Raw genomic sequence first — 70,389 nt, 5'->3', positions numbered from 1 at the left:
ATAGAATATACTAGGTGAGGTCTTTTTAGTCCATCAATGATAATGACACCCCTCACAAATATCTGAATTATGAGATTAACATCAAGGTTCTTCTTAAGCTAGGGTTTAGTCAGAATCTTGAATTATTAATTAGACCACCCCCTTCATTAGAATAATTTAGAGGTATGTGTTTGATACCTTTTCTACATCAATCAACTTGTAAGTTTTAACAAAAGGTTAATTAGTGAGTGAGAAAATGGAATTAAAGCATTGGATGTGATAAACTAGTGCTTATCTAAAGATTACTTACATTTTTTGCTCTTAAAGAAAAGGATATAAAAAAAATACTTAGGGGAAAAATCAAATTTATATTGTACAATTGGTGAAAAGAGGAACGCAACGTGGGTGAGTAGCAACCGCTAATTAGGGTTTCAGTCGCTAACAAAACTAATAATAGTCTGCCAAGTTTAAGATCGATGGTGTTGACAAAAACCATTAGGTCCAACGTTATATCTAAAATCCAAATTGTATAACAATTTTCTTTTTTGAAGGATAAATTGTATAAAAATATTATTACAAGGAGAATTTGACAATTTGTCATGTATTAGTATCCATATTCAATGTATTGATTTTTGTGTCCCTTTCGTACACAAAATGTTAGATATATTGGCATAGTATTAATAGAAAATACTTTACTAATACGTTTTCCTATAAAGACAACATTGTTGTATTTTCGTACAAATTTTTTGAAGTGACTTTCGTGGTTGCAAACGTTATAGCACGATTTAATGTAAGATTAACTAGAATGATATTTAACAAAAAGTACAAAGAGAAAAATAAAATAAAAATGATATCTAAAATTACAAACTATAAAAATGGACCAATTTACTAACTCGTTTTGTGTATTTATTCGGGTAAACCACAAAATATTTTCCCATGGGATATTAGAGAAAGATCTAAAATTATAATGTACACATAACCACCATATATGATAATTTAATAGTAGAAAAATGTATAATCTAATCAAATAATTTTTTTTTTTTTTTTTTTTTTTTTTGAATCCAAGGGAAACATTTCCATTAATAAGTGATAAAATCACATTGTTTACATGGATGATACATCATTTATTTCTCTCCTCTGAAAACTTCATGAGAGTTACATACCTTTAAATGCAAAGTGCCTCATGAAGAGAAAGAAATGGGACTAGACACAGACACTATTGGGATCCTAAAGATCCGAGAAAAGAGACCCTAAAGATCTGACAAAAGGATCCTAAAGATCCGACAAAAAAATAACGAAAAAAAACTAAAAACCATCGCCTTGCCGCCGGAAACCGTCGCCGATACCGGATAACCGCCGCGTCGCCGGAAAACCGCCATAACCGTCGGGAGCCGTCGCCGGGAAAACGTCGTCATCGTCGGAAAACCGATCTGACATGATCTCTCTATGCTTCTCCATCCCTTATCTTTAAATATGACCGGAGTCTGAACTTTAAGATCGGATTTCTTAACAGAATCAACCATAATCTGACATTGATCTTGGACCGGAATGGTTGTTCCGAAAAGTTTAATCGCCGGATCTGTAGATTCTTCATCAGTCAATTGCTTCTACTCCTCTTTGATTTCAACTTCTTGTTCCGAAGAGATCAAAAAGCATATCTTTCAAGATAAAACACGATATAGAGAGAGAGAGAAAGAAAGAAACTTATTAAAACCCCCATAAAAGACCTTTCTGAGATAGAGAGGGATTGATCTCTTTAATACATTAAAAGAGAATAGACAAGTTTTCTCTCATCATCATCTGAAACACCCCCATATGAGCATCTCCTTGGGTGATGGTGTTGATGATGATGGTTATTAAAATAACCAACACTCTCAAAAACTGCATCTCTAATTGATTTCCTCGGGGAAGCCACTGATGTAACCATGGAGATTTAACCTTGTTCGTTTTGGCCTTCAACTTAGATATGGTGATATGAGACCCACTTGTTAGAAATCGAAGGTTATCTCTTAGAAGTTTGCCGCCGGGGAATCTAATCAAATAATTAACAAACATAATTGGTATTAACTATTAAATATGAACTAATACAACTCTTATTATCTAACAGATTTTCAAGATCTCACCCAAAATAATTGATTTTGAACAGAAAAAGGAAAGAATCAAAAGCCACTATTTTATTCCTTCCTCTTTTGATTACTCTTCCATGGATTTTTTTCTCTGACAAATAGAATCTCTTATGCTCAATCAAGTACTCTTTAAGAGAAAAGCTCCCATTGTTTGATAAATATCTTAGTCTTGCCCCATCCGATATCGACAAGTGGCAATAAATGACTAAAATATTTTCTTGATCCATAATTGAATCTTTTAACTAGTTGAGATTCATCACCACAAATATCCATTCTTTCTTACTACTTAAAGGTTCCAATTCATGCCGGAAATTGGATACGGTGGTTGCCGGAAGAAGCCATCGGTGTTGGCGGGAGACCCAATAAGTTGGTGGTGCTCCATAGGATTAGATGGAGGTGGTTGCTGATTCAACAAAGTTCCCATTGGACTAAAACTCCCATCATAAACGTTATCGCTATCGTTCATGTGATCGTTGTCATGATTTCCGTGGAACTTTTTAGCCGAATAAGGCGATATCATATCGGTTTCAGTCCAAGTATGGGATGGTAGTGTTCTTTTAAGTGTATGGGTTCCTTCACTAATGGAAGCTGGAAGCATAGATGAAAACATAGGCTTCAAGCTAGAAGAACTTGACAAAGAAGAAGAAGATGAAGCAAACTGAGGCGTGTAGTTCGAAATATTGATACCATTATTCGAATTATTTAATAGCCCATCAAAGAAATTTTCGTCGTTTTGAAGCATACCACCACCACCATAATTTGTAGATTTTTGAGTAAGTTTTGGTTCTAAATCTCTTTGAAAGTAAAATTTTGATGAACTTGGATTAAGTGATTCAAGCATTTCATCCACGGAGTCTTCCTTCTCCATCAATCGTTGAGAGTTATTATTCTTTTTATATATTCGACATAAAACCCAATCATCCAACTGCATAAAAATTACATATTAAACCCTAAATACTGATCTAAACTCCTAAAATATGAAGAAAAAAATTAACCAGAAAAATAATATAATCCAATATTTACGTACCCTTAACGATGTATTTTTTGCTCCTGGATTAAGATATGGAGGTTTCATAGCATGATCATTATCAGTAAGTCGATATTCATGCATAATCCAATTTGTTTTGATTCCTTTAGGGGGTTTTCCTCCATAAAAAACCAGTGCTTTCTTTACTCCAACCTTTTGAGTTCCGCCCGAAGTTAAGATTGGTTTATCAGTTCCAGTTGCTTTCCAATACCCTGATGTTGCTGCTCGATTAGGTCGAGCCCCGTTTGGATATTTTCGGTCTCTTGGACTAAAGAAATACCATTCTTGGTCGCCGAAACTCGCCTTACCTAAAAATTATTCATGAACACAATTAAAAAAATGCAGGTTTACATGCTTATATATGTATATATATTGTGTATACATGTCTGTTTGTGTCTGTGTTTGTGTGTGTATAGATACCTGGGAGCTCCCATGGATCGAACTTGTAAAGATCAACTTCGGCGATAATTGTAACGGGCAGTGGAGAAGAAGAAGCTTTCTTTTTGAGGTAGTGAACCACGAGTTCTTCGTCTGTTGGGTGGAACCGAAAACCTGGTGGAAGATGAGGTTGTTGTGAGCTAGACGATGAATCGGTATTACTCTCCATGATTTTGTTCTTCAAGTACTCTGATTTTTTTTAGGAAAAAGCACTCTTGATTCAAAACCCTTTTATTTGATCTTTCTAGTAAACTTTTTTGATTGTTTGCTAGGGTTTTAATAATAGCCTTTGAGTGACCTTGAGAAAATGAAATGAGATTTCAAGAGAAGTGACTACTGGGTCATATATATATATACATGTTCTTAAAAACATTTAGTTAAAAGGAGAGAAAGTTTAGGGTTAGGATTCGACGAAATCCTGACGTAGCTTAACGCGTAAATAAAGTCGACGGAGCGAAACTGAACCACTCATGCACCAACACGTGTCGACAAACCACCATCATGAGATCACCACGTGTTCGGCGCGAAGAATGGGCCCACAGACCATACCATGAAACAAAAATCAAATAGGAAAATTTTTAGGTTTAAAACAACTTGCACACTTTATATGTCATGCTTTTCTTATGTCACTAGCTAACCCTTGGTCATTCCATTCATAACCAAGAGCTCCAAAAATATTTTATATTGTCTAGAAATGGAAACCAAAAATAGAAACTCCTTCCAACAATATGTTGGAGTGTGTTTGCTTGTTGTTATTTGCTCATGATATTTTCTTCTTCTACTATTATCACAAAGCTTCAAACTTTTTCAAAAAGTTAAAATGATTTTATTCGAAAATATGTACTATATTTTTTTTATCTTATGGCAGTTAAGTGTTGTTTAATATATTTTTTCGATTCTCGGCGGACCCTTGAGCTACAAGGACAAGGATGAACCTACACTTAATTCATCTAATCACTTTTGGATTGATTTTTGAAAGTTCAAATCAAAAAATAAACCAAGTAAATATAGTATCAAAGAGCTTTAGCTGAGATGATCTTGACCAACTCAACTACTCTATATCTTAATCTCATCAAAAAAAAAACTACTCTATCTTACTAGTAAATCAAGCCCCACATGATGATTGATGGTTGGACTTCATTTTTTAGTTAAATATTACTGCACATAGAGTTTAGGCATTGACTAGTCAAAGGAGTGATGGATCCAAACCACCTAAGATATTGGAATATGCATTTCCCTTTTAAACTAGAAGACAACCAAGATAAGATTGAGGTCTCCCTTATTGCAATATATGCCATTTTATTGGTTGACAAATGGGGCCATGTACTTAACACAAGACTACATTTTGTCCATCCCCTGTTGAAGGCGGCACAATAGTCCATTTTTTTTTGTGAAAATACAGATAGTGGATGCAAAAACTTACTTTAAGACCGACTCTATTAAAAAGATAAAAAGAATGTAAAACAATTAAAATTACACGTAATTTATATTCAAATTTTATAATCTGATTCTTCAAGAAACAACCAACACATAAGTATATGATTACATATTAAACACATCTTTTATATATTTTGTAGGGTGAATAAAATTTATATTACTTAATGTGTGTGGGCTTCAAAGACCTACTAGCATCTAGAAAGGTGATTCTCAACAAAAAAAAAAAACTAGAAGGGTGATTGTTCTTAGCTTCTTTTCTATTGGGTTCATGTACTACTATTCTCATATTTGATCAACAACTATCATTCCTAGAGTCTAGCGGAACATTCGAACTACTGCATAATGAATTACTCTCTTGCTATGACTCACATTTTGTGGCCTCTGGGCATATTATCATTTATTTATTGAAATAATTGAGAAAAATGTAGATAGAATTCGGAGCCACATAAAGGTCTTTACTTTCACATATGGAAACCCTAATCCTAGAATACTAAAAAAAGCTTTTGACTTGGACACCATATCTTACTCATTTTGGTTCATATATCCTTAAACCATCACAATCAAATGAGTATAAATTGAAACCCTAGATTACATTGAAACTTACGGTTCTAAGGAGATAACACAGGTACAGACCACCTGGATTTTCTTCACCAAAAATTTCCTTTCAAATTCTCTTTGTATCCACATCCCACTTTGTGGGTTTGACGATGACTTCACTTCATCTCCCATTGACATTTGTCGAAGAATGATGACGTGGCATACGTGTTGCACGATCATCATCGTAGACCCATCCACGCGTGATGTTTCTATTGGCCCACACAATGACAAATGTGATTTGTCCCTATCAAAATAATTGTTAGGTGTAACCAACTTAAGCTTGATTATGATTTTAATTGGTTTGAAAACTAAGTTTCAAGTTTTTGGTTAATTCCAAAAATAACAAAATTTCATCTTTCCACACTAACAAGATCATAATGACAATTAGATTAAGTTTTTCTTCGTGTTTTCATAGAACCAGAACCAATGAATCTTTTTGTTTTACGCTAACCATTCATTCTTAGACAAAGTATCCTAATTGATTTCAAAATCAACATCCATTTAACTTAGTGAGCGTCTATTTAAATATTTTAATTTTGTCCAAACACGTGTGGTTTGAAATAAAATAGCGTTTTAGCCAGTTCTGCATTTATTAGACATCATCTCATTGTCATTGTCATTGTCATCACCATGGTTGTTAGATTTTTGTAGCCCATCTTATCTATTTGATTTTATGTAAAAAGATGTGCACAAACACTGAGTTCAGTTTCGAATCTCCCAAAGTATTATCGAAGAAAGGAAAAAGAGACCATAAAAGGATATAAGCATATTTCATATTTACATATAACACCTTATACCAAACTTTTATGTTAAATATGTTTTTAAATTATATTTAGACTCTTTTATTTACCTCCAATTACCCTTGAAATATTCACCAAGATAGTTCATATTGCTTCATAAATTGAGATAAGGTTAGGAGGATTTTTTTTTCATCAAGAAGGGAAAAGAATAAAGAAAAATAAAGTTCTACCATTGCAGAAATTTTTTTTGGGGGGGTTGAAAATGGGAGAAATCATTAGTAAGAAGAAAATATAAAAGTTCAAGTTAGATTAATGATGAAAAATAAACAAATCAAATTTTGACAAGCCTATAAATGTGTAAGCTAAGTATTGGTTTTGAACCCAATGAGATACTAGACCTTTATCAAGTAAAAGTTATATGAACGAATGAAGGAAGACATTGATTGAATTCACCATCCCATCAAAGATAAGATTAACTTTAGTATTCAAATTATTAATATTCCTTGTTCCCTTGTTTTTTTAGGTTTTGGACCTTCAAAATTTCTATGCAGACCACTTTATTTGGAAAGTGACATATACATTTTTCTATTGCATAGACCAAATTTTGAATCTGACTGTTACACACAAAAAATCAGAGTTTCCAAATAACTTAGTATTCAATTAGGAAGAAGATTGGCTTATTTTTTTCACATAATTTTATTATTAACACCTATATTCAATGTTATGATGAGTTTCTTTTCACTGGATGTAAGTATATATAGCAGACCACCATTTTGGAGAAACAAGAAAAATTTTCAGATCTGTATAAAATTTAGTGGATAAAATCTTTTGTTTCCTCCAAATTCCCACCACCATTTTCTTGACCTCAGTAAATTAACATTATTTTTCAAATTTTTCTCTCTTATCTCCTCCTCATTCGACCACTACCTCCCTCTCTCTCTCTCTGACTCTCTCTCTATCTCTCTATCTATTTATCAATCCGTCTCTCTGTCTATCTATCAAATGAAACCATGTAGGTTTAGTCGGAAGAAATCTTGGGTTTTGGTCGAGATAGAGGGAGAAAAATTCTATAGAGAAAAAGGGAGAGATCAGAGAGAGAGATCAGAGGGAGATATCGGAGAGAGAAAGATCTAAGAGAGTGCATTGAGAGAAAGAAAGGGAGAGAGAGAAAGAAAGGGAGAGAGAGAAAGAGAGGAAAAACTAATGGTGGTGGTGGCCAGAAGTAGTGGTTGGAGGTGGTGGTCGGCTAATTCCGGTAGAGTGTAAATTCATGCAGAAGAACGATATGGTCATATCAGAACCCTCATGTTATTGCTTATCTTTTTCAACCCTCAAAAGTTTGTGTGATAACAACTACTGAATTACATCAATGAATCCACAAATACCTATATCGAGAGAGAGAGAGAGGGAGATCTACAGAGAGACGGAGAAAGAGAAGAAGAGAGAGAGAGAGAGAGAGAGAGAGAGAGAGAGAGAGAGAGAGAGAGAGAGAGAGAGAGAGAGAGAGAGAGAGAATGTGCGTGACATGTGTGTGGGTGAGATAGTGAGCAAGCGAGAGAGAGAAATAGATAGTGAGAGAGAGCAACAAGAAAGAGAAAGAGAGCAGCATGATAGAGATAAAGTGAGAGAAAACAACAGGATAAAGAGACAGTAGGAGAGAGCAGGAGATAGAGAGAGAGAGAGAGAGAGAGAGAGAGAGAAGAAAAAGAAGAAGAAGAAGAAGAGAGCAGGAGAGAGACATGAGAAGATGAAGATTAGGTGACTACAAATAATCATGTCAATTTTTGAACTTAAAAAAAATATGCTCCCTAAAATTGCCGGCCCACACTTATTAAGTGAAAATCACTTAATAAGTGCGAAAATCAAACACCCTCTAAGTCTTTATTCTCCAGAATGTTTTGAGGATGCCTCAAGAAATCTATCAGAATTTTGTTTTCTTAGAAAGTTTGACAAAATTGACAATTTCTCTTCAAATTTTGTACTCTAAAATTTTTTTTTGTTTTAAAAAACACTAGCTATATAATATAGCTCTTTTTCAGTTTTTCTTTCACTTGTCTCTAAAATGGAATATTGCAAAATCCACTCACCTTTTTTTTTTCTTATATGCACGTGTCCTTTCATTTGAACAAACTAAGCTTCAGATTTCTCATCAAAAAAAAAAACTAAGCTTCAGATGGGTATATATAACAAAAATAATGAGTGGATTTTGTTGTGAAAAATAAAAGAGGTAGGGAAGAAGAAAGATGATGAAAATATAAGCAAAGAGATAAGGGACAAGAACTAGAGTTGTATTATTATGTTTGTAGAGAGAATTCTCTACATTGGTAAATTGATACTTAGATACATTAGTTTGGTCCATCTTCTTCATTAGCAAGTAACCTCTTTATATAGGCATTTAGCTAGATGAGTTACACATCCAATTAAGCACACAATAATGGAGTTTGAATACAAAGTAATGGTGGAAAACCTATGGTGGTGGGAGTTACAATTGGTGGTGGTCATCCACCATAAATCTAATATTTATAACACTCCCCCTGGATGTCCACCACATCAGAAATTGTCTCATTAAAACCTTACTAGGAAAACCCAATGGGACAAAACCATAGTGAAGGAAAAAGAGTACAAATTCTTTGTTCATGTACACATAATCTGCCTCATTAAAACCTTGTTAAGAAAAATCCCGTGGGAAAAAAAAATCTTAACGTAGGAAAAAGAGTACAGTGTGAAAATATAGTATGCAGTGTTTTCATAAACTTGCTCCCTCTCATGAAGGTTGAGGGCATTGTTCAACTTTTTATCGTCAGCTTCCTTTTGGTATATATACACAAAATACAATTTGTAGCATTTGACATTTCAAGTTGCATTAGTATAATGTCTTAAAGTTCATGCATACTTTAATTTGAAGCTTGTTAATCCTTTAGGGATTCCAGTTGAACTCACTTTCTAGTGATCCATATTTGTCATATACATCGATAAGATAATTATAATATTTTGTGAAATCAACGTACTAATCACATTTCAATGTGCGTTATAAATTTCATGCACAATCCACCTCACACCCATAATAGGTGTTAAACTCATCATTCGATGACTAGTTGTCTCGCCAAAACCTTGTCAGGAAAATCCAACGGGACAGAACCTGAACGAAGGAAAAAAGACTACAACTTTTAAACAAGTTATAATAATTTTCAATACGCATAGTTGTCTCATTAAAACCTTGACAAGGAAAACCCAATGGGACAAAACCTTGACGAAGGAAAAAGAGTACAACGCTATTGACATTTTATATACAAATGATGGTTGTTTTCTAAAACCACATTACAACACACGTAATGTATTGTCTGTACTATATTAGGTACTTCAGGACCTGAATTTCCATGACATATGAGAAGTTCAGAGAATATGAGTTGTTTTGAAGCTTATGGCTTTTTAGTATTTCTGAATATGTTCATTTTCAAGATTTTCTTACTCGAATAATCTTTTTCAATACTCTACTGTCAAACTTTGATAAACTCTTCTGAGTCACAATAGGATTCATAAATACTTCATTATATAATTCGGAGATTTGTAATTCATATTGAAATTTTATAAGTGGACGTCAAATCCTTTATAGACTAAAGGACATTTCTTACACATGTCTACTTTATTACCTTCGGGGTAATTCTTAATTGGTGCTTCGACTTCATGTCTGAAGACTTAATTATTTTGTAAGAAAACCCACAAGTAATGAAGTATCTCGTCAAAAGTTGACCAATATTACTTAGAGTAATTCCGGATCAATATGCTCCCAGTAGCTACTATATTCAGAAATACATCGTCTGAAATTATTTATTTGATTTTTCAAATTTTCACAGCATATATAGTTCAGTGATCTCATATATGTGCCTTTGTAAAAGGTCGGTGTCTCTTTTTACACATATCCTCTTCAGGAGATTTTATTAGGAATATGAATCACATTCATTTCTAATTTGATAGCCTCTTCAGGAGGAAAAATTATTCCTTCAGTGTCAAAGAGTATATGTCACTTTGATCAATTCTGATCATTTTCCATTACCTTTATATGAATATAAGCATATTAAGCTCTGAAAAATATTAATATCTCGAGGTAGCAAGTTTTCCGTATATTGATTCCAAATGAGAGAAACTCGATCATTTTCAAGTATTTTACGACATTGAATATAGGACTTCCTCCCCCTAATGTCGATAGATTTCCGTCTTATTTATGAGCACATACTTCAAGGATGTGACAAAGACGAAGGAAAAATCAATTGCTTTAGGCAAATTTGATTTTTATTTTCATATCATATTTTCCGTTAGACAAAAATTACTATCTGATCACAGCTTCAGGTGTGAGAAATTTGTTATAATATCACAACTTCGGGTGTGATTAATTACATGTGAGATATATCATCTTCATGTGATTTTATTTTATTTTATTTATTAAATCCATCATCAATTTCTCTTTGGTTATTACAACTTCAGGTGTAATATGAAAGCGGATATTCAACAAATTCTATTTTTTTCAAGAATTTACAATTCATCACCTGAAAGAAGATATTATTACCACTTGAATAGATATTCTGAATTTCCGTAGTATTTTCTTACCACAAATTCAGTTGTAATCTCTTAAGAATCAATGGATATTTTCAATACTAGAACATCAATATTTCTCATTCTTCAGGAATGAGCAAATAATTTTTTTTTTGCAAGGGTTAATCTTTTTTTTTTGTGATAATTAACCAACTTATAGTGGTATATAATTTCACCCTTTAGAGATTTGATTTATTATCATCTCGTAGAAATTTTATACTTCAAACTCTTGTAGAAATTTTGAGATTTGAAGACTTGTTTCAGACACACCAAACTTCAGGTTTGATTATCTCATATACAATATATCCTTCAATTTGATCTTAATCAAATTCTGGTGGTTAAGTTTCCTCTTTGGAGAAATCTTCTTTAACAAATCAAAATATGCACTTATGATGTATTCATACAAAAATAAACATTAGTTATGAGTAAGGGTGGGAATTTTGCCCGAAAGCCCGAAACCCGATCCGAAACACCCGAGTCCGATGAAGAAACGTGCCGCCCGAAGCCCGACATGGGTAGTGAACGCCCGGCCCGCCTCTAGGTAATGGGCGGGCTTGGGCTCTGTCCAAAAAAGACCTACCCGCTCAATAAACCCGCACAAAAGAACCAGATTCAAAGCCCGGTTAGTAAGCCCGACTACTTTGAGTATCTTATAGGCCCGCACACGAAACCCGTGTGAGACGCCCGTGCACAAGACCCGCTTGGTAATCATGTGTGTGATTATTACTTTAGTCCTAACGGTAAGATGCCCAAGATCTCACGGTCATAATTGAACTCTTATTTCATTCTGACCGTTAGATCTAGGGTGATATCTTGTATAAATAGGAAGTTTCTTATCCCATTACCTTTTAGGCTATTACCCACCGCCCATCAAAGAGAACACACTGTTCATCTCCTCCAGACCTCCACCCTCTACCATCTTCATTTCCTCTCCATAACCATAGAATAACCATAGGTCCTAACCCTTCTAGCCCATCCTTCATCTTATACCTCCATTATCTTATCTAGAGAATCAAAGCTATGTCTTCGACACAAAGTAAGTCATATCTTATATTGTCTTCAAATCTTCAACATACTTTCAAAACGATTTTAGGCTCTCTGATTTTTGAGCTTCTCTTTTGGTTTTTTTTTATGCCAACCTATGTTGGTGAATGATGAGCTTCAATACGATATTATATCTTTTTTTGTGTTGAACTAATATGATATTATATCTTGATATTTCTTTTGAAATAGATGATAGATGATGGTCTAAATATATGGAGTCTTATTGTCTTCAATATTATATTTGTTCAAAACGATTCTATGTCTCTGATGTTTTAGTTTTTTTTTTTTTAATACTAGCCTATGTTAGTGAATGGTGAGCTTCATCTTGATATTTCTTTTGAAGTAGATGAGAGATGTAGATGATGGTCTAAATATGGACTTTTATTATCTTCAATATTTTTCAAAACTATTTTAGGTCTCTGATTTTTTAGTTGTCTTTTTTTTAATACTAATAATACTAACCTATGTTAGTGAATGGTGAGCTTCATCTTGATATTTCTTTTGAAGTAAATGATAGATGTAGATAATGGTCTAAACCCTTAGTATCTTGATATTCCATCTTGATATTTCTTTGGTTTGTTTTTTTTATGACTAACCTATGTTGGTGAATGATGAGCTACAAATTAGATATTTCTGTTTGTATCACTTAGTATCTCTCTGATTGTTTTTTTTTTCAAAACTATTTTATTATCTTCAATATTTTTCAAAACTATTTTAGGTCTCTGATTTTTTAGTTGTCTTTTTTTTAATACTAATAATACTAACCTATATTAGTGAATGGTGAGCTTCATCTTGATATTTCTTTTGAAGTAAATGATAGATGTAGATAATGGTCTAAACCCTTAGTATCTTGATATTCCATCTTGATATTTCTTTGGTTTGTTTTTTTTTATGACTAACCTATGTTGGTGACTACAAATTAGATATTTCTGTTTGTATCACTTAGTAACTCTCTGATTGTTTTTTTTTTCAACTCTAAACCCTCTTTGTTTCTCTCTAATAAACTCTCTGTTTCTATTTCTTTAACTTTCTCTGTTTATATTACTTATCTTTCTTTATTTTTTTAAGTTAAAGCTGAATATTGTTTGAGTTTGAAATTTTAAGGTTTCTTTTGTTTAATGTGTAACAATCTGACTCTAACAAGTACTTTGGAAGTTTGGGTGTTGGTTTTTAATGAATTTATTTTGCTTCAAAATTGTATTTTTTATTATATTTATTATGATCAGCCCGAGGCCCGATTTACCCGGCGCCCGAAGTACCTGGGGCCCGAAGTACCCGCCATGGGCTTGTGCACATGGCGGGCTTTGTGCAAGAGAGTAAAGATTTTACCCGGCCCGAGTCCGCCCGATTAGCTAATTTGTCATTCGCTAGAGTAGCCCGAAACGCCCGAGCCCGGAGCATTGGTGCCCATGGGCGCCCGAGCCCGGCCCGTTTCCCACCCCTAGTTATGAGACTAATACCATTTTTTTTTGACAAGAAGAACTAGAATTGCATTCACGTGTTGTGAAAAATAAAAGAGGGAAGAAGAAAGAGAATGAAATATAGACCAAGTAACACATACCAATGGAGCTAGTGATGAAGAAAGAGATCCAAGATTTCGATCTAGGGGTTACAAAATTTCGATCTAGGGGTTACAAAATTGTATGCCCAATTTTTTTTTTACAAACATTGAAATTAACAAAATATTTATACATTCATTATATTAATACATTAAGGATTACGAATGCAATTAACCTTTACGAGAGTTCATGTTTTGAACTAACTTCATAGCTGAAAAAATTATTTCAACAGAGGCCGTTGGACCGACAAACTTTTACATGCAACATAGTTATTTGATAAATTTATTGAAATTCACATAACATATATTATATGAATATATGGCTTTCGCTACGACCAAAGTCGTAAACAAAATACTTATTTTCCCGTTACGAACTTCCCCACAGTCAAAAACTTGTAATTAAAGTCATTTGCGATGTCACTATTGCTTATGGACTTGTTTGGCACAGCTAAAAACCATTTGCTACAAATTTTATTTATTTGCTACGAATGTGAGCAGTAGCAAAAATCTTTCAATTTGTGCTAACTTTTTTTTGGGAGGATCCAGGACGGCATCCTCTCTCTGGCTCTCACTAGCCTTGGATCCCTCCTTCACCCTAACAAATAAACAAAACACAAAAAATAAGTAATGGCAATGTTTTTAGGGTTATTTCTCAAATGGCCCCCAACTTTGTGACCAGCTTCCTGCCTGGCCCTCTAGATTAGAGAAAATACTTATATGGCCCCCTTTTCCGTTATCTTTAACGTTCCGTTACTCTCTCTCCTCCATCTCATTTTCTCTCTCTGCCACATCATTTGACCACGTCACATCATCATCTTCTCTGGCAGGGGTCGTCGGTCGAAAATATTTTTTTTATTCTCTCTCTCTCTAAAAACTTTTTTTTTTTTTTTGAAAAACTCTCTCTCTTTCTACAGATCAAGAGAGAGAGAGCAGATCCATTGAAGGTCTGCGAACAGACCCTTTGAAGGTCTGTTCGTAGGCCTCTGATGAGTCTGCGAACAGATCCATTGAAGGTCTGTTCCCAGACCTTCAATGGATCTGCTCTCTCTATATCTGTATAGAGAGAGAGTTTAAAAAAAAAAAGAATTTGAAGGTCGCCGGCCGGCGACCCCTGTCAAGAAGATGATGATGTGACGTGGTCAAATGATGTGGCAGAGAGAGAAAATGAGATGGAGGAGAGAGACTAACGGAACGTTAAAGATAACGGAAAAAGGGGACCATATAAGTATTTTCTCTAATCTAGGGGGCCAGACAGGAAGCTGGTCACAAAGTTGGGGGCCATTTGGGAAATAACTCATGTTATTAAGATTAGAACGATCTTAATCAGCCAGGTCATCATAGTATGACGTCGTTGCATGCGTAATGTCATACTTTTGGTCGTCAGCCGCAATGAATCTATTCGACCTATCTGATTCTACAGTTGCCACGTTAACCCCTGGCCATTTGTAGCCTAACTTTCAAAGTCAAAAGTAATAAAAAAGTCAAATGGTCAATGCTAATCCCTTGTGGTTATGGAACTTCCAAAATCCTATTTTAGCATGCTCTAGGTCTAGGAGGGGGAAAATGTAAAAAAAAAAATGAAAAGTAAAGAAGAAAATGAGATTTTATTAGGATAAGTATGAGGTTAACTTAAGTAGGTTTATGTGGGTTTAATTAAGAATTAAGAAATAGGATAGTGATTATGTGGTTTTAAACTTATCCTTTCAATTTTATTGGTCATTATCATGCAAATTCCTGTTTTTTTTAAGAAGATAGGAGAAGCACTATAATATCATGTATAGGCAATGAAACTACATTTTTATTTTCGTCAAACCAATAGATTAGGTAGAATATCAAACTTGCGGACATGACTTTGAAATGGGGCGAATTTAGTACATTTTTTTTTTATCAAACCAATAGATTAGGTAGAAAATCGAACTTGCGGATATGACTTTGAAATGGAGCAATTTTTTTTTGATGAAATAAATGGGGCGAATTTAGTGGTCTGCAATTTCCTCTTCTACATGATACACGAGCTAAATAGAGCAGCACATTACGCATATGTAATTTATTCTATTTGTTGTACGTCAGCTATATACTGGTTATACGGAATAAATAAATAAAAAGAAATGTGCATCTATGGTATAGATTCCTTTTTTACATTGAAAAACTATGAAAATAATATTGATCGATCATACACCATTTATATCTGTTCTGATCATACACCAATTATATCTGTTCGAACAATATGTAATTTTGTTTCTTCCAGTCAAACCTCAGTTCCAGTACTTTTTGACAATTTTATGGCCTAGAATTGCGTGTAGCAAGAAGTAACTATCTACACCATTTTTTGTACAAGGGACATGCCTCCACGGGTCCGAGCTGCAACAATATGTTGCTTGGGCAAGAGGGTATATGAATCTTGTATTCTCTAGGCCATGTCCCATAGCTTCCTGCCTTCCTCTTGTTTGGATTAACCAACATTGATGTATTAACATATATCCAATCCAAACCGATACTAAAACATCATCCAATCCAAACCGACCAAACTTCTATCACTGCCATTTGTACTCGAAATTTCCTGAAATTGGTGGATTCATCCAATTATTAGACCTAACACCAACCGATTCAAACGAGATATTATTGTATGGCTGCAGGAACGAGTTCGAGTTATTAAAGTAAGGACTCACTGAGTTATTATCAACTCGTTTTTGTGATCCAAATCCACTTTCTACTTCTTCTTCAATTGAATTATGATGGTACGATTGATTCTTGTTGTTAATTGTCGGCCGTTGGATTTGATTCAACTCTGATAATGAAGCTATGGCAGCTAAACTACTCCAATCAAATTTCCCAGTATCAAGATTCATCAATTTATCATCTTGTAAATTTTTTAGTGAATTCATTCGAGGTAAATCGAATAATATTTGATCGTTGATTTCTGGAAGTGAATCAAGAACATCGTCGAAATGTGACGAAGACGAAGATGATGAAGTACCATTGAAACTATGTTCATTATTTGTCGATGATGAAATACTTCGATTTGTATTTTCAGAACTTGTTTTTTTCTTGTAAATTCGACATAAAACCCAATCATCCAACTACACAAATAATTTAAAATCTTCGTCAGTCACAAAATAATATAAACAATATAAGAAAAACGTCTAAGTGATGAAATAAAATTTTAGAACTCATTTGAAAAAATGTACTTACTCGAGAACTTTTATTTTTCTTGGACTGTTCAAGAAGGCGATATTCGTGCATTATCCAGTTAGTTTTAGTTCCTTTAGGAGCTTTTCCAATATAAAAAACAAGAGCTTTTTTAATTCCAACTTTCCGACCTTCTGTCATTATAACCTTATCAGTTCCAGTAGCTTTCCAATAACCAGAACCAGCAACTCTATTCGGTCTAGAACCATTTGGATATTTTCTATCTCTTGGACTAAAAAAATACCACTCTTTTTCCCCAAATATCGCTTTACCTACAAATTAACAATCCAAAATCAATTTAAATCCGAAAATCCAAAAAAAAAATATCATGTTTAATTATAAAAACAAACAAAAATACTTACTTGGAAGAACCCATGGATCAAATTTGTAAAGATCAATTTCTCCAATAATTTGTAAAGAAAATTGATATCCGACAACTTTTTTACATAAATATTGAACTAATAATTCCTCATCGGTTGGGAAGAACCGAAACCCTGGGGGCAAGGCCAATTGTGAAACTGGATCTGGATTTGCAATTCCCATGTTTGAATTCTTGAGTTCTTTGGGTTTGAGATGATTATTGATTTGAGATGAGCTAGAAATAATTGTCCTATTTCTTTTTCTTTCTCCTTTTTTGATTAGTAAGATTTGAATGGGTATATATATAGGTGAAAGAAAGTAACTATTGATTCAATTGACAAAGTGATGTCATGTGGTCCAAGAAAAGGTAACTCTTAAATGATTGACACGTTACCATGGTCGAAGTTTTAGTTCATGAATCAGTACAAAATAATAAAAAAGATAAAGTGACGAGTCAGCAAATTATAAGTCACATATATGACACGAAAAAGCTTACCAAATTATATATGCACGTGGTTAAATTGAATAGACTATATTGTGGTACATTAGCTAATATGTTAACACGTGTATGATCGTTGAAATGGACAAAAATAAAGTCGGCATTGTAGCCAAACTTTCGTGGCCTTAGAAAAAAAACAATAGAAAGGAAAAAAATTGACCTTTAATTTGCTAACCTAACCTCTAGTTGTTAGGTATATTTTGATTTTTTAATGTTCTTTTATTATTGAAATTTGTGAAGTTAAGCATATAGATTTAGGAAAGAACTATGCTAAAAGTTATAAAGAAATCAGAGCTCCAATCTTTCCATTTCTGAACAAATAAAGAGTTAAATATTACATAATAAGTCCAATGTAAAAAAAAATGATCTCAAAAAAAAAAGAGTCAATGCAAAAATAAAAATGTAGTAAAGAAAATTTTTATCAGTTTGAAGTAAGAAAAGTTTTCTTTCTTTGAAATTAATAATGTGTTTCTATGTTGAACTTGCGAAAAGTATGAATTATTTTGTGATCGGACTAGTCTAAAGTTGAATACTTGCAAACAAGCGAAATAAATAAAAAATAAAGAAAAAGCATGCGTATCTTTGTTTAGGTCTTCTAAAAAGATGAAAATTAGGAAACTCGAATTTGTTCTATTAGAACGCTTATATACCATGTTTAATACAAGAATACTATTGAGGGAGATGTGCAGAAAATAATAAAAGTATGTGAATCAGAATGAGTAAGTATACAGATAAGAGCATAATGGCAGAAATTCATGAAGAAGCGAGATCCTTTGAGAACATCAATTTTAAACTCATTTCTCGTGAAAGCAACTTTGTTGCTCATTAACTAGTCAAATTTGATTATTCAAATAATGATTCAAATTTGGGAAGTGAATCATCCCCACAAAGAGATAGGATATCTATTGTTAATCCAATGAGCAACGAATAAACTAAAAAGTTGAGTCTTGTTTTTACCAAAAAAATAATTGCCCCGCCCTTCCGAGAAACAAGAAAGAATTTCGGCACACAATTTGAAAAGAAATTATGAATTTCGTGAAAGTTTCTGAGTACAAAATTTAAAAGAAACAAAATATTTTCTTCTTCCTCATCTCTAACCTCCACCAGTACTATTTTTCTCCTTTTTCTTTCCTTCCTCTTCTCCTTCTAATACTAGATGAACATCAACTACCACCCTAGATGAAGGACAATGGTTGTTGTGACTTCTGAGGTTGCTTCACAACATATGAAAATTAATGTCCGAGATTCAAAGACTATAGGGACAATGGTTGTTTTGACTTTTGACGTTACTTCAGGATATATGAATAACATTCAAAGCTTCATTGTTTGAGGAGTTTGAAGTTCAAAAATTTACATTAATGGAATAATTTTAAAATTCATGAACTATCAAGGATCATCGGACTCATAGTAATAATATTTTGAGTGAAGACATGTCTTTATAGGTAAGATAAAAATAATTATGGTTATTCTCTCAAGAAAACTCAGACCTAAGGAAGAATCAAAATATTCAGTTTTGTCAGCGACCTAAAATTTTTGGTCAATCGATAGTTTGAACGCTGAAATTTCTCGACCACATTTTTATATAATAGTTTGGGTCAATAATGTCATTTTTTAACAGAAAAATTCGGTGAAAGCCACTATTTTTTTTTTGCATTTTATATAATTAGATTCTAAATTTTAGAGAAAATATGAAACATTTACAACTCATTCGCCTCCCTAGACAAATTAAGTAGGGCAAAAGAAAGATGAATAACAAAAGAATAAAGATTTCATAATGTATTAATATCAAATTTGGATAAAAAGAAATTAAAATTATCTGGTAAATTAGTAAATATAAAAAAGAAAACTGTGGCAACAAAAAAAAACGTTTGATTTTCGGTGGCGCATGTTTGAAAAATCTCATTTCTATACTGCGGGTCTTCCGAAAAATACTTTCTTCCTCAAACTGTTTTTTCATTGTTGTGCTGATTTTAAACTTTACAGATTAAAAAAAGAAGCTAAAACAACAAAATCTTACTATGGAGAACCAAGTTCTATTTGTGTTAAATAACTATAATTCTTAGAGAGGGAAAATCAAACCTCATGTTGTAATCAAACCGACAACAATACACACACGAAAAGTTCTGAAAATACGAAAAACTAGCTCTGTGAATGGCTCTGAAAATATCAACGACCCAATTTTTTGAAAATGGTCAACTTTGTACTTTTGATGTTGGCACAGACTAATGGCACTTGGCAAACTTTATATTCGGGCCTACGGTCTATTTGCGCCCAATACGGTCCGGAAAAGACGCCCGAGCGCCCCTTCCTCGTTTGTGCTCAAATGTCTGCTTCGTGGTGGAGAAAGAAAGAGAGGAAGGGGAGGTTTTTCTGCCCTAATTTTTGCTTCTTGTTCTGAATTTATAGCTCATTAAATGTCCAATCCAAATCTATTCTTGTTAACCATTAACAAATCACACAGGAAAGAGAGCGATCCGAGAGCCAGCTTGGCCATTCTTACAGGCATGGCCTTTACCGACGGTTGGACACTTGTACGTCAATTGTCAGGAAATGCAGATTCTAAATTTCGTAGGTAAATCATTGTTAGAATACCGTCGCTAAAGAGCTTTTCATATTTAATTATTAACCCGTGTTTAAATCTTTGTTTTGTCTACGCATACTCTAATATAGAGACCAGAAATCAGAATAGTAATTGGTTAACTCGAACAAAACATTTTTATTTAGGAAGTCGTGTTTTGGGCTCATAAGATTCATTCAATTTATAAACTACAGCAGAAGAAACCTAATCACAAGCCATATCTACACCTATAGACAATGAGGAAAAGTATTTGTAACAGTTTCATTTGATAAACTAACGCTCATAAAACTTAATAGCGACACAATTTCATTTGAGAATAGTTAAGAACAACACATTTTAGTTTGGTAAAAGGAACTCGTCAAAACCGTTGCTAACAAAAATAAACATACTGGTAGCGGGCTATAGCTTGTTTTTATGCCCATGGGTGTTGAATGAGTCGATTGTGAGGATAATAGGATCTCCCTATAAAATCTCTGTCTAGCTTAGTACTATTTAAGATAAGGGTTGTTGAAATTTCATTTTTTATGAGCACGACTATGTATTTATTTCGTCTTTATAATGTATCTATGTCATATGATGTAATTAGTATGAAGCATTCATATATTGATCCTTAAATATAGCAATGAATCATATGTTTGTTCTCTAACGTTTTACTGCTCCAACCCTCATGAGTGCAACATAAGCGACGAGTCTATAGCCAACAACCATTATGGCCAAAGCAACGATAGAAATCGCCTTGTTTCTACCAAGATCCATGCTTTGAATAGCAGGGTAGCTCCCAACTCGACAATGAAGGTCTGGTTTACCACATGGGTACAATTCGTCGTGCTTGTATTGAGACTCCAAGAGTAGCTTGTAAATATAATATGTGTGTGAGAAATACTTGAGCCACGATATGACTACCGGCACATTATGCACGTAATAGCCGCCTACTAGAAAAAGTGTTTGAGACATGGTTGTCGCTAGCGTCATTGCAGGTTTTATACTCATTAAGAGAGCACCAATGGCAAATCCAATGCCTTGAGAAGCAAGGACACCGTAAAACACAACGAATAATGTTTTGAAGAAGTGCCCAGCGGTCGGTTTTAGACCACCCATCCAATATGTGATAGTGACAAAAAATGTTGAGAGGGCAAATTCCATTGGGATTTCACTTGCCATCTTGGCAAAGAAGTATGCTGAGAGCCTATACATGCTCGACGAACGCTCCTTAATAAGCAATGCTTGCTCTTGGGGGAAGATAGGGACACAGTTGAAACAAGGAAGCAAGGTCCATAACAAGGACAAAAAGAATATGAGTCCAATCTGCAGAATGAGAAAATCATCCTTATAATTACTTGAACGAGACGTAATATTATATACGTGTTAACTTATAATAATTAGGTTTTATATGTACCTGGTCTTGTAATCGGGCCATACTAGATTTCCACCATAGTAGTCCACAGACAACTGCCATGACCGCAATTTTCGCGATTTTTAGGGGTGAAAGCCATTCAGTCTTGTTCTCCTTAAGATCCCTTCTTAGCAACACTAGAAACTGTTGTCCCCAGGTCGTGCTCCATTGACCAAACGACTTATTCGTAGTGTCATCTTGATCGAACTGTTGATTGCATGTATCCTGTAACTCATCCTCCAATATACTAGCTTTTTTCTTCGTATACGATGAAACAAGATCTTGGTTTACCAAGTTTTTGTTTTCCATGTCAAAATCATCCAAATAAACACCTACAAACACAAAAATAAACATTTATTACCGATGTTTTAAACCGTTGCTAATTTCATCCTATTCTAGAGTTGGAAATATATGCTCACCATTGGCAAGATCTAACAGAAAATCTGCAGGATTCATGGCGACATCCGGAACATAACCAATGCTAGAGAAATAATCCATGGTTTCATTTCTCTTACCAAAAAACAGAGGATGCCCGGCAGCAGATAACAATAAGATCTTATGAAACATGTAAAATAATCTGCTAGAAGGTTGGTGAATGGACATCAAAACTGTCCGTCCCCCGTTCGCTAGCTCCAACAGCAGAGAAACTAATTGCTGAGCCGATGTCGAATCAAGACCAGATGTAGGTTCATCAAGAAACAATAAGCTAGGGTTTATCAATATTTCTTGCCCTATACTAACTCTCTTCCTCTCACCCCCTGAAACACCTCTAAGTAATGGTCCTCCCATTATATTGTCCTTGCAGTTCACCAGTCCAAGTTGATTTATCACTGCTTTAACATGTAATATCTTTTCTTCTCTAGTAAGTGTTTTGGGTAATCGAAGAAGCCCCGTATAGACTAACGTTTCGGTTACAGTAAGGTGAGGATGAAATATATCATCTTGAGTAACAAAACCCGTTTTTCGGTTCATGGAATTGGAGAAAGATTTAGTATTATATGTAATACTTCCACTTAGACCATTTTCAGCACCGATTCGACCACTTAACGCTGTTAAAAGCGTCGTTTTTCCGCTCCCTGATGGACCTAAAATGCCTAGCATCTCACAAGGTACTACTACACCTGTAATTCTATTTAAGATCACTTTCTCTTCATTGTTCTTGGATTTGATCTTGTAGATAACATTTTGAAACTGCACTCATACATATTTGAAACATAATTAGGAGGGACATACTTTATATAGAATTCAAGAATTAAAAACACTAATGGTGGTGTTCGTGTTTTCTCATTGTCTGAATCTGATGAACCGTCTAAGTCCGATATTAGCTCAAATCAATTATTCAGTCTCTGAGTCAGACAAAAATAAACATTCTGATATCTGACTAAAGCTAATTCAGGCGTTGATTCATATTCATATCAGACTCGAAAAAAAGTCTACCTAAATGAGATTATTTTTTGTAAGCTTACTTACCTTCAATGTGACAGGGAGATTTGACTTCTTCTCTATCCAATTGGCCATCTCTAGTCTTCTATACAATTAAGAATGAGATCCTTACTACTATACACACACACAAACACATATATATATATATACACACACACCAACATATATGCATATATATATAAGTATATAATATAATGTATTTATAGTGACATTCCTTTCCCTTAAAGAATGTATACATAGTGGCCTCTGAAGTGTAAACCACTTATATTATACACAAAAAGAAAAAGAAATTTATTCCACTGGTTGAATATGAAAATCTGTTCTTTCAAGAATAAAGTCGGATTTAAAGAGCCCATGCACGTAATATAAATATTTTAACATTACTATTTTTTTCGTCGTGGTTGCTTTGACAATTTGTAATGATAATGTGTACAATATTATTATAGATTATGATATCATTTTTCTTTCTGCTATGCAAATTGTGGAAGTTTTAATTGTTAAATTTACAGACGTATGATTCTTTGTAGAATAATTTTCTTTCTCATTTTAGATTCTACCATGTGTTTGAAGTTTTGTTCTCAGAGGTTTTTTCGTTCGAGTTTGATCAGGTGTCTATAGTTAGCAATTATTTTTACGAAGATATAATCTCTTTTGTTTATAAAAATAGTTATAAGACTTTGACACCTATATTCGGGCCAGAGCACAATTAAGTGCCTTAAATCGCTCGGCATAACTCTCAGTTATTGTATGGCTAGAGTTATATAGATCCAATTGATAAGAGACTTACCTAATCGGTTTAAATTGTTGTCTCATTATGTAAAGAGAATACTTAGATATAAACAGATGATAAGATGAACGAAACTACATCAAAATTGAGACATTAAAAAGGTAAGGGGCGAAATATACTAAACAAATAGTGGTTCTCTTAGGCCAACGATCACCTTACACAAGCTTAAAGGTACTCTTTGCTCTATTTAGGGTGTTTTCTCTTAGCCTTCAAAGTGCAGTTGCCGAAATTTCATATTGTTCATGACAATTATGTACTTATTTCATCTTCGTATATCCATGCCATATGATGTAACGACGCATTGATATATGATCCTTAAAAGAAAAGATTGAATATCATATGTTTGTCCTTAATGTTTCACTGCCCCAATCCTCATGAGGGCAACATAAGCAATGATCCTGTAACCAACAAGCATTAAGGCCAAAGCGACAACAGAAATGGCTTCATTTTTGCCAAGACCCATGATTTTAATAGTAGCGTAGCTCCCGATTTGGCAATGAACGTTCGGAACACCACATTGATACATATCATCGTGCCTGTACTGCGACGCTAACAGTAGCTTGTAAATGTAATGAGTATGAGAGAAATACTTGAACCACGATATAAATATTGGCACATTTTGCACATAATAACCACTTGCTAGGAAAGACGTTTGGACAACGATTGTTGCTAGTGTTACTGCAGGTTTGACATTCATAATGACAGCGCCCACGACAAACCCTAGGCCTTGAGAAACAAGTACACCATATAAAACGATGGATAACGTTTTGAAGAAATTAACAGCGGTTGGTTTTAGACCACCCATCCAATAAGTTATAGTGACAAAAAATGTTGAGAGGGCAAACTCCATTGGGATTTCACTTGCCATTTTGGCTATGAAGTAGGCTGAAAGCCTGTACATGCTCGACGAACGCTCCTTAACAAGTATAGGTTGCTCTTGGGGGAAGATAAGAAGACAATTGAAACATGGAAGTAAGCTCCAAAACAAGGACAAATAGAATAAGAGCCCTATCTGCACGACGAGAAAATCATTCTAAATTATTCCAACAGGAGCACACATGAAATTGTGCACGTAGTTATAGTATACAATAAGGTTTATGTGTACCTGGTCTTGTAAGCGAACGGTACTAGATTTCCACCAAAGCAGTCCACAAGCAAATGCCATGATCACAATCTGACCGATTTTGAGGGGTGAAAACGACTCAGTCTTATGCTCCTGAAGATCCCTTTTAAGCAACACTAGAAACTGTTGTCGCCAAGTTGTGCTCCACTGACGATACCGCTTATCAGTTGTGATATCTTGATTGAATTGTTGTCTGCTAATTTCTTCGAGCTCCTTCTCCAATGTACTAGATATTTTCTTCTTATAAGATGAAAATAGATCTTGTTTTACCGAATTTTTGTTTTCCATGTCGAAATCATCCAAATGAACACCTACAAACACAAAGAGAAAATGCAATTTACCACGTCTTAAAATGGTTGCTATAGTGTCATTATATTTTACATGAATGGTCAAGGGTTCTAGGCACGCTGACCATTCAAAAAAAACTACCATGTTGAGTTTGTTGCTTACCATTAGCAAGATCTAACAGAAAATCTGCAGGATTCATGGCGACATCCGGAACATAACCGATGCTAGAGAAGTAGTCCATGGTTTCTTTTCTCTTACCAAAATACAAAGGATTCCCCTCAGACAACAATAAGATCTTATGAAACATGTAAAACAATCTGCCAGATGGTTGGTGAATCGACATTAGAACTGTTCGCCCACCGTTTGCTAGCTCCAACAACAAAGAAACAATTTGCTGAGCCGAAGTTGAATCAAGACCAGATGTAGGTTCATCAAGAAACAATAAGCTAGGGTTTATCAATATTTCTTGCCCTATACTAACTCTCTTCCTCTCACCCCCTGAAACACCTCTAAGTAATGGCCCACCCATTATATTGTCCTTGCAGTTTACCAGTCCAAGTTGATTTATCACTGCTTTAACATGTAATATCTTTTCTTCTCTAGTAAGTGTTTTGGGTAATCGAAGAAGCCCCGTATAGACTAAAGTTTCGGTTACAGTAAGGTGAGGATGAAATATATCATCTTGAGTAACAAAACCCATTTTTCGGTTCATGGAATTGGAGAAAGATTTAGCATTATATGTAATGTTTCCACTTAGACCATTTTCAGCACCTATTCGGCCTCCTAACGCTGTTAAAAGCGTCGTTTTTCCGCTCCCGGAAGGGCCTAAGATGGCTAGCATCTCACCAGGTACCACCACACCTGCGACTCCATTTAAGATTACTTTCTCTTCATTGTTCTTGGATTTGATCTTGTAGATAACATTTTGAAACTGCATCCATAAATATTGGAATACAATTAGCAAGTACAAAATTTAGGAAGGATTCAAGAACTATAAGAACTTTAAAGGAGATTTCAATCTTACTTACCTTTAATGTTACAGGGAGATTTGACTTTCTATCCATCAAATCAGCCATTTGAGAAGTCTTTTATTCAATGAAGGATAAGATCTCAAATCATATACTAAAAGTATATAGCACTATTTTTGTTTGAACATAGTTAATATTGTATATATGAGTTAGTTGGCTTGTCAGACTCTGTTCAATGGATTCAGTCTATTATGTAAATATTCAATTTTGGAAATTATTACAACAACAAAAAAACAACTTACGTATCACGAAGGCAAATAAAACATTATTTTACGCACGACTAGTATAGATCCGTTAGAATCTGGTTCGTGATATTTCTTAACTCAATTCTTAATTAAACACATACAAAAATCAACCTCGGCAAACAGTTTGTAAGTGCATCTACTCCGTAATGTGGAGGTCCTAGGTTCGATCCCATGAAAGTACAAATAATATTGAACTTTGATAAAACAAAGTAGTTTTTGTAAGTTTTAGGCCATTAATTTCGCCAGGTTTTTAGGTCAGTAGTAATTCGGCAGTTATCATGTTTACCACATCGTATCGATGTCACAATGCCTTTGTAACGATCATCGTGGTCAATACTAAAAAAAAATCAACCTGGAACACTAGTTGTTTCTCAAAAGCAAAGTAGTTTTTGTAAGTTTTAGGCCATTAATTTCGCCGGGTTTTTAGGTCAGTAATAATTCGGCAGTTATCATGTTTACCACATCGTATCGATGTCACAATGCCTTTGTAACGATCATCGTGGTCAATACTAAAAAAAATCAACCTGGAACACTAGTTGTTTCTCAAAAGCATTGACAGCTGTGGGATTTGAACCCACGCCCTTTCGGACCAGAGCCTAAATCTGGCGCCTTAGACCACTCGGCCAAACTGTCACATATTGTTTTATGTATGAATTTTATTTCTTAACACAACAACTTAATTCATTAAGAATGTAGCATGCAATATTGTTTTTAGATAGACCAATAACCACCTTATGGTATCTCAAATATTTATCCTCCTATCCTGATGACATAATTCAAAACAGATCGTCGATGTGACAGTTCTAGAAAATACAAATTACTACTTAAAATAGAACCATAATGTAATGTTTCCTTTATTTCCTTATGTTTCCAACACCATTAGCATTAATGTTGCCAAAGCTTGTACTCGAATTAACATGTTGTAAACTAAGTTCTTGGCCACAAATCTCTCATTGTTCTTCTTTTTTAGCTTGGAGTTAGGACATACATCTTACAAGCGTGAGGAGCAACATCTGCAGTCAATCGAAGACGTAAATTCTTTGATACGTAATAATGCTGCAAGAAAGGCCAATAGTTTAGCAATTCAGACAATCGGACTCATCCCTAAAGTCTATAGGAAAGTCACTTCAGGTCTGAACTCTGAAATTTGAAGAAAAACAAACATAATGAAATTCGATAATTTGACTTTTTTCATACTCAATTTTTTTTTATAAACATTTACTTCCTCAGATTACTCGAGTGTATATGTGAATAGAAAAAATTATATCGTACCATCCATAAGTCCCTAACGGTAACCTGGCTTGAAGGAGCAAACCCAATTTCTCTCCATCCTACTGATATCGGTTCTTTGTACCCACTTCGGTTCCATAACACAACGGCCACCCTTCGTCTTGACAATTTTCCAGCCCAAACCTGCATGAACAGAGTAAAACTTAAAGATATGAAGCAATACAATCGTTTACATATATATGTATATATAGAAGTGTTCGAGATGTACTTCAAGGCCAGCTTGTGATCTTATTTTTCTCCCTTGTAGACCAAGTGGATCTTGATTAACATCAATAACCTCCTTGTTTGTAAGGATTCTCAATGTTTCCCTACTTGCAGATCGGATATCGCATCCAATTAGTAGAGGAGCCTGTCAAAATTCGATTCTTGTATCACTATAACAACAAAAGAAAATGCGGGAATGACTTTAATGTTAGAGAAAGGACTCCTTGTTCAGTCTATTCAAGAGTTGTTTCCCTATGCGGAAATACTCGGATCATGGGACAAGATGGTGAATAAATATAAAAGAATCACGAAAGCAAATAAAGAATAATGACACGTAAGATACATAGAGGTTTGAAGCAAGTTTAACGTTCTTTGTGAATATGAAGCTACAAATAGCCCAATTTAGTGATTTACCACACGTATATATGCCGAGCTACTTTAATCTCGTTAAGGCGTGGGCTTTTCGGACTTTCAAAGGACTTAAGAGTGGCAACTTTTTCGACTTCGAAGCCATTTGATTTATAATAAGATTTACCTTCATGAGCGCCCAGATACTGAAATGAGAACGATATTCCTCCAAATTCATGCCTCCGTTACCCACTTCCAACATGTCAGGATCTATCATGATCAGGAAAAAAAACAAAATGTTCAAAAATCGCAGAACTCCAAATAGACTAAACAAACTTGATGGTCATAGCTTTGTTTACCATTCCATCTTCCTGGTCCTGCAAATCTTCCCCATTTGTTGTTTAAGTCAGCAATAGATGTGATACTGAAACGATAGACAAGGAAAGTCAACAAACTTGACGGTCATAGCTTTGGTGTACTTGTACAGATGAAATTGTTTGAAAAGTGAACGATGCATCAAGAAGGCGATTGAAACCTGTCCCATTTATCTTCAATGTCGCCTGTAGTTCTCCATGAATGACCAAACTTACCAGCCCAATTTGCTGGATTATCTTCTCCCCTGAATATGAAATCCCTCATATTAACAATGGGGCTTTTCACAAATCTAACATAGAATTGAGTTGTTGTAGTGGGGTTCTTTCTCTTACAAATACAAGCTAAGAGGACAACTCTAACACGGCTATATCAGGAGTTACTCCACATTTCGCTAGACCAGAAACAGAATGTGGTTTTGTTTTATGTCTTATATTGAATCTTTTTGAAGGCTAAGTATAACTTGATAAACCGATGATTTCTTTTAGACCCACGAAATCAGATAAATAAAAACAAATCGTCAAAAACGATGAATATGGGACTGTATTTTTCTTTACCATTCACAGATAGAGTAGAGGATTGGTCGCCCTGTCTTCCGTAATGCATAACTCATCCTTGAAAACCTATAAGAGATAATTAACTTTCATTAGTAACAAATCTTTACTTTAGTTCTCTGTGGAGGAATTTTGATCAACAAAGAACCCAATCTTGTATACTATAAACTTATAAATATGAAGTAGGAGTAGTATTCTAGCATTCAAGCAAGAGAGTTAACTCAATAGTATTTCATTGACTGACCTGTCTTGAAGATTTTCATTATTATGGTAACAGTTATCATATTTCAAGTAATCTACTCCCTGCAATGAAATAATCATAACGATGAAAACTTAAACAGATGTTCACACTATAACTTAGTTTTTGAATTATTCCATATCAGTTGTATAAGGGGTGGTTAGTTAGTTTGTGAGTGTGAGGGAAAGTCGGACCTCTTGTCTCTTGATCTAGCTTATGGGGTGGGATAGACCCAAGATTACCCAACTAACGGTATCAGAGCCAAGTTTACCAAAGACGATTCGGTTTAGGTGATAAAAGAGGAAGAAGAAAAAGCTTTAATACCCATGAAGCAAAAGTTCTTGCATCTTGATCTTCATGACCAAGAGAACCAGGCATTGTTTTGCTGCAAGTGAGGTAACTGAAAAAGAAGCATAGAAGTAAGCATGTTTCAAGTATGTCTCAGACTCACCCTTCTAATTAAGATGACTTAAATTGATGAGAGGGAGAGGGAGAGAGAGAGAGGTTTGAGTTCACCCTGCATCGGCGTAGATGCCTAGTTTGAGGCCTTTAGAGTGAACATAGTCAGCAAGAGCTTTGATACCCGAAGGGAAAGTCGAATGTCTAGCTACTAAATTACCATTTGAGTCTCTCACCTGTTCTGCCCAACAATCATCTGCAACTCAACTCAAAAAACTTAAATGGCATAAAATTTCTGTTTGCTTAGTTCCCTCTTCGAAAAAATAGAATGAAAATACTTCAAGAAGGAAGAAGAGTACCTATATTGACGTATTTATAACCGACATCAGCCAAACCGGTCGAAACCAAAGCATCAGCTGTTCACAACAAGAAAAACAAATGTTCGCATGGTTTTTGTGAAATTTCGTCAAGGTGTGTAAAAAACAAAGACTGGGGTGTCCAAAATTATATAGAACAAACTTTTCTTACGAAAGAAAAAACACGAACTGAAACAACGGAATGAGAAGTAATACCAGTGCTTTTGATAGTAGATTCATCTATCCCGCACTGGAAACGATTCCAACTGTTCCACCTGAAACTCAAAAACAAACCTCAACAAGTTAAAAGTAGAGGATCAAGAAGGAAAGAAATGAAGGCAGATCAATTGATAAACGCACCCCATGGGAGGAGTACGAGCAACCCCATTGCTGAAAAGAAATCGCCTGTATTCTTCTTGTGTTTGGTGGGTGTATCCAGTAATATTTTGAACATTGGATGAAGCTTGGATAATGTCAAGCAGAAAGGCAAGAGCAAATATTGGCAAGGGATGATCACCCACCACCATCTTCTTCCCTACCATTATCTTTTTTTGTTTGAGACTTGAGGAATGTCACCACCCCACAACTGAAAGTTGAGAGATGAAATGATGATGTTGGTGGTGGTGGTGGTGGAGGTGGTGGTGGGGTAGATTTATGAAGAAAATAAAGCCATAAAAATATGAAGTGGGTTAGCAAATTGCAAATATGACAGAATCCTAGACTACCAAATACAACAAAGGTAGGACTCTGTTTCTATGGTGTAGGCTTACTCACATTATGTGAGAGTGAAATAGACATATTTATTCTTGACAGTTGATATGTTAGTTGGAATCATTAATTCCATTAGATAAGTTTATGAGCAAGAAAGAAATGTGTGAAGGAAAGAAGATCAATTTAATGGTCTAGTACTATATCACCTCCTTTAGAAACACAATGACACACGCACATGCTATTCAACAATCTCTTATCAATGCATCTTACATGAAGCATGCCCTAGTTTTGGAGTTCAATGCTAGGTTAGAGTTCTAATTGTACAGTATAGACTTCTCATACGAGAGAAATATTTTATAGGTCGTGTCAGAGTCCGCCCATGGACAACCTGTTTAATCAGACTTTTGAGAAATCTGTATGCACAAACAAGTTGCTCGTCTGAAAAAACAGAGCCTTCGATGCTTTGTTCCTTCTCTTCATCATCGAGGTGAGTGAGTTGTATGTGATGGTAAAGAGGCATTTTGGATTTAGATTATACATTAGGAATTGTCGATATGGGACATCGGGGTGGTGGGTTGAGTTTTGACTCTTCCATAACGCACTTGCAATCGCCCAATCCCCAAGTCAATTTCGTATATAATTATAGCTTGAAAGGTGACTGATCCTAAGACAAAACCGAGCTGATCCCCATATGGGACATTGGGATCTCGATGTTGTACTTAACTGCTTATTAGCTCTTCCATGAAAAGCAAAACAAGAATTCTTTTGCAATATCCACAACCAACCAATTTGGATAAGAATATATTCAACTTGTTCTAGAAACACCCCTGTTTGGGGACTTACTGGTAAGAAAATAAAATAAAAAATTTCTATCTCTCAACTCCTCCTAATAGATAAGAGTAAGACTGTAAGGTGAAAAAGAATGGTAGCTGTAGTTGATTGTTTACAAAATTTAGTCCTCACTCTGTAAATGGTTATAATCAATACCCAATCTGAGATCAAAGGTTAGAGAGAGAGTTTAGAGAAAGAAAGGGAAAGAACTCAAAGAATGAGTCTAGGAGCAGAGATAGTTATGGCAATAGCTGGACTTTGGGCACTTTTCTTGCGTCCAATGCTTTTAGAATATGCAGGAGAAATGGCTGGAGTTATGAGTTCTGCTATTCACAGGATAACAAGAAGAAGAAGAAACCTTTCTAGGGTTTTTACTACCTATCATCCTTATTCTGCTTCTTTATTACAGAATTCATAATTTCAATCTCAACCCATTCAACCCAAACAAGAAAATTTCATAAAATAGAAGATAGAATCAAAATAAACACAACCCATGATTCCAAATTTCAAATAAAGATCAAATCTTGAATCTTTCTGAAAATTCCCCAAAATTTCATTCAATTAAGCATTCAAGTTCATACAAAAGATCAACTTTTTTCAGGTGTACATTTCAGATTCAAATCTAAAATCTCTAGCAGAATCAAATTCTAAAACAATATCACTCAACTCAAGATTAGGTAAAACATCTTCAAAGATTACAGATTTAAGAAGTGAGACAACTGAAGTACCAATTTGTGGCCATGAAACTAGTAAAGTTCCTGGAATTTTCTTAATTTGACAACGAGCAAGAATTGCTGCCCCAAATCCATCAATTACACTCCCAGATGGAAAGTAATCAAAACCCTTAATCATCGAACCAATTGACTTCTGCTTCAATGTTTCTAGCTTAAACCCTAATGTTTCATCGGGAGGAAGCTTACCTCTGAAATTTCGACTCTCAATTGAATCAAAGATCAAAACTTTTTCAGGTAAGATTTGGGTTTCATCAATCAATAACTTCGCAACAGAGTGAGATCTTTCTGCAGAGATTGGGAACTGAACAAGAACAAGAAGTACTGATTTACCCACTTCATCATTGATTGAGTAGATGTTGCAAGATTTGTCCTTTGGAGAAGGTTCGATTGAGTTACCCGATAACGAGATTTCTGGGAGGATTAAAGATGCAACTAGGGTTTTTGAAGAGATTTGGTTGAGGAGATGAAGAGAAGGAGGTGAGATAGCTATGATGAGAAGATTAGGGCGTAATGGTGATTCAGTGGGACTAGGGTTAGGATTAGAAAAGATGAGGAAAGGGGAAGGAAGAAGAGGGGATGGGTTGATGAAGTTGTCTAGATCTTCATTGAAAAACCTAGATGGAGGTGGAGCTTCAGTTAGGGCATCTTCCATCTCTAACTTTCTCTCTCTCTCTCTCTCTCTCTCAAAATTAGGTTACAGATTTGGGGTCTTTCTGAATCACAGTAATTTTATGAGTTAAATAGTAAATATTTTAAGGGTATTTAGTAATAGGGTGCTTCTAAAGGCACCTGACCAAACAGCTGTTAGCATCCAAAAATATTGTTGACTCAAGTCAATGATTTTTGACTCGAGGTCTCTATAAGCACCAGTTTTTAATGTGGGTGACGTTCACCTTCGTTTACTTCTTCCATCTTCTTCTTCCAACAAAAAAGGAATCCTAATCAATTCTTCTTCCAAAACAAAACCCTAGAAAAGAGTGCAACATTCTCCGGCAACGGCGACGGCAACGTCTCCGACACCTACCGGCGACTATAAGACATGGTTTTTACCCAACATCTCTATAAGACATGGTTTTTACCCAACATCTCTTGCTTGGTTTAATAGCTGAAGATCGTTCTCCAAATGGGTTTCTTGGTTCAGGTATCTCCATTGATTCAGCTCGAGATGCTGTTCGTACTATCTGGAACGATCAACCCAATTCAAGTAACGATGGTAACTCAAAGTCTGAGTCTTCTTCTTCATCACCATCATCATCTTCTGTATCAGCTTCTGATGTTCCTTTCTCGATTAGCACAAAAAGGGTTTTTGAAGCAGCAGTTGAGTATTCAAGGAGTATGGGTTATAATTTCATTTCTCCTGAGCATATCTCCATTGGGTTGTTCACTGCTGATGATGGTAGTGCTGCTCGAGTCCTCAAGAGGTTTGTCTCTCTAAAACCCTCTCTCTCTCTTTCTCTATTTGTTATGTAATTTTGCATACCCAAATTACTGATATTGATGAAATCAGGTTGGGAGCAAACATTAATCAGTTAGCAGCAGTAGCAATCTCCAAGCTTCAAGGAGAACTTGCAAAAGATGGTAGAGAACCATCATCTTCATCTGCTTCATCAAAATCACTACATCAAAAGTTGTCGTCTCAAAAGAACTCTATTGTAAGACCTTATGAAAAAAAGAAAGATTGGATTTTGTGAGAGATGGATGGAGGGGTTAGGGTCAACAGATAATAGACGGTGCCTACATACTTGAGTGGTGCCAACAGAGAATAGAGCGGTTGGGCGTGGTGCCAACAGAGATGGATGCTAACAGCTGTTTGGTCAGGTGCCTTTAGAAGCACCCTTAGTAATATAGCCCAAAGGGTTATCTAAGTTCAAGATAGATCCTCAAAGTTATCCAACTTCTTGTTTAGTCTCTATTTCGAATTTCACACTTCTCTCTATTTCCTTAGATTTATAAATTTGTATTTTTTTTTTTAATTAGATAAGCGGTATAAGGCCCCACCCGATACAAGAAAATAGAAGATGCAAAAGAAAACGTAAAGGCAAAATTACAAGGGAGCATTAGTTTAGCCCAATCTCTTTCTTGTTCTAACTGTACTCATGAATCGAGGCAAATAATGTGTTGGAGCTCGATCGGTGGAGAGGTATTCTCCAAGAAAGTCTCACCCACTTGAATTTTCATTTTAGAGAAGAAGTCAGCCGCTTGATTTGCCTCACGCACGATAGATGTGCTTGATTGTGCAACTACGAAACTTTTCACGGAATTTTCGAACTCCCATCCATGTCCTCCTTGCCTGCCAAGGAACTTTCTGATTTGGTTTAGATAGCAAATCCTTGATGTTCACAGAATCTACTTCAATATCAATATGTTGGATGCCCTGTTCCAAAGCCATTCGAAATCCCATCTCTACCCCTTTCAAGTTCATGGATGAAAATTGTTTGTTTTTCTACTGTGGTCGTACCCGCCAATAGTACGACCCCCTCCGAATATCGTAATATCGCTCCATAACCCGCATTATGGATGAAAATTGTTTGTTTTTCTACTGTGACATCTAAGAACCACCTAAAATGACACTTGAGCACATAGGTGACTCTTAAGGTGGATAACCAAAAGAAGATATCCAAATTTGCAGGTACCATGACCCCTATAATGGGCCTACTCATTATCATAAAAGAGGAGGTTAAAATCAAGTTTGTTCGGTGAAAATAGGATCAAAGATAATGATAGATTCACTTCATTCAACAAAATGCCATAAGAGTCATGCCCAAAACATATGGTATAGGTAGTCATTGTTTAATACGTGCAACACGAATTTAGTGCACCAGATATGGAAGGAAAAAACAATGCTTTCCATAGGCAGAAATTGATCCAACTCAGATGACGTTTCAAGCTGTTAGGAAGTTTACGTATGTGCATATGATCTGAACAAGTATTCCAAACAGTAGTTAATGGCAATTCAACTTCATTTCCCTTACAAAAACAAAGAGAAAGGAACACATTTGATGACAAGTTCGTGAATGTTGATGCTACAAAGTTAACTGATTGTGGGGTTCGAACCTGTGCCACTATCTTCCCCCTTGCCTCAGACTGAGCTGATTAAAAGCTGGCGATTTCGTGCCAACAAGAATAACATCTCAGACACCATTAACAATGACCATGTCGTGCATTGGACTGCTCCCATTAGTGAAGTTCGTTCTATCCTCTTCGCTATGCTATAACAGGAAAAGCTAAAAGCCTTTACAATGATACCGATATCAATTGTTAGTATAACCAAACCAGTTTCAGTTAAACCCCGTATGTTGATGTAGCTAAGTAGGCGATCGCAATCTTCGTTAAGTTAGTAGAAACTGCCTAATCCCAGTGATAAATTGTGTTCCAGCAGACTAATGTCGATATCAGAGTTTGTTCTGTATAGCTAAAGTGGGAACTGAGCCGAGGGATTTTCGAGTTGAAAGTCTGAGGGATGTCTATCTCTACTGGTACAAGAGGTTATATGCTGGCAGATCTTGAATTTTATGTATATCTTCCAAGGATAGTTCTCTCTCTAATTGCATTCTTGTTACCTGTAACACCTCCTAAAGGATATCCAAGGATAAACAAACAATATCAGAACTCAATATGTCAATGCAGAGAAGGAGAGAGAGCGAGAGAAGCCTAGCCCACATTGTCCCTGCTTTTCGCGAACTGGAAATAAAACCCTGTGCCAGTTCGGGCTTGGGCCTTGGTGGCAAAAGCACGGCCAATATCGGTAAATACTAGGGCTAGGATCGTCACAGAGAGAGGGGGAGGAGAAAGAAAGTACGTTAAATTCCATGTAAGAAGCGCGCATTGCAAGCCATTGAGCATCCATCATTTCAAATGCTATACAATATAAAACATCAAAAGCTTCTTCATCTTCTGCAATAAGGTGAATATCTCATGAGAATAAATATTTTGTTACATAATTATAAAGTCGAATTATGATGATATGAACGCTATTTCGAGTTTTACTTACCTGATAAGAGTTTTATAAAGTTTATACCTGGAAGACATTTTGGTTTTGCTGCAAGAAGTAGAGAAATGAAAAACCAGTAAGAGTATAGCATACAACTAACAAGCAAGGGTTTTCAGATACTCATATGAACTGACCTGAATATAAATCCAGCATCTGAATCAACATAAATGAAACATTGATGCCGGCAACAGCAAACGGGTACTCCCAAATTGCCCTCTTACCGTATCGCTTAAATAATAACCTATTAAAAGAAGCCTTCATTTGAATATAAGTACAATTAGTATAAATGATATCATTCGTTTAACCATGATTAATAACTTAAAAAATATGAAAACATAAATTTGACATACCGGATAAGTCCTGGCGAAAAATAGCAAATTCTCAAGTGAAATAAACCCACAGCCCCTACAAAAGTAATAAGAATAACTTTTTTCATAAATTAATCACTACATAGATTTGAGCATAACCAAAGTCGAAGTAGCTTCGAGGCTAAGAGAATCGGACCTAAAATCAGTTGACGGATTTGGACCTTGCCATCCCATATCTTTCCACTGCTCAGATATCATGCCTTTAAGTTCAACGTCTGGAAAAGAAGATCGCCATAATGCTCTTAAAGCTTCCTGCCAATAAGACAGGTTTCGATAAGTTTATTTATTAAGGAGAGGTATTAGCATTATCCCACATCTTCTGGGCATTAGAATTTGTAAAGTAGATAAGTCTTGGGAAATCTTTTCCGCGCTAGCAGGTTTTCAGGGAGAGTTAGGCCCAGTGGGTTGTCACACATCCATCATGTTCTCCTTTGAATATATGGTCATATAACTTCATACAAGAACCTAAATTTAAGCTTAATTTCATGTTTGTACTCTTTATTATCTATCTTTTACTAGATGAACGAAAATACATAAAACTGTGTTTTGGCATGATTTTCACTACAGAAAATTAAACATAACTCAAATATGAGGATTATACCTGATGATCTGGGCGAGTCTCGTCAAAAGGTTCTTTTAAACGTTCTTGAAGTCTTTGTAGTCTTTGTTCCTGTATGTGGTGGGTAAAAGACTGTATCAGCAATTATGTAAGATGGAGAACAATATGTAATATAAAGTAAATTAAAAATGAAATATTCGTGAAACAAAGAATGACACATAAATATATTTTCAAGTAGCTTGAATGTGATCTTTTAGATGCTTATAGATCTACTAAACACAAATTGAGTGAGACATAATATGATGCTATCGAAAAGTAGAAACTGTTCTGGGATCCATATTTAGCTTAGTTTGCGGTCAATAGAAGATACTAATACTGACAAAGTCTACGAGAAAGCAAGAAATTCAATAGGTTAAAAGAAACCGGATATTACGCTGGTGTAATGGTGTTTGTTATTACTTTTTTCTTCTTCAATTCGGATCAGAGATCTGATTCGAGATCTGAATTGACTCAAGAGTGTATTAGAGTGACTGAGGCTGATTTTGTGCCCATTTGAGTCAGGCAAAAAATGAGTCTAATTTCAGATGGCTTAAACTCAGACTCAAGATAGTAAGATTCAGAGAGTCATAAAGAGAAACACACAAACTTAGATGTTAGATTTACCTGAAGAGGGCTCATACAAAAGTTAAGAATCTTGTCATTTTGGCGTTTATTGCTATTACGAAAAAGTGATGCTATCCATGATCTTGATCCAACCATAGCAGTACCTGTAATCTCACATAAAGGAATTTGATGTTCAAAGAGATTGAAAATTGCATGAAATGAATCATAAATACATTAAATGTTAAAAGCGGAATAGGAATAACTCACTACAACATTGGGTTTAACGCGATATTACATGAGCAAGATTATGCGCTCATGCCGAATCTTCATCAATGTTGTTTTTCTTCTAGCAAGTTTCATCAGCAGGAACCTGTATGGTAATTACAAACGAATAACAACAAAATGTCAGTCTTAATGATCATACTTTGAGAACTTGAGATAATAGCATTAGTGGGGTGAATGAAGAACTTAAGATTTTCTTTTTGGCCAAAGGACTAATATGAGAATGAGAGTAAATTATTATGCAATAATCTCATGCTCCACTTTATAGGTGATGGTACTGATACCTTGTTTTGGGTAGAACCCTGGCATCCCTCTGGTATTCTGTTGGATCAGTTCTTAGAGAGTTACAGATACAGATCCTTCCTATGCCTGAACACTAAGTGCCTCATTCAGGATGGTAATTGGCACATACCTGATTTTCTGATTCATGAGCTTCCTGATGTGTTTGCTAGACTCCCAGAAGTTCCAACCTAAAGTACACTTATGAAGCTATCCGGCCAAGGGGAGCTCAGGTTTATTGGCAGAAGATTGTCTGGTTCCCTAATTGCATCCCTAAACACTGCTTCTTCACTTGGTTAGTGCTGAATAATGGGCTCAAGACTAGAGAGAAACTCAGAGGATGGGGTCTGGATGTTCCAATCAGTTGTGGCATATGTTCCCTTGGTGTGGAATCTGATTACCATCTATTTTTTGATTGTAGCTTCTCTAGGGAGGTCTGGATAAGGTTGTTGGAGCTTCTGGGTTACCATAGAGCTTGTCTCCCCACTATTGAGGATGAGTTCAGGTGGTGCAGTGAGCATTTCCAAGGGACTTCTGTGAGAGCCAAGATTGGCTGCCTAGTGTTGAACTCTTTCATCTACCACATATGGCAAGAGAGAAATGCTAGGGTCTTTCAACAGGTTGCTCGTACCACTGCTGGCCTTTTAAAGATCATTACTGAGGAAGTGAAGCTTAAGGCAGCAACTTGGAAAGGCAGGCTTGAGCACTCTATTCAGAACCTAGAGTATGTTGATGGATGGAACTTGACAGTCACTCTCTCTAGGCCTGCTGTTAAGGGATTTAAGTGGGAGCCTCCCCCCATTGGCTACTTCCTCATCCACTCTGATGGATCTATGGATAGCAATTCAGCAGGGTATGGTGCTATTATTAGGGATGCTAATGGTGATGTGCTTGTGTCGGGTGCAGGCTCAGCTGAGAAGCAGTCCATACTTCTTCATGAGCTTCAGGGAGTAGAGCTTGGTCTCCAGCTTGCTAGGAAATATGATTGTCCTAAGGTTATTATTGCCACAGACTCCATGTTGGTCCTTTCTATCTTGGCTGACCCTAGCAAGCTGCCTCCATGGAGTGTTTGGCATACTTGGCTCAAGATTAGGACCTTGTGGACTGAGTTCCAGCATTGCAGCATCAAGCATGTAGTCAGGGAGCTCAATCAGGCAGCAGACTTTCTTGCTAAGTGGAAGCCTAATGGTGTTATTGAGTTGGATGTCTCTAGTATTCCTAGGGAATTGCTTGATATTGTTAGAGATGATAGGAATGGCAAGATTAGACTAAGGAAATGTTGGCACTGAGTGCTTGTAATCTTTTTGTTTTGTTGATTTTCAGCTTGTCTTTCCTTTGGGTCTGGGCCCTTTAATCCCAGCTTTCCAATGCAAAAAAAAAAAAAAAAAATTTATTCATAGTCTAAAAGTTTCGCCGAAAATATTAGACTAAGATATCAAAGGATGAGATTATGTGAATGGGGATTCAAGATCGTATTATGGATAGACAGACTTGTAATAAGATTGAAATATTTGTTATTAATTAGGAGATTTGGGGAAGAACAATGTGGGAAGAATGAACAACCCTAATAGTTGGAAAGTTCAATTATTTTAGTAATAAACAAAAATTGGACCTTGCCCATAAACAGACTTAGGTGTTTGAGAAAATTACCCAAAGGATAAAATTCAAAATTTCATATTTTAAAAGGTTTCATCAGAATTTGGAGGTTTGGGGAAGAAGAACAATGTGGGTAAATTGAAACAATCCCATAATCTTCATATCATTCAAGAAATAAAAGCTAAAGGAATTCAATCTTTTTAAATTCCAGAAACAGAATAGCTTGAAAGCTGCAAGTAATAAGACAATTTAATGGTGCTAATAATTAAACTTCTGATAATGTCAAAATGTTAGAGAGAGAGAGAGAGAGAGGTACCTAGGTAGGTAGATCTCTGATCCTTCTCCAGAACCTAAAATTCTCAATACAGAAAAAACCCAATTAGTTAGTTTTGTATGTTTAAAAGCAGAGTTGACATTATAAATTAAACCAAGAAATGTCACCAGACAAGAGATTACCTTGTGGAAAGAAGATGGACGCAAGGTCTTGTTTACGACGAATTGATTTAGGAAGGAGGTGGTGGCGGCGGTGGAAACTGTGGTGGCGGAAGAGGAGGTGGTGGAGCATCTGAGCTCTCTCCCCTTGGTAATAGAGAGAGAGAGAGAGGTATGCTCAAGGGGCTATTGCGGGTTAGAAGTTGGCCCGGATTAATTTTGATTCCAATTGAGGGTGTAGGTAGGGGTGGGAATCGGGCGGGTTCGGGCTCATGATTTTCGGGCACGGGCGGGTTCGGGCGGGAGAGTAAGCTACCCGATCGGGATATCGGGCGGATTCGGGCAGGTAAACTTGAGCCTCTTGGAGCCCGCAGCCCGATTATGCCCGAGTGCCCGATCAGGCTCTAACGGTCTCGGGCGGATCGGGCCGCGGGTTTTTTGAAGTACAAAAAGCAATTTCTAAAATACGAATTAACATTTTTTTAGAAGTAAATCAACATTTAAGAACCTGAAAGTAGTCCTTAATCCTTATGAAATACAATACCTACCACTCAAACAAATCAAAAGTAAAGAGATCGAAGTGTTCAACACCACAAGAACCAAACCCAATTACTGTTGGAGTTTCATATGCTTGATGATGACATAATTTTATATTAAGTAATTCTTTACATGATAAAGCATATACTCTTCTCTTACAAAGATGAAGACATAAAGAGTGAACAGAGAGAGTAAACAGATCTGGGTATAATGAGATTAATACATGAGAAAATCACCCCTGTAAATCAAACACGTGAACTTTTATAGAAAACAAAAAAAGATAGAGACAGAGAGAACAACAAGAGACATCAGATCCGTCAGTTTTCTTACCATTTATTGGTTAATCATATCTATTCACAGATCCATCATATATTAATGAGACTTTTATTGAATAACATAGAGAGAAATCAAAAGCATACATCAAGATACGACTACAAGAAAATCAGATTTGGAGAAACCACACTCTCTTCGTTTCCCTCTCTCTTCTTCCTGCTAACCTTTCAACTTCATAGGTTAATGGCGAAAATGGATGAGATTGAGAGGAATTTGAGAGATTGATTCTTGCTAACACTTCAACTTCATTGGTTCTTGACAACACTTTGATAGGAACAGGAGATGTGTGAGAGATTGAGAGGAAGTAATGAAGAAAAGTTGAATACTAATGGGAAAGGGAAATATACTCTCTCTCTCTCTTAAACTCTGAAAAAAAACCCTAACAGTAATGAAGATGTGTATCAAATTAGTTTGTATACAACACTCTCTTTCAACAACAAAGTAACCGTCTCTCTCTCTCTGTTTCTCTTCTTCTCAGATCTGTTTTGCTTTTCCGGCGAAGGGTCATCCCTTCGCCGGATCCCCTTTTCGTTTTCATTGTGTGTTAGGCTTCCCTCCATTAATAGCTTCTCTTAATGTGAGAGATACTTATGAATCAAAACCAATCCTTCACATAGTTTTCTCTCTCTCTCTAGATTCTAAAGAAATGGCATCATCCTCATCAACAAGATCATCAATTATCTATTCTTCTTGGATTCTTCCTCTTGTTATTCTCTCCCTAACATGGATAATAGATGCATCTTATAATGTTACAACAATTAAATTCAACCAACGATAATACTCTTTTTGGTAATTTCAATACCCTCCGTTCATCTGATGGCAATTCCGTTCATCTTCTCCTTAACCGTTACTAAGGATCAGGGCTAATTTTGTTAAGTTTATACAATCATGGAATGTTTAGTGCAAAGATCAAATTGTCGGCTGTCTTCACTGCCGGAGTGGTTGTTGTTTTCTACATATCAAATGCAGATGTATTCGAGAAGACACTTGTTGAATTGGTATTGCATTTTTGGGGAATATTGAAGGAAAAGAATGGAGATTTCAGACTAATGTTTATGGAAATGGAAGTACAAGCATCCTGTGGACTGAAAAGATTATCATATAACTCGCATAAGATGAACAATAGGAAATGAGTATGATTACGGTGATGGCGTGGTGATGGGGGTTCTGGGATTTAGTGTCGACAGTTCTTCTATGATGGTGGTGGTTTTCCGGTGTGGGCGGCGGTTTCCCGGTGACGGTTTTCTGGTGATGGCGACGGTTTTCCGGTGACGGTTTTCCGGTGACGGTTTCCAGTGACGGCGTCGGTTTTCGGTGTCAGCGGCGGTGGTTCTTCCTGTTATTTTGTCGCATTTTGAGTTTATTTGTATTAATAGTATAATAATTTCGTTATTGTGGCGGTTCTCCGGTGACGGTTTTCCGGCGATAGCGGCGGTGGTTATTTTAGTTTTTTTCCAGTTTTTTTGTCAGACCTTTAGGGTCCCATTTCACGATCTATATGATCTTCTTGTCGACCTTTAGGGTCTTTTTATTCTCGATCTTTAGGATCATTGTGTCTGTGTCTTGTCCAATTTCTTTCCCTTCATGAGGCACTTTGCATTTAAAGGTATGTAACTCTCATGAAGTCTTCAGAGGAGAGAAATAAGAATTATCATCCATGTATCATTGTGACTTTGTCACTTATTAATGGAATATGTTTTCCCTTGGCTCAAAAAAAAAAATTTAGTTTGTATACTATATATCATAACCCTAACCCCTATGGGAGAAAGGGTATACTATATATCATAACCCTAACCCCTATGGGAGAAAGGGAAGCTGAACCGTTGGATGCTAATGACCCTAAATCGAGCGGTCTGAATTGCGGGCTTCTCGGGCGGGCGGGTCTCGGGTATGTTTCTGGCGGGCGAATGGGGCGGTACTCGGGTAAGACCCCCTGCCCGAGCCCGCCCACGCCCGCCCGAAATTTCAGGCCGGGTATACCCGAGCCGGGTCTACTTCGACCTTCGGGTACTAACGGTCCGGGCGGATTGGGCTGGATCTCGGGTTCCCGGACCATTTTCCTACCCCTAGGTGTAGGAAGCTGAGTTGGACTGGTTTCTAGAGAGAGAAAGGGGTGCTCTTCCATGGTGGTCGGATATGTTTCACAAATTCTATAGACCCTTAGTTGGTGTATAGGGCCGTCAACTCTATAGAGAAATCATACTTTTGGGTAAGTAGACGTCATTTTGCAGTTAAGTCCACAATATTTTATATATTATTTGTACAAACTTATTTTTAAAAATTATCAACGTATGACCACGATGGAACTGAACCTTGAAATTCCTCTCTTGTCCCTATTCGATGCCAACGGTGTCAACGAAATTGGTTTCAAACTGGTTTCTCACAACTAAAAAACTGGTACCTAGCAAAAATTATGGTTTTGGTTTTAAAGGTGCATGTGGTATCATATAAAGATTCAGAACTGTTACATATAAAAATAAAGGTGACCGTCGCGTACTGAGTGACTTTATTTTAGAGTTGTTATTTAGTCATTTTTACCACTTATTAAGGAGCTTACACTTCATTCAAAAACCTAACAATTTTATTAGAACATTGTTATTAAAAGATAGACAATTTTGTTATCCTTTTATTATCGATTAAGAGCGTTATACTAAACGAGAAGCTCAAATGATGTAATTAGAACATAAGTAACGCAAAATAAATAACTAAGACTTTAAAATTTGAAAAAAGTGCAACTAGTAGTTACCTTAAAGTCAATCCTCGCGTCCCATCCTCTATACCTAAGGAGGATTGGAATCATAACGGTCTAACATATGATGTCTATCGAAATCTAAATTCTTATTTGGATGAAATGGAGACCCATAACAAAAAAAAAAAAAGGTCTAACATATGATGTCTATCGAAATCTAAATTCTTATTTGGATGAAATGGAGACCCATAACAAAAAAAATGGTTCCACTTCATGGTAATCGTGTACCCATCGACACCGTTGGTCGATAATAGAGGAAATTCTCATTCATTAGCAAACCTCTTTGGCATACATAGAGATATATGAAGACGAAGGAGTTGTTAATCGAGTGCCCCTTTACAGCCAAAGGGGGTCCCTGTACATGCAACCTTAATAACGGCCAAACTGCCTCATGATACAACCACGAATTTGCCGTTGTAAACGGGACCAAAAGGCAAAAGCTCATCTGATTTCGGAATTTGCCGGTAATATTCACGGGTTATAATCAGGCTGATCCGGGTCGGGTTTCTCTGTCCTACTAAATTGTAGTTTAACGGCTAATGGGTATTGCTTGCCTATTGGGTATTTCATATTTGATAATACTAAAAGAAAAATACTGTCAAAATAAAGGGAACTTTTTCTTTTTGTTGCAAATACCTTAAAATTAATAAACAATAGTGTAACTACAATACTTGTGGATCTGAAAAAAAAAAAAAAACTACAATACTTGTGCGAGATAAAAAGTGAAACTATGGTCCAATTGGTATTACACTTATGAATTCTAGTCTATTTAACTAAATTGTCACCTAGATCGTTGTCTTCATGGAGAATTTGACACCATTAAAATGTGGGAGCAGATTCCTAGTTGCTTTGACATGAACCATAAATTGTCGATAGATCTATTTGCTTGAGTTTGTACAACAAAATTATAACTTGGTTAGCAGTTCGTATAATATGGGTGGACAATATTGATTTGGATCTCCTTGATTCAATTGACATGACATCGGTGTGACAATAGGTGTCTCAACCATTACTGATTTACTTTTTGTATTCACACATATCCATGCTCCAACGAGCATTGGTTTCTTTTTGTATTCATACATGACATCGGTGTGACAATACGCGTTGTGGAACTGTCATACTAGTCCAATACGTGTTGTAATCGCTGATACAAAAGTAAATGGTTGAATTTGAGTTTTATCTGTTCGTAACTAACTAGTATACTATAATGATGGCGGCCATCCACCTAGTCGGCCTCTCGGCCAGACTAATAGTGGGCCTAACGGCCAAGATCCTATATTAGCATAGTTTCCAGTTTAGTATTTCAGGTTCCCATGTTTAGAGTCCTAGCAATCAAGGAAAGTATCCTTAGTAGTTATCTTCTTTCTTTATTTGAGTCTATCTAGGAAAGTCTAATCTCTATAAAAGAAAAGTCCGGCCTATCTTGTTAAGTATTGAATTGAATTACAAAAACCCTTGATTGCAACTTCTTTTATATTTATTTCAGTTTATCGTTATTTGATTATCGTTTTCTTGTTAGTTTATTTAATGGATTCTAATAGTTTTACGCTTCCGCCGAAATCTACATCAGCTGGTATTCAGAGCTTGAAAAATCTGGGAACGAAAGATGAATTTTTTTCATGGATACATCTCTCCTTGAGTGCTGGAAAATTTTTTCACGTTTAGGTTGGGATCCCGTTCGAGATTCCAAACAATTCTATGTTGATCGAAAATATCAAAAAAAAAAATTAATCGCGTTTCAAAAATTCCGCTATTCGACGGTCAATTTCATATAAATTTCTGGATTCAACACATGAAAGATTGGTTCAGAAATCAAGATGTGCACAATGAAGATAAGGTTTTCATGTTTGAACAACACTTATCCGAACAAGTCTATGAAAAATTCAACAAGTTGCAATGGAAACTCATTAATCAAGAAAAATTGTTCATAGATGATTGGAGTAAAGTGAAAAGTATTTTTCAATATGCTTTTCTCCCTTTAGATGAATACTTAACTTATATAGAATCTCAAATCCAATCGGACAAACTATAATCCAAAATTCCTTCGACAACCATGATCGATATTGTTGAAGGAGAGGATCCTGATAAAGAGAATACTAGTTTTTCAACGACGGAGAAAGAAAAGTTCGTTAAGACGAATAAAGAAGAATTGAAAAACACGAGACCGGACAATTTATTTCATCCATATATACTCCCAGGAGACGAATTAGTTGTGTCGAATCGTAAAATACTTTCGCCTCCATTGATGTCTTCATGGCTTCCACCTTCAAAGAATCGTACAAAACCTAATTATTCAAGTATAGTTCATCTTCCTTTAACACTACTAGAGAAGAATACAAGTATTACTTATCACGGTTTTGTTTGTCCGGTGGAAACACTAACTAAATTAATTACAGTGGTGGAGGAAAGTGATTCGACTGTCCAACCCATAAATGAGATTGATTCTTTGTATAAAGGTGTTGATTTTTATACCACCATTACCTGTGTTGGATTCGAGAAATTGAATATAGAGCTCTTTAGGAAGTGTATGGAGCCGGTTGAGATGTTTTTGAGAGATGCTAAGATGTATAAGTACAGTATCCATGATGTTGTTTTTGAGGGTGGATCTACTAGAATCCCTAAAGTTCGGCAATTGTTGCAAGATATCTTCAATGGGAAAGAACTCTGTAAGAGTATTAATCCTGACGAAGTTGTCGCAGTTCAAGCTCCTATCTTGAGTAGTGAGGGTAACGAGAAAGCTCAAGATCTCTTGCTCATTGATGTCACCTCTCTCTCTCTCTCTAGAAATGGACGGTGGTGTTGTAGCTGCTGATTCCTCCTTAGCTAAACAATTAGCTTCCTGCGACAAATCTACCAGAGATAAAGCCATCAAACTCCTTAAAACATGGCTTCCTTCACAAGTAACGGTTCCAGATGAAGAACTTAAGAAAATCTGGAAAGGGCTTTTCTATTGTATGTGGCATGCTGATAAACAACCAGTTCAGATCCAACTTATTGATCGTCTTTCTTCATTATTGGTAACACTTAACCTTTCTCTCTCAATTCAGTATTTCGAAGTTTTCTTGATTACTATCCGCCGTGAATGGAGTGGAATTGATTACTTGAGATTAGATAAGTTTTATCTCTTGCTTCGTAAGTTTGTTCTTCAATTTTATAATCTGTTAAAGAAGAATTCATGGGATCTGATGATAAGTTTCCTGCTCAAGGTGTTAACTATCATATCTCTGAGATTTTCTTGGATGAGTTGAAACCCTATCTCCCTATTAGGTTAGAAGCTGTAGAAGTTCTTCTTAGACCCTTCTTATCTGTTATGCAGAAGTCACCTGATAAAGTTTTATCGAACAAGATTAAATCTAATATATTTGATGTTTTGCTTAAAAATGGAAAAGAACTTTTAGAGAAGGGAAAGGAAGAGTCCGGGAAGATGGTTCAAGAGGCAGCGAAGTACATGTTAGAAGATGAAGAGCACAAGAACAAGGTTGAATCGAAGAATGCCTTAGAAATTTATGCATATAACATGCAGAATATAATCAAAGATTAGAAGATAGGAGGCAAGTTTCTTCCAACAGCCAAGCAGCAGATTGATGAGGCTATTAAGGGGGCTATTCAATGGTTGAATGAGAATATACGTGAACCAATTCCAAGCTCATGGTTTTCTTCATGGAACCAGATAGAAAATGGGCATCACCGACTCGATAAATTGTTTCGGCGAGGTTTTTCTCCAACTCTAGAAGAGGTCAATGAAACGATGAGTTTTGCTACGTTATCTTTTGAAAACCAGATTAGTGCATCCACCACTATCAGTTATTTTGATATATTGGCTTGGGAAGTAACTAGGTTACCAGTAATGGGTAGATCTTTGGTTTATAAACTCCACGAAGATGAACGTGGGAAGATATTTATAGCTATTTTTGAAAAAGTGACGAATTGGATGCAGAAATTCAAGGTTGATTTTTCCATAGAGAATTATGCGGTATTTGTGGTCTTCTTCGTCAAATTAAAAGATGATGGAAGATGTCGCAATTTATTGGATTTTTATGCACTACTACTGCTTTTGCGAGTATCTTGGCAGCATATGATTCCGATTATATTTGGTCCTATGGTCAATATCTGTCTTCTTCAACTTTTGGGCAAATCACGAGCAAAGTGGGAACTAAGGATTGCCTTCAATGTCGCCGACATATACCCGTTTTGTCTAGCATTATGGCATAGCCAATTTACGAAGACACCAACTTGGGGACAAGTTGTTCCACAGCGGGGGAGTATGATGGCGGCCATCCACCTAGTCGGCCTCTCGGCCAGACTAATAGTGGGCCTAACGGCCAGGATCCTATATTAGCATAGTTTCCAGTTTAGTATTTCAGGTTCCCATGTTTAGAGTCCTAGCAATCAAGGAAAGTATCCTTAATAGTTATCTTCTTTCTTTATTTGAGTCTATCTAGGAAAGTCTAATCTCTATAAAAGAGAAGTCCGACCTGTCTTGTTAAGTATTGAATTGAATTACAAAAACCCTTGATTGCAACTTCTTTTATATTTATTTCAGTTTATCGTTATTTGATTATCGTTTTCTTGTTAGTTTATTTAATGGATTCTAATAATTTTACGCTTCCGCCGAAATCTACATCATATAAGTTCTTGTATGCGCAACAACTCAATAAGTATTCACATGTTCAAGAAGATGTAATTTATTGTATCTTAAAAATCTACAATTAAAATAAATAAGGTCAAAGGTATGTTCAGAGTTTTCTATTGATTGCCTTTAATGCTCAAGTAAAGTTATATACTTTCAACAAAGAAAAAATAGTAAAGTTATATCCTAATTAAAGATATCTTTGGGTTTTTTATTTTATCTTTAGGGGGTTTTTGATTTTACTCCCTCGTCATTATTTGGTAATTGAGTTTACCCCCTCAATGATTGATAATTGAATTTATATCTTTAGATTTATAATTTTGACAAAAATAAGAAGGTTGTGTTTGAAGTACGTGAAATAATTGTGACTATCAAGAAAAAATATTTTTCAATATAATTCTTAGTAGTTATTTCACTTCACTTTATTGTTTGATTTGGTGGAGAATACGATTAGTAAACATTGATTTTGTATGTACATTATTTAATGTATGATCTGATTATCTCATGTCAAACACGTCTTTCGTAGTTTTGCCAAAAAATCCAATTTAAAGGGGATAAGTTCAATTACAAAATAGTGAATGAGGTAAATTCAATTACTAATTAGTGTAGAGGTGGTAAGCTCAAAAGACCCTTGCTTTAATGTACGACATTGAACATAATTCTTCTAATAGTGCAATAAATATCATATTCATATGTTTAAGAAAATGTAAATAATTGTAAAATAGATTGGAACAGCTTAATAGTTTACTAAACATCCATTAAGCAGAAATATGAGCCAAAATCTGACCAACTTTTCAAGGTGGACTATTCGATTTAGCCTCTTGTTTCCCCCTCTATGATGGTTAGACAAAATCAAACTGTCTATTTGAAAGTCAAACATATTTGGAGACAAAGTATCATTTTTTGTTTATACATACAGAATGTGTCTACACATTTGATTTGATCTAGACTACCTTTATTTTAATGAAAGTGCATAGTATGTTTTTTCTATCTCTAAAAATCAATCCGAATATCTTTAAAATATATTCATAAGATCTAAAGTAACCTTTTCAAAAAAAAATTCCAATAATAAAATCAAAGACGTGCTACTTGAAAAGTATATCAAACACCTGTTATGAGTGGATATTTCGAATCAAAAAAATTAAAAAAACAAACAACACTTAAATGTATATCTTCAAAAAATCTTCATCAAAATGATCTCATTAAGAAGGTTGTTGTATGATGTGATTCAACTATTTGCTCTAATATGTTAATGACCACAAAAATAAGAAGGGGTTAAACATTTTAGAATATGATCATTAATGTTAAACAGATATCTCAACATAAAAAAATGTTAAACGGATCTACGTACACGTCTTGCAAAAGAGGTAGTGGAATGCTACTCTTTTTATAAAATTGTTTCCCCATTGAAGTAATGATGCTATAAAGGTAGTAGTACCATTCATTCACAAATCATAAATTAGAGGCTGATTAATTTGAAGTAATTGAGATTATGGCAAAAACTTCTCTTATTTGCTTTCTCTTTGTTTTGACCGTCATCTTCGTTTCAAGTAAGTAGCAATTTTCTCTATTGTATTAGAAGTTTATATTTTCTTCTACTTAACCTCGTAGATGTAACATCTGTCTTGAATTGTCTGTCAACTTCAAATAATTTTTCTTTGGTGAAACTGGCCTCAACCTTTCTTTATTAGCATTCCATTTCTTGAGAGAAGTTGGCTTTATCAATGGCCAACTGCCTTACAATACAATTAGGAGGTTTTAGTATCTCCTGATTCTCCTCACTGATGGCTTTATCAGTAGTTTCTAAGTTCAAATTAAACACATAATGCGCTAACAAATGCGCTGTTTGATTTGCCTCACGAACACAATGAGAAAAACAACAATTTTGAATATTAGCACACTCCCTCTTAATATCCATCACTATCGCTCTAATCCTCCATGGAGCTCTATCTTCCTTCGTAAGACATGCATTTATCACCCGTCAAGGCATCACCTTCTAGCGCACTCCCATAATGATGAAGATCTCTAGCAATTTGAACAGCTAATTGTGTGGCTTTAGCTTCCGCCTCCACTGCCGAAGAGGCAACTGTCATTTGAGTTAATGCCAACACGAATTCACCACTGGCATTTCTGCAAACAGCAGCTAACGCCGCCTTCCCATCCTTATATGCAACATCACGTACAATTAGTCTTTATGTTCTCTTGGGAGGGAGGTAACCATATCGATGAGAGTGGGTACTGTCCCTCTTCAGCTTTCGTCTCCGAATATAATATGTAGGTGCTAAATAAGGGATATGCATATATAATTTTATAACAAACAGTTTATGGTTGTCTTGGCTGACATTAATGCATGCATAATTCTTACTTATATCATATCCGTAAAATGTAATGATAATAATGAATTTTCACAGTGAAACTAATACGAGTATGTCTTTTTAATTGTGACTAATCAAACTAATAGAATAAATCTAATTGTTGTAGCGATGGGAATAGTTGTGGACGAAAGAGATCTTATGCATTGTGCTTCCACATTGGCTCATTTACAGCAGGCCACTGAGAGTTCGACAGAGGACACCAAGAGGAATACGACAGAATGCTTATATACCGCTGGGAGGTCCTTCATGAGTGATATGAAAGAATGCGCAGGTGCCGTTGTCGAGGAGGCCTTGAAGATTTCTATCAAGGATTGCATAAACACAGACTACTTCTTGGATTGTAAGGACTCTCCATGAATTGAGCTACAGGGGTCAAGCACTTGATGTTGTTAGTATTGATTCTCCAATTGTAATGGTTGTTTATTTGGTGTTTTTTTAATAACAAATCTTAATCTTTTTATTTAAATAAAAACAGAGTTCAAATCACTTTAGGTTCCTATCTATCTGATAAATCAGAGAAAGACTTATCTTTTCTTAACTAATTGGGAACAGTAATTTTAAAGTCAAAATTAACGAATTAAAATCAAATGTAATTTATATCCGAGTCAAGCGGATACCTCTGTCCTTAAGAAAATTTATGTGATCTCGTATATTAGTACCAACATCAATGGTGTATGTCTCCTATGATAAAATGGATTACCTATAAAGTTAAATATGGTACTTCTTGGTTTGATAGTTTGAACAATGATCGTTAAACTCTAATGCTTGAAAGTGAATACTTAGAAAATACTAACAAATGATACACGTGTTTACTGAATTGTCATGGTATTTAATTATTTATAGGGGTATTCACAACACTTCGTATGAGCACCTATAGACGAATAAATGTTTCCAACAGTCACACTTGACTGTTGGATTTCAGGTGTAATTTTGTGATGTAGTCGCAGCGGAATTAAAGAAGAACAAGAAAATAAACGAAGAACGGTAAAGAAAACAATAAATAAACTAAAACTTTATTAACTTCAATGGTTTTTCTCTTCCATATGAATCTCAAAATAGACTAAACCTCCTTTTATAGGATAATAAACTTTCCTAGATAGACTCAAACTAGGATTCCTAAATATTAAAGATACTTAAAACATAGAAACTCCTAAATAATAGAAATACTAACATAAGGTAATTTCCTAATCCTAAACTAACTAGGACCACTAACGTAGCCGACTAGGGCAAGGGCGCGTGGGTTTGCGGCCTTGACCCGTATGCGCCTGCATCAGCTTCCCTTTCCCCAGAAGGTTCGTCCCGAACCGATTTCAATGAAGAAAACAAGTTGATATACCCGCATACGATGAAATTTGTCATGGCGATCCGTAATTCCCACTTTGAACGTATTTTGCATTGAATCTGAAGGATACCAATTTGCCAGAAATCGCCAACTTCAATTCCAATCTCATATGTCACTGATTTTCTCAATTTTAACTTTAGGGAATTAAAAACAATCATCTCGCCATCTTCCCACGATAAACTTAACCACTTAGTAATTTTCAAGAAAATAAGTAATACGAGCAAATTTGAAGTAAGAGTAATTGTAGCCGATTTCCAAGATTCCTCGTCAAAAGCCAAAGTAGAAGCATCGCCGACTCCCAAAAATTTATCGATATTGAAACACGTAGCGTCGATATGACACTCAAAAACGATCTTCCCACGTTCATCTTCGTGAAGTTTATATGCCCTAACGTGATCAATACTTGGAAATTGAATTACTTTCCAAACCAATATATCATCACAATTAATTGTTGTGGCCGAAGTTGTGACGCCCCGTGTCCCAAAATAAGACACGACCACGCCCCGGCAATTCACAGACGAGACAAAAAATCTGTCAGAGTCTCCTCTGTAAATCGAACCGGTCGCACCTGTAAACCTGTCATGCAAACCATACATTTGCATACACCAAAAATAAACTATGGAGCGGAAGCTAAACAAACTCAACTCAGTTTCGGGTCGAAACCCGAACCACAAAAAGAACTATAAAAGCCTCTTACACATCGATACAACTTATAAACAACTCTAAGTGTTATATATATATATATATATATATATATATATATATATATATATATACATTTTAGAGTTTGGTTTCTGCAATAAATACATAACTTGGAAATAACGAAAAAACCATATAAGCAAAAATAAAAGAAAACGACGCAACGCCACTAGCCTCGTCAGACACGATCACCGGCTGGAATACAACTCTGCCTCGAGGCTACGACAAAGCATTTGCACACTAACAACTAGTAGGGGGTCAGAATACTCACCGACACGAGTTATTCTGGTAGAAGACCAATCCAAAACCCATCACGTTTTCAAAAGTTCATTTACTAAGTTGTAAACATCATGACAAAACGAGTTATCAAACCAGTTACCATATATACTATATACAAAACCACTTTCCTTAATCTAGCAAGCAATAGCAGTGATTAGCTAGCTGCCCACCCATGGTGCGCTCCCAATAAGAGGAAAGTTCCTCAGGAGAACCTAGAGTGCGTTAGATAGTACCGGCCCATTTATGGCACTAGCTAATGCACTACGTCTCCTCGAGAAAGAAACTTACCCCTAGCCGGTAAGCCTCTCTCCCACTAAGGGACTCCGCAATCATTGACGAGTTTACCTCATGATACATATATACCTTAAGTATCTAAATACGTTTTTCTGATCACCAAGTTCGAATAAGAGAGTCGTCCCCCAATTACCATGGAAGGACCTGAACCTCATTCTCTTCGGTACCCTGTCATGCATCTAATGCGATCTTTTAAAATCAGTTTCATTCATTTATCAAAACCAATATTCATATTTGATTCATTATCTTATCAAACACGGAAGTGGAACAACCAAGAGTCATATCGCCACAAAGCAGAGGGATCCCAATCAATGTCACCTCCCAGGCGAGCGGTCAGGGTGTACGGCCCTGAGCCTCGAGCTGGAGGCACGAGCACCAATGGCCAGCAAGCGAAGCACTCTACTCCCACAGGTCTCATGACTAGTGTCGCCCACCTCACCGGTCTCACACGGGTCACACCCGTGTCCACATGTCACCTACTCTCAATGGCTACGTGCCCGTAGGTTGACATAATCCGCAGTCGGGTACATACAAGAAAATCCCCAATATTTCACAATCATCGTAAAATCAGTTCGAAAACATTTCACATATCGCATCAAAACATTTCAAGCATATTTCAGTCCATCACATAAATCGAGTTTCATGCTACCTAAACTCTAGTTATAATGACGCATATATAACTATAAAATCTAGCATATTCATTATCTATAAAACCATGCTGGATAAAGGATTCAGAACCCCTACCTTAGTCCTTGCATCACCAAAGACTTCCCGCCTACCAGACGATCTATTCTTCCTCATTCGCATGCTCTGGGATAAGGAAGAATAAAAAAAACGAATAGAAACGTTAGGTTCTTATACTAAAACCTTCGTATAATAAAGACAATAACGTAAAGAAAACTTAAAACTAGGATTCCTAAATAGACTCAAACGATAAATAAACGAAGAAAATTCCAAAATTTTGATGGCTCTGAATACCACTTGATGTAGTCGCAGCGGAATTAAAGAAGAACAACAAAATAAACGAAGAACGGTAAAGAAAACGATAAATAAACTAAAAATTTATTAACTTCAATGGTTTTTCTCTTCAATATGAATCTCAAAATAGACTAAACCTCCTTTTATAGGATAATAGACTTTCCTAGATAGACTCAAACTAGGATTCCTAAATATTAAAGATACTTAAAACATAGAAACTCCTAAATAATAGAAATACTAACATAAGGTAATTTCCTAATCCTAAACTAACTAGGACCACTAATGTAGCCGAATAGGCCAAGGGCGCGTGGGTTTGTGGCCTTGACCCGTATGTGCCTGCATCATTTTGACTATCGGATCTCAACGGGTCTATCTAGATCCAGCGCCTCAAATGCCTACCGTTAGATCCCTAACATATATATATATATATGTGTGAAGTGCAAATAATGGGATTCACTAGTAAAACTCCCCTTGCCCCAATTAACAATATTTATACAACAAAACAAAATGGGTTTGTGTTGATTAAGACAAAATTAATACAAACTGAGTAGGACAAAATTAATCCACCCTATTCAAATCAACCTTTAAGTCTCTCCCCTTGAGTCTAGACCTTTGGATCTCTCTACTATGACATGGACACGGACTACATGGATGAGATTATCTTTTTCGTCTTCCTGGATTCAACTTTTTTTATTCGGTAAAACACCAATTGTTTGTTCTACTTCTCTCTCTCTTTTATCTTCATCTTCCTATTTTCTTTTGGGTTGTTTCCCAAATGGGCCCCAACTTTGTGACCAGCTTCCTGCCTGACCCCCTACTTTAGCAAATATTCTCGTATAGCCCCCTTTTTCCGTTATCTTTAACTGTCCGTTACTCTCTCTCCTCCATCTCATTTTCTCTCTCTACCAAGTCACCTATCACGCCACATCATCATCTTCTCCGGCAGTGGTCGCCGACCGGCCAAATTTTCGGCCGGCGACTTTCAAATATTAAAATTTTTTTTTTTAATTTTCTCTCTCCTTTCTCTCTAGAATTTTTTTTATTTTTTTTTCCTCACCCTCTCTCTAAAACTCCGGCGAAGGGGTTTCCCTTCGCCGGAGCTAGGTCTGTTCGTTCAACAGACCTTGCAAGGTCTGTTCAACGAACAGAGCTAGATCTGCTCACAAAAGATAACGGAAAAAGGAGGTCATACGGGAATATTTGCCAAAGTAGGGGGCTAGGCAGGAAGTTGGTCACAAAATTGAGGGCCATTTGGGAAATAACCCTTTTCTTTTTCAGTTCTCTAACTCCTTTCCAAGCAAGTTTTTTTTACCGAGAGAAGCTTCTCTTTCAAGATAGTTATAATTACAAGGCCTAAATCTCTAATTCAGGTAACTTTCTGTTTATATTTTTCTTTGATTATGCTACAAATTTTGACATTAATAATATCTTTGGTTTTATTTTCCTTTTGATTAAGGTACAAATTTTAGAATTGAAGTTGAGATTAATCATATCCCGGTTCTATACTTGAACACAAAATCAATTACCGACCAGAACCATTTTGAAATTTGTAAAATCACCTAAGCCCTTCTGAAAGTCGTTGCTTTTATATATGAAAAAAAATTGTCGCTTTACTATCTAGATAGATTTAATCAATTTTATTGTTAAATTTGAAATCAGATTAGTGGGTTACCTTCCATTTACGGACAGATTTCAGGATTAAGATACAATTCAATTGTATTATATTAAGTTTAGTGAGTTATCTGGAAGATCACGAAGTGTCACCTACACAATTCAATTGTACTATAGTACAAAGAAATTTGTTGAATATTCAATTTTTAATTGCCTCATGAGCACTTGGTAGATATACTGACCAAGAATTCTCTCATTTTTTATTTCTCGAGCTTTCTTCCAAAGTGAATCCTCTGCGTTCGTAAGTTCAAAGGTGATATCTCTTCTTTTTTTTGATGAAAATAGGCCATTGTCTGTTTTATTAGCTATTAGAACAATAATGAACGTTGGTTAAATCTGCCGCCAACGGACATACAATGCAACTAGGAGTCTCATAGATCTCCAAAGTTTGATTCAAGTTTACATTAGAGAACTTTGCTAACATATGCGCAACATTATTCGCCTCACGAGGACAATAAGAGAACTCTGTCTTCTCAATCTTTGCAATATCTGACTGGATCTCCATTACAATCGGTCTTATTCTCCATGGTACCTCATTCAGCTCCTTCGAGCATGCATGTATTACAATCATAGCATCGCCCTCAATACCACACTCATACTCGGGGAGTAGTAGTGCAATGGAAAGTGCTAGCTTTGCAGCCCTTGTTTCTGCTTCCAAAGGCGATGAGGATCGACAATTAGTTGTTAGGGCCATCACAAACTCTCCTCTTTCATTTCTACAAACAGCAGCAAGTGTGGCATTACCATTGAAGTATGCAGCATCGAAATTTACCTTTAACTACCCTGATTTTGGTGGAACCCAGATTTTGAGATTAGGCGCGAGACTTGCTTCAACTATTTCATGACTCAATACCGGGTCTAAGAATTCCTTATACATATTTTGTGCTTCTTGGATTATTCTATAATTGTTCAGTGCTATATTCTCAAACGTACACTTGTTTCTTGCTTTCCATAAGAACCATGTAACGTAGATACGCAGTGTTATCACCTCTTCCTGCTCTTCACTCATTAACCATTTACATAAAGGTGATATCTCTCACTCATTGGTAGTCAGTGTAGGATATGAAAAGATTTGAACTTCCTACAATGTGTATATTTTATTTATATGTTATGTATCCCCGTACTTGTAAACTCTAAATGATATAAATGCATAGGAGGTGTTAGGTTATTTCTCGCCGGCCCAAAACCTATTAACATATATATATTTACGTGTTTAAAAGCTATCCGATGATTTGGAAGATAAAATCTGGTTAGAATTTGGTTATTACGACTTTATTTCGTTCATTTCTACTAGTCTTTTGTGGCGTTTCTTTTAACCAACGCAATGTGTCGGTAACCAAGGGTATACCCTCTTAATCATGAATAATGATCAATCAACAATTTTTTTACACTGAATTTCATATTGCATTTAATATGACACAGACACATTATGAATAACTACATAAGTAGAATAAGCTATATAACTACCATTATATAAGGTGTTTTTGGTCCAGAAAACCATGTAAAAACCCTTAAGAACATTGTAGAGACATGAAAGTCCATTCTTGCCTTCAATCTTTTATACCTCTTCACAAATGTTAATCAGTGAGAAATTCTACCTCTATTGTGAATCGAACCTGTAATTTTTAGATTTTCAAAGTAGATGCACAACAATCAAGCAGTTACAATCGAATGAGAATTTAATTTACTTATATTGATGACAAGCATATTGGTATTGACGTGTTGCTATAGGATACATATGAGTTTTTCGTTCCTTTATGTTTCCATGTGATAACTTGGTATGATATCATTTAGTTTTTATAGCAAGTATGTTTTGCATAACTTTTTTTTTTTGTGAAGAGGGTAAAATAGATTTCATTAATTGCAAAGGTTGCAACTACAAGGAGAAAACAAGATAAAACAAAAATTACATGCTAATTAGAGCATCCCAACTAAATACCAAATATGAAGAAGTGGTGGAAGACTTCCATTCTTGGTTTGTACACCAATAAAAAAGGAAATCTTTGATCGACATTATAAGATTTTCTAAGGACTTGCACTTTTCTTCAAAGATCCTTGTATTTCTTTCTTCCCATAAGCTCCAAATTATAGCTCAAGGAACTCCATATCTCAAGAATTGTTTCCTATCAAGTGACTTTGGGAGAGAATTTGAGTCGACCAAGTCCTTGAAACGATTTGACGAATTTGAGAGCTTGATAAAAGATGGAGTAAGAGAGTTTTAAATCTGATTTGAGAAGGAACAAGAGAAAAACAAATGGTCGAGTGTCTCTTCTTCATGTTTACAAAGAGCACACCTATTTGGGAAGACGAAACTGTTAGAATAATATATTACAGTTAGGGGTTGTTTAGTAATTTGCCCTTTAAGGGCCTTTTAGTCTTTTATCTTTACTATATATTTGGTATCTTGTAAACCTAGTTTAACTAATGAATAAACCTCCACAGTGTTTCTCTCTTCTTGTCTCTTTGAATATTGTTATTGATTTCTACAGAAACTTCGCTTAAGAATATCAAGTGTAGGAAGAGCTTGGAGATACAAAGCCCGTAGAACACAAGAGATCTTCGGAGGAATGATGTTATTCCAAATATTATCCTTGTCTATGTAAGATTTCTCAAGACTCTGTTTTATTATCAATAAATCTTTTACTAGTACATTTCTCTTTCTATAGGAAAAGATAAGAGAAAGAGAAAAATAGTTATACAAAAACATTAAAAAACAGAAATAACAACCAAAACAAGAAAGTTGTTATTAAACTAACTTTCTTGTTTCTTGTTTCAGGTTGGTTGCCTTTAGACGAAAACAACTTGGGCTAGTTCTTTGATCTTGACTTGGACTGGTCAAAAGACCTTGACGAGTTGACTGGTCATCTAGGTCTTTGACCATATAAAAGAACATTTTGTCCTAATCTTCTCAGTACCTATTCTTCTGAAACCCTAGTTTCTACAACACCCCTCAAATCGATGGAGATGAGGAACGAAACACCATCAGTTTGTCTCGAAATTTTTGAAAAACATCTTCTAGTAAACCCTTAGTAAAGATGTCTGCAAGTTGTTCTGTGGTGGAGATGTGGTTTACCAACATCAAACTATTAGAAACCAGATCACACACATAATGGAAATCAACCTCGATATGCTTTGTTCGAGCATGAAAAATAGGGTTTGATGCTAGATATTTTGTACTGATATAGTCGCAAAAGAGAGTAAACAGACGATTCAGAGACAAACAAAGCTCATCCATGAGGTAAGACAGCCAAACTAACTCTGTAGCAGTATTTGTGAGTGATTTATATTCGGCTTCTGTTGAAGATTTTGCCACTGGCCTCTTTCTTCGAACTCCAGGAAATAAGACTATTACCCAAGAAAATACAGTAACCTCCAGTCGATTTTCTGGAGTCAGGGCAACCAGCCCAGTCTGAATCTGAGTAAACTGTGAGAATAGTTAAATCTCCAGCTGAAAGAGTGATTCCAGACCTCATTGAACCTTTAAGATATCGTAATATCTTTTTAACAACAACTAAATGTATTGTGGTTAGTTTATGCATGAACTGGGCTGTGTAATTCACGACAAAGGAAATATCTGGTCGAGTTAGATTAAGGTACTGCAAAGCTCCAACCAAGCTTCTGTAGTCAGTGGGATTTGGAAGATCATCACCCTCTGTAAGTGAAACTATTTTACCACTAGAAACTGGTAATTTTGATGGCTTTGAGGTCCAACGTAGTAGCTTCTTGTAGTAGTTGTAATGTGTATTTGTTATGTGTTAGAAAAAGTTGACTCTTAGTAAGATCAATAGGTACTTCTATACCCAAAACGTATGTCAAAGGACCCAAATCTTTCATCTTGAAGCTATTGCTTAAGTCCTTTATAAGGGCTGAAATGTGAGACACTGAGTTGTCTGTCAGAATTATATCATCAACATATAATAGCAGTACCATTGTTGAAGCTGGTTGATGAAAAACAAACATTGAGTGATCTGATTTGCACTTATGAAGTCCATAAGCTAATTAGAAGGTAGCAAATTTGTTAAACCAGACCCTTGGAGCCTGTTTTAAACCATATAAGGCTTTGTGCAAATGACAAACCATTGTATCAGTACCAGGTTGAACAAAACCAGGTGGCTCAATCATGTAAACATCTTCATCCAATTCCCATGCAAGAATGCATTTGACACATCAAGATGTTTTATATACCATGACTTTGTGATTGCTATAGTGAGAACCATCCTTATAGTGTTTGCCTTAACAACTGGACTGAAGATTTCCTCATAATCAACTCCTTCTTGTTGATGAGAGCCCTTTGCAACAAGTCTGACTTTATATCTTTCAATTGTGCCATCACTCTTTTGCTTTAACTTGAAATCCCACTTGTACTCAAGTACATTCATGTTGCTGGTATAAGGAACTAAAAACCATGTCTTATTATCAAGCAGAGCTTGATATTCTTCATTCATGGCCTGAACCCAGTCAGTATGCTTTGTTAGCTCTTTATAAGATGTTGGCTCAGTGGGTAGTTGTAATATAGACAAAAAAACAACATTAATGTGTGAGGGGATGAATAATGAGTCACAAAATCAGTGGGTAGATTCTTACTTTTGATAATACCATTTCTCCCTCTTGTTGTAATTTGACTAGACTGTGAGGGGTATGATCGAACTGAAGATGCTGCTAGTGTGCTAATGGAAGCAGTAGTAATGCCCACATCATGAGATGTTAGACCTCTTGATTCTGAATTAGCTGGTGTGCTAGTATGCATACTAGGTGTCCTTAATTCAGCTTGACTATCTAGGAGATGACCAATAGGGGGCAGGGGTAGTGAAATATGTGGCTTCATTAATTATCTGATCACCACTAGACTGTCTAGAAGTGAGGTTGACATAAGGAAAATTGTCTTCCTGAAAAATGACATGTCTAGAAATATATAGTCTCTTTGATAAAGGATCATGGCATCTATAGCCCTTGTGTTCATTGTTGTAACCCAAAAAGACACATTGAACACTTTTGAGACTTAGTTTATCTTTTCTGAGTTCACCAAGATGTGGATAGCATGCACAACCAAAAACTCTGAGAATTGAGTAATCAGGAGAATGGTAGACTAAAACTTCATATGGTGTTGGGCCTTGTAGAGTTTTGGTGGGTAATCTATTTATGATATAATCTACAGTACTAAATGCATCAAACCAAGGTTGTTTGGGTAATAAACAGTGAAAAGAAAGAGTATTACCCAGCTTTGTAATATGTGTATGTGTCCTTTCTGCCTTTCCATTCTGCTGAGGAGTATATGGACATGAGCATTTAAAGAAAATACCATACTTATCCAAAAAGGCTCTGAATTCTCCCTTTTTTTAGTTCTGGTGCACCATCACTGCGCACCATAACAACATCTGAACCTGTGTAAGGCTGAATCAGAGTAAGTGTGTCTTCACTATGAGTCATATGGCTACTAGCACCTGTATCAGCCAACCATGATTTATCTTTGTTTGATGATATAGAAGAATCTGTAGAAACAAAACATTGCTCATGACCTGATTCACACTCATAATAAACATCATCATCATCATCTATTTCATTGAGAACAACAAGAGTATGACACTCTTGAAATTCATCATAATCATCACTATTTTCATGAGATTGTAAAACAACATTATTGCATTCCAAAAGACCTTCATCTGCATAAAGATAGGACTGAAGATCCCAGGATTATGTTGAGAATCAGTATGATAACTTGGATAACTTCTATTTGGCTTATATATGAAATAGCATACCCCAGGATTATGACCCCATCTCTTACACAATCCACATGGGATTGAAGAAAAAACAAAATCTTCAGCCTTTTGACCCTTTAGTTGGTTATTCATGGAAGAATTTCTCTTTAAAGGAGACCCATCTCTTTTTGCATAAGTCTGATTTCTGTAATAAGTTGGAGAAGGCTTTGTGGGTTGTCTTTGATGTTGTCTTTGATTCAATCTTTTGACATAGTAAGCCTCCTGATCGGTATCTTTTTGGAGCAACCACTATTCATACTGGATTAATCTTGACTTTAAATGAGCTAGGGTTAGTTGTTCATTGTTTGCTCTTATATCAAATAACTTTATCGATTGGTTAATTTGAGAGAAAAGAATAACAGTGACTTCAAACCAACACCTATATTATGTTATTTTGACTCAACAATGCGACTACATATAATATATATATATATATATATATATATATATATATATATATATATTTTAGGTTTATATATTTGTTTCTACGTTAATACTGTGTTATACTTCTTGTCTAGAAGTTGCATCCCTTAACATGTGAAAGTTGATTATTGTCTACATAAAATATTGTTATTGTGTCATTTTAACACGAGGAAGCTACCCAAGGTGGACGAGAGGAAGTTTCATGCATGCTACTCAGGGTCGGCCCTGGCCCAAAGCGAGCAAACCCTCGCTTTGGGCCACCAAATTTTGGGGGCCAAATTTGTGTAGGCTGCCTATAGGATTTTTAGTAGTTGAGCTTCTCAACTCAGCCCCAGTTGTAATTAACCTAAGGGCCCATATTCAAATGCGTACCACTCATTCCTTTTGATTGTCTTAAAAGCGTGGGCCCCAACAAAATTTTGTTTTGTTTTTTTTTTTTTTTTTTTTTTGAAATAAGAATCCATTACATAATACCGAATTACAAAGTTTAGAACCCGTGAGGGGAAGGTTAAAATAACAATATCCACACAGAGACTAAATAGTAATGAAAGTTAACAACAAGGATAAGAATCAACTCTGAATAATTCCTAGGACCTAGGGCGGATGAGCCAAAACATGGGCCTCTAGGTTAGCTTGTCTCGGACAGAAAGAAGTACGCACGTGCAGATCACATGAGCGTGATCTAAGACCGTCGATTAAATGACGGATTCTCCAAGGTGGATCAAGATCGACGGCTTCGATTAAGTTCAAAAGAACCCTAGCATCTCCTTCAACTATAAAATCTCAAAGCCCTAGTTCTTCAGCCAGGTCCAACGCCGACTTGAATCCCATTGCCTCACTGTGAATCGGAGAAACAGGAGAAAACTCCATTATCTTTGTACCTAATACTGTTCCGACCCATTTCTAGCTACCACTCCACATGCTGCTCAATCTTCCTTATAAGCCCCGTAAATCTGAATGTCTCCTTTTACTCCCTACTCAATACTCACCCACCACCCGATTCCACCTGTAATTCCTATTGTTAGGCCACACGCTTTCACCCCAGCCATCCTCTCCCCTTTTAATATATAGGTAATTATTTTATTATGTACTGTCTTACAATTTTACTATCAACATTTGAATGGATAAAATAAAATAATAACTAGCTTTATTCCTTTTTCTATTTTATAATTAAAATTTATTTCATTACTGTTGATTTTGACGTTATTATAATTTGAATTCAATTTATAATGTACTGTTAAAGTAAAATAAGCTTAGCTTCATGTTTAGATGGTTAGATCATAGTTTGTTGTGTTTAAATTACTTTAGTTATGTTCAAGTTCAGTCAAATTAGAGTCGCAATAAATTACGTATTTTCAACACTTCCAAGTACTAAAACTCATTAGGAACAAATCAAAATCTTCTCAGAAGAGAAGGTTTGAGAATTTGGGTGGCTAGTAGCGAAAAAATTTGGTCTTTTCTCCGATAGAAAAGAGTAAAGCTAATGTTTTATACACAATGATGTTACAGCATGATAACTATAAGGGTTATTTCTCTAATGGCCCCTAACTTTGTGACCAGCTTCTCGCCTGGCCCCTTACTTTACGAGAAATACCCATATGGCCCCCTTCCGTTATAACACCGTCACTCTCTCTCCTGCATCATGTTTTCTCTCTCTGCCAACTCACGCCACATCATCTGTTACGCCACCTCATCACCTTAAAGAAATTTTCTTTTTATTTCTCTCCTCTCTCTCTCTCTCTAAGAACTCCGACGAAGGAACTCTTCGCCGGAGTTCGTCTGTTCTCACGAACAGAGGGTTGTTCGTGAGAAGATCTGTTCTCACGAACAGACCAGATCTGTTCGTGAGAACATACGAACTCCGGCGAAGGGTTCCTTCGCCGGAGTTCTTAGAGAGAGGGAGAGAGGAGAGAAATAAAAAAAAAATTCTTTAGAGAGAGAAAAAATTTAAGGTCGCCGGCCGGAAATTTTGGCCGGCCGGCGAACCAGTGGGGAAGACGATGATGTGGCTTGTGAAATGATGTGGCAGAGAGAGAAAATGAGATGGAGGAGAGAGAATAACGGAAAGTTAACGGTGTCAGATAAAAGGGGGCCATATGAATATTTTTGCTAATTTAGGGGGCCAGGCGGGAAGCTAGTCACAAAGTTGGGGGCCATTAGGGAAATAACCCTTACCTCTTTACTTCGAGTCGTTAAATGGAACCCTAATATACCACGGGGTTTGGAAAACAAAATACATAATGGATCAAATATCCCCTGATCTTGTTTTAGCATCACAAAAAGTGAACCCAAGTCTCGCTGGCAAACTATTGTGATAAATTGATTCAAAATTAGATTTATCGGAATGACGTTATATATACATTTTGAAATGAAGTTTGGAAGATGGAAAACAAACATATTTTCATAGGATGGGCTTAGTGTCGAACGTAAAGTTCAGAAGAACTTGAGAGGAAATTTGAATTCGTGTATAAAGCGGAGGGGCCCATTTTTGAATTTCGTTTCGGGCCACCATAAAGTCAAGGCCGGCCCTGATGCTACTTTAGTTTCTGGCCCTATATTTGGTGGTTAAAGTACAGAGCTTTACATTATATTATATTTTTAAGAAAATGCAAGTAGATAACGGAAAAATGGCTTGGAGAACCAAAAGTTGAGGGGTTATGAGCAAGGGCGGAGTCAAGTTTTGAACCTATACAGGACTATCCTAAATTTTTTTCAAACCAAATTCTTCTTACTGTAAATATATAATCGTAGAAACTAACATTTAAGGACAATTTTTGACGTCGAATTGTATGTCGAGTTTTTCTGTTCGCTTGGATACTAGGAGGATCTTCTGACATACAATTTTTGGAGAAAGCCTAACTTAATTATCTTGACAATACCTAATACTTTAGAAGAACTCACTGGATTTGCTGTCTGAACTTAGAATCACTGAGGAGTGTCAAAAGAAACATACAAAATCGCGAATTTTAAAAGAATCCTATTATCAAGTACCCAAAACTCTTCAACAAAAAAAAAGTACCCAAAACAGTTGAAGTTAGGGGCAGCCAATACACATTATTGGAGTGAACCCTAAATGACAATTGCCCAAATTTAAGATAGTTTTCCTAACGAAATCTTTGATTATTCTAAATCCATGGATCTTAAAATCCTAAAATCAAGATGTAGGGTTTCTTAAAAATTAAATTGAATAATTACAACTTTGTTATCTTTAAACCAGATCGAAGTACATACAAAAATGTCCAGTACCTAACAAAATGTCTTATAAATTTTAAGTCAAATAGTGTACCTTTTGAAAGGAATGTATAGAAAATTTTATTAGGTACTGTACATAACAAAATTTCCTATAAATTTTTTGTGTTATAGTATGTACATCAAATATTTTTATGTACTGTACATAACAAAATGTATTTTACATAACAAAATATCCTATAACTTATCATTAAAATAACTTGAGAGATAACATTTCAGTTTGGAGAAAGAATAAAAAAGAAAGGAATAAAAATATGATGTGTCAATATCTTAGTGGATGACATATTTGTAGTTTTACAGAAAAGTAAGAAAAACACGAGATTTTCTTTCATGACAAATCTGTAAATATCGTGTAAAATACACCTAGTTTTGTAACCTCCGATTTTTCACTTATAGAAAATCTGCGCGTGGACCTGCAACAAATTTTTTTTAGACATACTTGGATTCCTGTTAATGGACTAATTTTGAGGTTTAGTCCATTAACAGGAAGTTGAAAAATCAAAGACACAACAAAAATCGGACAAACAAGACAAGTTATGTCCACATGAGGTGCCTCTAGAGCTGTCTGATCTAACTGGTGGTCTACTTCTGGTGTAGTCACCACTAACCATCTGTGGGTAGTGTTATAACCGTTGCTTCTTCCACGTTCTTCTTTTCTCGCCGTCAACCGTCGGCGTCCAGATCTCCGATCTGCGCCTCTTCAATTTCAGCCGGAAGGATGAACTTTGAACTCTGACTGATATCGGTACATCGGTAGAGAGAGTTGTAAGTTGTTGAAGAAACTCCCAAAGGTTTTCCATGATCAAACACTCGATCCTGACTAAATAAGAAAACAAACAAAAGGTCCTAAAGACCAACAAAACAGGCCCTAAAGACCAACAAAGAAACATAACAATTATTTAGAATCAAAGAAAGGAATCCGGAGAAGGGAAATAATGAACCACCACCACCATCACCACTTAGTCGCATGTTGCTTTGAGTAAAGACGGCCATTTCTGAAGGAGTTGAAGGAGATGTCCTTCGACCAAGGTGACAATGCGAACAATTTGTCGGATAGGACAATTGATGTGGAAGATCATCAAGTCCGATTGATTTAGGGATCGTAGAGTTGTAGCTAGAGACCAACTACGATCTTCGAATTACGAAGTAATTAGCGGCTAACTTCGATCGGATCCTACAACGGGTTACACATAAGAGTGACAAATTGATCTAGGATATGACTAGTGGGAGTGAGATATAATCATGGGAGTGTCCCATAAACATATCTCATAGGCCTAAAGAGGAATTAGGCAAAGATAGTACAAAAAGGCCAAAAACAGGGTTTTTGGGCCTAGACCGGTTCGGGTACTTCTAGGACTCGGATTGGGCTGAATTTCGGAGGGTTAGTTGCTGATATAATAAACATTATATCTGCCAATTTTCGTGGTGTTTGGACACCTCCTCCTTAGGGAATTGAGAAAATACCAATAGTTGCTATTTTCGACTATTTCCCTAAATCTTATTCTAAAGGGTGTTTTAGGAAACCTAAAAGGAGGTGGATTCTTATTAGGGTTCTATATAAACACTCTTAGGGCAGAGAATAAGGTGTGGAATTTCTCTCTAAGCTTTCTTACTCTACCACATCAAGTAGAGAGGAGAAAGTGAGCTAATTCCCATTACTATCAATCTAGTCAAAGAAGAAGGTGTTCTTCTATCCAACCACCATTGGTGTGCTAGCTATACAACAAGGTGGGAGATCAAATTGATTGCTCGTGTCCCAAGTAGAGGAGCTACACTTGAAGCTCTTGGTCTTCTTCTATCAATTCAACTAGTTCGAGGGAAAAGCGATTAAGGTAATCTACTATCTCCATTAGATTAATTACTAGTTTTGCATGTGATCCTGGGAATACTAGTGTAGACATTAGATGTCATATTTCCGCTATAAACACTAGTAGAAGGGTGTAAATCCCTACAGTGGCGTCAGAGCCTCTTGCTATTAACTAGTTTTTGCTAAGAATCGAACTAATTCATATGCTTGATAGTTTGAAAATTGAGTTTATAAAAGTATTTTAAAAGGTGTTTTAAAAAGGTATTTTTAACTCATAATTTGATAGGATTCAATAAATTTTCAAATTGAGAATCACATTGATAATTAAAAGTGTTTTAAAAGTCTCAATTTGATTGAATTTCAAACTAATCCATGCTTGATTAAATTGATAGTTATGTTTAAAAAGATTTTAAAACATAAAATTTGATTAATTTTGAATTGGATTCAAAGATTTTTCAAAATTGATTTCAAAATTGTTCTTTGAAAAATTTCAAAAACCTAGATTTTGATCCAAAATTGGTTTGATTAAGAGTTGTTTTTAAGTTTTGGAAACTTTTGAAAAACAAAATTTTGGAATTTTAGAAGTGTTCTAAAAAGAGTAGTTTTGACTTTAGGAAGCTCTCAAAACAAATTTGGAAAATTTAAAAGTTTCTAAAAGTTTTAAAAATTTTTTAGAAGTGTTCTAAAAGGAATTTCAAAAATTTAAGAAAAGTTTTAAAATTGGAAAATAGCAACTTAGAGTTGCATAAGAAAATTTTTTTTTTTTTTATTTTTTTTCTTTTTGGAAACTAGGGTTTTGAAAAACCCTAGTGTCCGGCCAGGAAGCTTCCTGGCCGGACCAGAAGCTCCTGGATGCGTCCTCTGGACGCGTCCAGAGCAGCTGCTGAGACGCGTCTTGAAGACGCGACCAGCAGCTGCGACAGAAGCTTCTGGACGCGTCTTGAAGACGCGTCCAGGTCGCGTCTAAGACGCGACCAGCAGCTGCGAAGGAGCTTCCTGGACGCGTCTAGGACGCGTCCAGAGCACTCGACCAGACGCGTCTGGGAGGTTCTGGGTGTCTCGGACTAGTCCGAGACACCTAGTGCTGGTCCGGTCCAGTACCAGACACGTCTAGGACGCGTCTGGTACATGGACTAGCGTCCTGGCTCCGGCCAGGACGAGACCAGGCCTTGATAGGCCTCGGCCAGGACATGCCGGCCCTATGGGCCGTGCTATGTCCGGACCTTGTCCGAGCCCTTTTTGGGCTTGGGCCGGGACTTGTCTAGGACTTGTCCCGGGCTTTTTCGAGGCTTTTCGGACCACGAAAAGGGACCATCATTCGAGTGGGAGTTTTTGCCAAAAATTTTCCGATTCCAACCAAATAATTCCAAAATCAATCCGGGCCATCCAATAGCCCAAAACGGATTTCTCTTTAAATTGATTTATGAAATCATTAAGAATCGAACCAATATTTTTTCCGAAATTGACCCGGGCTTTCTCGAGCCCAAAACGGAGTTTTTCTTAAAGATGATTTTAGAAATCATAAAAGATAAAACCGGAAAGCACCACTAGTAGAATTCTTCGAATTTAGACTTAAGGTCCGTAATGTGACATGTGATGTCAACAAAAGTATCTCCCAAGATAATCATGCATATATAATTCTTAGCCTTGATATATTATATGATTGCATGTGATGTGAATGCGGGAAACTAGTATGGCCATAGATTTATTTTATTATTCTTGTTTTAAGCACGGATGGGTGCATGCTTTGTAATTAATTTTAATTTCAAGTTTATACGATCTGCGAATCGTTAGAGTCTTGTAATTAGAGTTTAGGGTCTATGAGTCCATTGAAGAAACTCAAGGATGAAATCCAAAGGCGAGTGGGAGAAATCAATGGAGGTTCAAAGATGGCGATCTAAGACGAACCAAAAGGCGAAACAAGAAGAAAACCAAGGGTGATTAGATCTTCTAGGTTAGGGGCCATACTAGGATCCATGTCTGCTTGATTTACTTTCTCGCGCGCATTTACTTACTTATTTACGCTTTATGTCGTGGATGTTAGTTAGGCTAAATAGTTCACTATAACAAACGCCAGACTAGCGTAAAAGTCCCCAAAAGTAATCTTGAGTAATCGCCTATCCAGATTAAGACACTCGTTGCGCCCTTGTTTGAGGAAGGTGGGTCGGCCTTCGCAGAGTACCTCCTCTACCTTGGGACAATGCGGGTAGGTCTATAGAAGAGGCCTACACGTCTAAATGGTTCTACTCAACGAGATCAGCAAGAGAGTCTTGGATACTCGAGGCAAAAGGATAGATTAGTCATTCATTAATGAAATCTATCAACCAAGAGTCATAAGGTATGATCAGTGAAGTAGTTCGCTCACCCAGAACGACGGAGTCAAAGGGTAGGGCCTTCGTCCGCTTTACTTCGAAGAACTGGGGTCTTGGAATCACTTATTCAATCGGGGACGATTTTATATTGAATAATGTGGGAAAAGTAATGTTTTTCAAAAAACGATAACGAGTTTTAAAACTTTGCCATTACTTTATGTAGTTTTAAAGATGACACAAGGAAACAAGTTCGACCTTGGAACATACCTAAGGAAGGTGTTAAACGAAAACATCCATGAAGGAAGGAATCGGGAGATACTTCAAATATTGGATGGAGAG

At 35.9% G+C, this 70,389-nt stretch overlaps 7 protein-coding genes and 1 non-coding gene across 10 annotated transcripts; all 8 read right to left on the bottom strand.

The window, feature by feature from the left end:
• Positions 1-2,023: 2,023 nt before the first annotated feature.
• LOC147560199 (NAC transcription factor 25-like) lies at positions 2,024-3,892 on the bottom strand. The gene is made up of 3 exons (XM_086662288.1): positions 3,553-3,892; positions 3,133-3,440; positions 2,024-3,030 (listed from the first exon to the last, which is right to left on the bottom strand). The coding sequence occupies exons 1-3, from the start codon at positions 3,737-3,739 to the stop codon at positions 2,392-2,394; spliced, it is 1,134 nt and encodes a 377-aa protein (XP_086518414.1). The 5' UTR covers positions 3,740-3,892; the 3' UTR covers positions 2,024-2,391.
• Positions 3,893-15,649: 11,757 nt separating this feature from the next.
• LOC147560198 (NAC domain-containing protein 72-like) lies at positions 15,650-17,411 on the bottom strand. Its single transcript, XM_086662287.1, has 3 exons — positions 17,088-17,411; positions 16,729-16,997; positions 15,650-16,616 (listed from the first exon to the last, which is right to left on the bottom strand). The coding sequence occupies exons 1-3, from the start codon at positions 17,266-17,268 to the stop codon at positions 16,071-16,073; spliced, it is 996 nt and encodes a 331-aa protein (XP_086518413.1). The 5' UTR covers positions 17,269-17,411; the 3' UTR covers positions 15,650-16,070.
• A 3,325-nt stretch (positions 17,412-20,736) lies between these two features.
• LOC147560197 (ABC transporter G family member 9-like) lies at positions 20,737-23,169 on the bottom strand. The gene is made up of 4 exons (XM_086662285.1): positions 23,026-23,169; positions 21,975-22,746; positions 21,559-21,887; positions 20,737-21,467 (listed from the first exon to the last, which is right to left on the bottom strand). Exons 1-4 carry the CDS (start codon positions 23,071-23,073, stop codon positions 20,805-20,807), a joined length of 1,812 nt encoding a protein of 603 aa, XP_086518411.1. The 5' UTR covers positions 23,074-23,169; the 3' UTR covers positions 20,737-20,804.
• A 620-nt stretch (positions 23,170-23,789) lies between these two features.
• Positions 23,790-26,412, bottom strand: LOC147560196 (ABC transporter G family member 9-like). The gene is made up of 4 exons (XM_086662286.1): positions 26,225-26,412; positions 25,359-26,127; positions 24,891-25,219; positions 23,790-24,797 (listed from the first exon to the last, which is right to left on the bottom strand). The coding sequence occupies exons 1-4, from the start codon at positions 26,270-26,272 to the stop codon at positions 24,135-24,137; spliced, it is 1,809 nt and encodes a 602-aa protein (XP_086518412.1). The 5' UTR covers positions 26,273-26,412; the 3' UTR covers positions 23,790-24,134.
• A 610-nt stretch (positions 26,413-27,022) lies between these two features.
• On the bottom strand, positions 27,023-27,102 carry TRNAL-UAG (transfer RNA leucine (anticodon UAG)). Its single transcript has one exon. It is a non-coding gene; the product is annotated as a tRNA-Leu (tRNA).
• Positions 27,103-27,123: 21 nt separating this feature from the next.
• LOC147560194 (alpha-galactosidase-like) lies at positions 27,124-31,723 on the bottom strand. 2 transcript variants are annotated; one of them, XM_086662279.1, is made up of 13 exons: positions 30,591-31,723; positions 30,447-30,505; positions 30,234-30,290; positions 29,992-30,130; positions 29,800-29,875; positions 29,482-29,540; positions 29,241-29,306; positions 28,847-28,930; positions 28,671-28,735; positions 28,499-28,581; positions 27,968-28,108; positions 27,742-27,882; positions 27,124-27,525 (listed from the first exon to the last, which is right to left on the bottom strand). In XM_086662279.1, exons 1-13 carry the CDS (start codon positions 30,770-30,772, stop codon positions 27,436-27,438), a joined length of 1,242 nt encoding a protein of 413 aa, XP_086518405.1. In that variant the 5' UTR covers positions 30,773-31,723; the 3' UTR covers positions 27,124-27,435. The 2 variants fall into 2 exon arrangements, with proteins under 2 accessions (XP_086518405.1, XP_086518406.1); XM_086662280.1 differs by having other exon boundaries at positions 27,124-27,482.
• Positions 31,724-32,303: 580 nt separating this feature from the next.
• On the bottom strand, positions 32,304-33,259 carry LOC147560193 (trigger factor). The gene has a single exon (XM_086662282.1). The coding sequence runs from the start codon at positions 33,156-33,158 to the stop codon at positions 32,370-32,372; it is 789 nt and encodes a 262-aa protein (XP_086518408.1). The 5' UTR covers positions 33,159-33,259; the 3' UTR covers positions 32,304-32,369.
• Positions 33,260-35,394: 2,135 nt separating this feature from the next.
• On the bottom strand, positions 35,395-40,849 carry LOC147560192 (uncharacterized). 2 transcript variants are annotated; one of them, XM_086662283.1, is made up of 11 exons: positions 40,641-40,849; positions 40,501-40,534; positions 38,295-38,397; positions 38,088-38,191; positions 37,467-37,535; positions 37,002-37,117; positions 36,848-36,902; positions 36,632-36,752; positions 36,498-36,545; positions 36,306-36,400; positions 35,395-36,078 (listed from the first exon to the last, which is right to left on the bottom strand). In XM_086662283.1, exons 4-11 carry the CDS (start codon positions 38,181-38,183, stop codon positions 35,977-35,979), a joined length of 702 nt encoding a protein of 233 aa, XP_086518409.1. In that variant the 5' UTR covers positions 38,184-38,191; positions 38,295-38,397; positions 40,501-40,534; positions 40,641-40,849; the 3' UTR covers positions 35,395-35,976. The 2 variants fall into 2 exon arrangements, with proteins under 2 accessions (XP_086518409.1, XP_086518410.1); XM_086662284.1 differs by having other exon boundaries at positions 38,323-38,397; positions 40,641-40,814.
• Positions 40,850-70,389: the final 29,540 nt, after the last annotated feature.

This window comes from Eschscholzia californica, unplaced genomic scaffold (assembly GCF_041429995.1).
Source record: "Eschscholzia californica isolate CP2 unplaced genomic scaffold, dmEscCali1.0.p SCAF_2, whole genome shotgun sequence".
Classification (NCBI taxonomy): Eukaryota; Viridiplantae; Streptophyta; class Magnoliopsida; order Ranunculales; family Papaveraceae; genus Eschscholzia; species Eschscholzia californica.
The sequence above is the reverse complement of the archived record's forward strand: the minus strand, read 5'-3'. Positions and strand labels throughout refer to the sequence as shown.

Bases quoted from the DNA above. Each gene is read 5' to 3' on its own strand.
- LOC147560197 (XM_086662285.1), bottom strand. From the start codon at position 23,073: ATGGCCAATTGGATAGAGAAGAAGTCAAATCTCCCTGTCACATTGAAG. The intron at 22,747-23,025 runs GTAAGTAAGCTT...GTATGAGTGCAG, and splicing joins ATCTCCCTGTCACATTGAAG to TTTCAAAATGTTATCTACAA. The intron at 21,468-21,558 runs GTACATATAAAA...CTCATTCTGCAG, and splicing joins TGGCCCGATTACAAGACCAG to ATTGGACTCATATTCTTTTT.
- LOC147560198 (XM_086662287.1), bottom strand. From the start codon at position 17,268: ATGGGAATTGCAAATCCAGATCCAGTTTCACAATTGGCCTTGCCCCCA. The intron at 16,998-17,087 runs GTAAGTATTTTT...GTTAATTTGTAG, and splicing joins TGATCCATGGGTTCTTCCAA to GTAAAGCGATATTTGGGGAA. The intron at 16,617-16,728 runs GTAAGTACATTT...TTATTTGTGTAG, and splicing joins AGAAAAATAAAAGTTCTCGA to TTGGATGATTGGGTTTTATG.
- LOC147560196 (XM_086662286.1), bottom strand. From the start codon at position 26,272: ATGGCTGATTTGATGGATAGAAAGTCAAATCTCCCTGTAACATTAAAG. The intron at 26,128-26,224 runs GTAAGTAAGATT...TTATGGATGCAG, and splicing joins ATCTCCCTGTAACATTAAAG to TTTCAAAATGTTATCTACAA. The intron at 24,798-24,890 runs GTACACATAAAC...CTCGTCGTGCAG, and splicing joins CCGTTCGCTTACAAGACCAG to ATAGGGCTCTTATTCTATTT.
- LOC147560199 (XM_086662288.1), bottom strand. From the start codon at position 3,739: ATGGAGAGTAATACCGATTCATCGTCTAGCTCACAACAACCTCATCTT. The intron at 3,441-3,552 runs GTATCTATACAC...AATAATTTTTAG, and splicing joins CGATCCATGGGAGCTCCCAG to GTAAGGCGAGTTTCGGCGAC. The intron at 3,031-3,132 runs GTACGTAAATAT...ATTTTTATGCAG, and splicing joins CAAAAAATACATCGTTAAGG to TTGGATGATTGGGTTTTATG.
- LOC147560194 (XM_086662279.1), bottom strand. From the start codon at position 30,772: ATGGTAGGGAAGAAGATGGTGGTGGGTGATCATCCCTTGCCAATATTT. The intron at 30,291-30,446 runs GTATTACTTCTC...TGTTGTGAACAG, and splicing joins ATCTACTATCAAAAGCACTG to CTGATGCTTTGGTTTCGACC. The intron at 28,931-29,240 runs GTAAAGAAAAAT...TTTCATATTCAG, and splicing joins CTCTACTCTATCTGTGAATG to GGGAGAAGATAATCCAGCAA.
- LOC147560192 (XM_086662283.1), bottom strand. From the start codon at position 38,183: ATGGTTGGATCAAGATCATGGATAGCATCACTTTTTCGTAATAGCAAT. The intron at 36,903-37,001 runs GTCCGATTCTCT...TTACTTTTGTAG, and splicing joins AATCCGTCAACTGATTTTAG to GGGCTGTGGGTTTATTTCAC. The intron at 36,546-36,631 runs GTCAGTTCATAT...TACTTCTTGCAG, and splicing joins GATGCTGGATTTATATTCAG to CAAAACCAAAATGTCTTCCA.
- LOC147560193 (XM_086662282.1), bottom strand. From the start codon at position 33,158: ATGGAAGATGCCCTAACTGAAGCTCCACCTCCATCTAGGTTTTTCAAT.